Source organism: Oncorhynchus clarkii, unplaced genomic scaffold (assembly GCF_045791955.1).
Source record: "Oncorhynchus clarkii lewisi isolate Uvic-CL-2024 unplaced genomic scaffold, UVic_Ocla_1.0 unplaced_contig_8694_pilon_pilon, whole genome shotgun sequence".
NCBI classification, from domain to species: domain Eukaryota; kingdom Metazoa; phylum Chordata; class Actinopteri; order Salmoniformes; family Salmonidae; genus Oncorhynchus; species Oncorhynchus clarkii.
The window spans coordinates 1-59,402 of NW_027258687.1; the positions used below are offsets into that span (position 1 = coordinate 1).

The window sequence follows — 59,402 nt, forward strand, 5'->3', positions numbered from 1 at the left end:
AGAGAGAGAGTGAGAGAGAGAGAGATGGAACAGTGATAACCCCACAGAGAGAGAGAGAGAGATGGAACAGTGATAACCCCATAGAGAGAGAGAGAGAGAGATGGAACAGTGATAACCCCACAGAGAGAGAGATGGAACAGTGATAACCCCACAGAGAGAGAAAAAAAGATGGAACAGTGATAACCCCACAGAGAGAGAGAGATGGAACAGTGATAACCCCACAGAGAGAGAGAGAGAGATGGAACAGTGATAACCCCACAGAGAGAGAGAGAGATGGAACAGTGATAACCCCATAGAGAGAGAGAAAGAGATGGAACAGTGATAACCCCATAGAGAGAGAGAAAGAGATGGAACAGTGATAACCCCACAGAGAGAGAGAAAGATATGGAACAGTGATAACCCCATAGAGAGAGAAAGAGATGGAACAGTGATAACCCCATAGAGAGAGAAAGAGATGGAACAGTGATAACCCCATAGAGAGAAAGAGAGATGGAACAGTGATAACCCCATAGAGAGAAAGAGAGATGGAACAGTGATAACCCCATAGAGAGAAAGAGAGATGGAACAGTGATAACCCCATAGAGAGAGCGAGATGGAACAGTGATAACCCCATAGAGAGAGAGAGATGGAACAGTGATAACCCCATAGAGAGAGAGAGATGGAACAGTGATAACCCCATAGAGAGAGAGAGATGGAACAGTGATAACCCCATAGAGAGAGAGATGGAACAGTGATAACCCCATAGAGAGAGAGAGATGGAACAGTGATAACCCCACAGAGAGAGAGAGAGATGGAACAGTGATAACCCCATAGAGAGAGAGATGGAACAGTGATAACCCCATAGAGAGAGAGAGATGGAACAGTGATAACCCCATAGAGAGAGAGAGATGGAACAGTGATAACCCCATAGAGAGAGAGAAAGAGATGGAACAGTGATAACCCCACAGAGAGAGAGAGAAAGAGATGGAACAGTGATAACCCCATAGAGAGAGAGTGAGAGAGAGAGATGGAACAGTGATAACCCCACAGAGAGAGAGAGAGAGAGATGGAACAGTGATAACCCCATAGAGAGAGAGAGAGAGATGGAACAGTGATAACCCCATAGAGAGAGAGAGAGAGATGGAACAGTGATAACCCCACAGAGAGAGAGAGAGAGAGAGATGGAACAGTGATAACCCCACAGAGAGAGAGATGGAACAGTGATAACCCCACAGAGAGAGAAAAAAAGATGGAACAGTGATAACCCCACAGAGAGAGAGAGATGGAACAGTGATAACCCCATAGAGAGAGAGAGAGAGATGGAACAGTGATAACCCCATAGAGAGAGAGAGAGAGAGATGGAACAGTGATAACCCCACAGAGAGAGAGAGATGGAACAGTGATAACCCCACAGAGAGAGAAAGAGATGGAACAGTGATAACCCCATAGAGAGAGAGAGATGGAACAGTGATAACCCCACAGAGAGAGAGAGAGATGGAACAGTGATAACCCCACAGAGAGAGAGAGATGGAACAGTGATAACCCCATAGAGAGAGAGAAAGAGATGGAACAGTGATAACCCCATAGAGAGAGAGAAAGAGATGGAACAGTGATAACCCCACAGAGAGAGAGAAAGAGATGGAACAGTGATAACCCCATAGAGAGAGAGTGAGAGAGAGAGAGATGGAACAGTGATAACCCCACAGAGAGAGAGAGAGAGATGGAACAGTGATAACCCCATAGAGAGAGAGAGATGGAACAGTGATAACCCCACAGAGAGAGAGATGGAACAGTGATAACCCCACAGAGAGAGAAAAAAAGATGGAACAGTGATAACCCCACAGAGAGAGAGAGATGGAACAGTGATAACCCCACAGAGAGAGAAAGAGATGGAACAGTGATAACCCCATAGAGAGAGAAAGAGATGGAACAGTGATAACCCCACAGAGAGAGAGAGAGAGATGGAACAGTGATAACCCCACAGAGAGAGAGAGAGATGGAACAGTGATAACCCCATAGAGAGAGAGAAAGAGATGGAACAGTGATAACCCCATAGAGAGAGAGAAAGAGATGGAACAGTGATAACCCCACAGAGAGAGAGAAAGATATGGAACAGTGATAACCCCATAGAGAGAGAAAGAGATGGAACAGTGATAACCCCATAGAGAGAGAAAGAGATGGAACAGTGATAACCCCATAGAGAGAAAGAGAGATGGAACAGTGATAACCCCATAGAGAGAAAGAGAGATGGAACAGTGATAACCCCATAGAGAGAAAGAGAGATGGAACAGTGATAACCCCATAGAGAGAGCGAGATGGAACAGTGATAACCCCATAGAGAGAGAGAGATGGAACAGTGATAACCCCATAGAGAGAGAGAGATGGAACAGTGATAACCCCATAGAGAGAGAGAGATGGAACAGTGATAACCCCATAGAGAGAGAGAGAAAGAGATGGAACAGTGATAACCCCATAGAGAGAGAGAGAGAGAGAGATGGAACAGTGATAACCCCACAGAGAGAGAGAGAGAGAGATGGAACAGTGATAACCCCATAGAGAGAGAGTGAGAGAGAGAGATGGAACAGTGATAACCCCACAGAGAGAGAGATGGAACAGTGATAACCCCATAGAGAGAGAGAGATGGAACAGTGATAACCCCATAGAGAGAGAGAGATGGAACAGTGATAACCCCATAGAGAGAGAGAAAGAGATGGAACAGTGATAACCCCACAGAGAGAGAGAGAAAGAGATGGAACAGTGATAACCCCATAGAGAGAGAGTGAGAGAGAGAGATGGAACAGTGATAACCCCACAGAGAGAGAGAGAGAGAGATGGAACAGTGATAACCCCATAGAGAGAGAGAGAGAGATGGAACAGTGATAACCCCATAGAGAGAGAGAGAGAGATGGAACAGTGATAACCCCATAGAGAGAGAGAGAGAGATGGAACAGTGATAACCCCATAGAGAGAGAGAGAGAGATGGAACAGTGATAACCCCACAGAGAGAGAAAAAAAGATGGAACAGTGATAACCCCACAGAGAGAGAGAGATGGAACAGTGATAACCCCACAGAGAGAGAAAGAGATGGAACAGTGATAACCCCATAGAGAGAGAGAGATGGAACAGTGATAACCCCACAGAGAGAGAGAGAGAGATGGAACAGTGATAACCCCATAGAGAGAGAGAAAGAGATGGAACAGTGATAACCCCACAGAGAGAGAGAAAGAGATGGAACAGTGATAACCCCACAGAGAGAGAGAAAGAGATGGAACAGTGATAACCCCATAGAGAGAGAAAGAGATGGAACAGTGATAACCCCATAGAGAGAAAGAGATGGAACAGTGATAACCCCATAGAGAGAAAGAGAGATGGAACAGTGATAACCCCATAGAGAGAGAGAGATGGAACAGTGATAACCCCATAGAGAGAGCGAGATGGAACAGTGATAACCCCATAGAGAGAGCGAGATGGAACAGTGATAACCCCATAGAGAGAGAGAGATGGAACAGTGATAACCCCATAGAGAGAGAGAGATGGAACAGTGATAACCCCATAGAGAGAGAGAGATGGAACAGTGATAACCCCATAGAGAGAGAGAGATGGAACAGTGATAACCCCATAGAGAGAGAGAGATGGAACAGTGATAACCCCACAGAGAGAGAGAGAGAGAGAGAGAGAGAGAGAGATGGAACAGTGATAACCCCACAGAGAGAGAGAGATGGAACAGTGATAACCCCATAGAGAGAGAGAGAGAGATGGAACAGTGATAACCCCATAGAGAGAGAGAGAGAGAGAGATGGAACAGTGATAACCCCACAGAGAGAGAGAGATGGAACAGTGATAACCCCACAGAGAGAGAAAGAGATGGAACAGTGATAACCCCATAGAGAGAGAGAGATGGAACAGTGATAACCCCAGAGAGAGAGAGAGAGATGGAACAGTGATAACCCCACAGAGAGAGAGAGAGAGATGGAACAGTGATAACCCCATAGAGAGAGAGAAAGAGATGGAACAGTGATAACCCCATAGAGAGAGAGAGAGATGGAACAGTGATAACCCCACAGAGAGAGAGATGGAACAGTGATAACCCCACAGAGAGAGAAAAAAAGATGGAACAGTGATAACCCCACAGAGAGAGAGAGATGGAACAGTGATAACCCCACAGAGAGAGAAAGAGATGGAACAGTGATAACCCCATAGAGAGAGAAAGAGATGGAACAGTGATAACCCCACAGAGAGAGAGAGAGAGATGGAACAGTGATAACCCCACAGAGAGAGAGAGAGATGGAACAGTGATAACCCCATAGAGAGAGAGAAAGAGATGGAACAGTGATAACCCCATAGAGAGAGAGAAAGAGATGGAACAGTGATAACCCCACAGAGAGAGAGAAAGATATGGAACAGTGATAACCCCATAGAGAGAGAAAGAGATGGAACAGTGATAACCCCATAGAGAGAGAGAGAGATGGAACAGTGATAACCCCATAGAGAGAAAGAGAGATGGAACAGTGATAACCCCATAGAGAGAAAGAGAGATGGAACAGTGATAACCCCATAGAGAGAAAGAGAGATGGAACAGTGATAACCCCATAGAGAGAGCGAGATGGAACAGTGATAACCCCATAGAGAGAGATGGAACAGTGATAACCCCATAGAGAGAGAGAGATGGAACAGTGATAACCCCATAGAGAGAGAGAGATGGAACAGTGATAACCCCATAGAGAGAGAGATGGAACAGTGATAACCCCATAGAGAGAGAGAGATGGAACAGTGATAACCCCACAGAGAGAGAGAGAGATGGAACAGTGATAACCCCATAGAGAGAGAGAGATGGAACAGTGATAACCCCATAGAGAGAGAGAGATGGAACAGTGATAACCCCATAGAGAGAGAGAGAGAGATGGAACAGTGATAACCCCATAGAGAGAGAGAAAGAGATGGAACAGTGATAACCCCACAGAGAGAGAGAGAAAGAGATGGAACAGTGATAACCCCATAGAGAGAGAGTGAGAGAGAGAGATGGAACAGTGATAACCCCACAGAGAGAGAGAGAGAGAGATGGAACAGTGATAACCCCATAGAGAGAGAGAGAGAGATGGAACAGTGATAACCCCATAGAGAGAGAGAGAGAGATGGAACAGTGATAACCCCATAGAGAGAGAGAGAGAGATGGAACAGTGATAACCCCACAGAGAGAGAGATGGAACAGTGATAACCCCACAGAGAGAGAAAAAAAGATGGAACAGTGATAACCCCACAGAGAGAGAGAGATGGAACAGTGATAACCCCACAGAGAGAGAAAGAGATGGAACAGTGATAACCCCATAGAGAGAGAGAGATGGAACAGTGATAACCCCACAGAGAGAGAGAGAGAGATGGAACAGTGATAACCCCATAGAGAGAGAGAAAGAGATGGAACAGTGATAACCCCACAGAGAGAGAGAAAGAGATGGAACAGTGATAACCCCACAGAGAGAGAAAGAGATGGAACAGTGATAACCCCATAGAGAGAGAAAGAGATGGAACAGTGATAACCCCACAGAGAGAGAAAGAGATGGAACAGTGATAACCCCATAGAGAGAAAGAGAGATGGAACAGTGATAACCCCATAGAGAGAGAGAGATGGAACAGTGATAACCCCATAGAGAGAGCGAGATGGAACAGTGATAACCCCATAGAGAGAGAAAGAGATGGAACAGTGATAACCCCATAGAGAGAGAGAGATGGAACAGTGATAACCCCATAGAGAGAGAGAGATGGAACAGTGATAACCCCATAGAGAGAGAGAGATGGAACAGTGATAACCCCATAGAGAGAGAGAGATGGAACAGTGATAACCCCACAGAGAGAGAGAGATGGAACAGTGATAACCCCATAGAGAGAGAGAGATGGAACAGTGATAACCCCACAGAGAGAGCGAGATGGAACAGTGATAACCCCATAGAGAGAGAGAGATGGAACAGTGATAACCCCATAGAGAGAGAGAGATGGAACAGTGATAACCCCATAGAGAGAGAGAGATGGAACAGTGATAACCCCATAGAGAGAGAGAGATGGAACAGTGATAACCCCATAGAGAGAGAGAGATGGAACAGTGATAACCCCATAGAGAGAGAGAGATGGAACAGTGATAACCCCATAGAGAGAGAGAGATGGAACAGTGATAACCCCATAGAGAGAGAGAGATGGAACAGTGATAACCCCATAGAGAGAGAGAGATGGAACAGTGATAACCCCATAGAGAGAGAGAGATGGAACAGTGATAACCCCATAGAGAGAGAGAGATGGAACAGTGATAACCCCATAGAGAGAGAGAGATGGAACAGTGATAACCCCATAGAGAGAGAGAGATGGAACAGTGATAACCCCATAGAGAGAGAGAGATGGAACAGTGATAACCCCATAGAGAGAGAGAGATGGAACAGTGATAACCCCATAGAGAGAGAGAGATGGAACAGTGATAACCCCATAGAGAGAGAGAGGGAACAGTGATAACCCCATAGAGAGAGAGAGGGAACAGTGATAACCCCACAGAGAGAGAGAGATGGAACAGTGATAACCCCACATAGAGAGAGAGATGGAACAGTGATAACCCCACAGAGAGAGAGAGATGGAACAGTGATAACCCCATAGAGAGAGAGAGATGGAACAGTGATAACCCCATAGAGAGAGAGAGATGGAACAGTGATAACCCCATAGAGAGAGAGTTGGTGGTGAGAGACAAAGAAAAGAAAGGGAGATACAAGTATCTAGAGGTCTTCCCGAGGCAAGGTAACCGTGCCATCTGCAGGAGGATAGAAACAGGAAGGGGAGGAGTCACTCACCAATCTGACAGGAAGACACATCTACACTTCCTCTCAGCAGGTCTCCCAGAGGACTGTTCTCTGTCAGCTGCTGTAGGAGAGGAGGGAGGGGGAGAGGAGGGAGGGGAAATGGGGGGGAGAGGAGGGAGGGAGAAAGAGAGGGGAGACATGAATGCTAATCGAAAAACCCAACAGCAGCATTTTACATGTTGTTGCTATAAACGATGCTAGAAAATGACAGTCCCTCTCATAGCATAGACTAGTGGCTGTAAAATGTGGATTATTAGCAGGTGGGATTATCTGATGCGTATCCCAGTATGTGTCTACAGGGTAGAGGGCCTTACTGATCTGTCTGGCTCCACAGCTGAAGGACTGATCTCCTCTACATAGTTAGCAGGAAACCACAGCTGCTTCTTCCCACCACAGTCCCCCTTCCACCTGAGTGAGAGTTAAAACACACACACGGAATGGGGTTTACTCTAGAAGGATGTTCTATAACCAACCCCAGATAACTCATGTAGCTCTGTGATGATTTGGATGGTGAACTTGACTTCCTGTGAGTGATGTCACTCACCATCCTCCTTCCTGTTTGTCCACGTTTTGGATGATGGCGTTCTTACTGAAGGACAATTCATCATCCCTCTGGGCCTTGTACTCATACATGGCCTTCACTGTGCACTGCAGGCCGATGTGAAGGAGTTAGGACACACACACACACAATCCTTGCATTGTTACATTTGCAAAGAGAGGGAAGGAGACAGGATGTAAACACACAGGAGATCAGAGAAACGGTGCTGTCTTACCTTGAAGGTGGGCATCTGATTGGCTTCTACGTAGAACCCAGGGTTCCGCCCCTCATACAGAGACCCGTAATCTGGCTCCTGACAAATACATGACAGTTCAGAGGATATCCAACTCACTTACATTGACTACAGCAACAATCATGAACATGAAGCGTGTGTGGTCCACTCACAGCCGTGCCTATCTTCTCCAGCGTCTCCTCATTGATAGGGTAGCGGAGCTTCATCTTACGGTACAACGGGTGTTTCTCGTAGTAACTGATGAGATCCACCAGGCTGTCGAACTCCGACGTCCCCAACACCACTGTCTGGCCCTCCTGTTGCACCCTGCAGTGCTTGATCTTCCCCTCTGCCCTGAGGGGACGTCAACACAGGGTTAAACACACACGTACGTGTCCTGCTGCATGCATTAATCATCAGGTGCTTCACAGCAATCTGAACCCAAACCCCCGTAAAGAAAGAGGACGCCAAGACGAGTGGCAAGAACCCATTGTCATAGAAGATGCTTTTCATTGTAATTAGACCAATAACTGGCCTGTACATTTTCAAAACAACCCAGTCAGTAATGCCAGAGCAGATGCTGTAACGCATGTCTCGAGAGGCCAGGTGGATGGCTGTGTGAGCTATACTAGTGATCTAATAGAGAACACGTGTCTCGAGAGGCCAGGTGGATGGCTGTGTGAGCTATACTAGTGATCTAATAGAGAACACATGTCTCGAGAGGCCAGGTGGATGGCTGTGTGAGCTATACTAGTGATCTAATAGAGAACACGTGTCTCGAGAGGCCAGGTGGATGGCTGTGTGAGCTATACTAGTGATCTAATAGAGAACACGTGTCTCGAGAGGCCAGGTGGATGGCTGTGTGAGCTATACTAGTGATCTAATAGAGAACACGTGTCTCGAGAGGCCAGGTGGATGGCTGTGTGAGCTATACTAGTGATCTAATAGAGAACACGTGTCTCGAGAGGCCAGGTGGATGGCTGTGTGAGCTATACTAGTGATCTAATAGAGAACACATGTCTCGAGAGGCCAGGTGGATGGCTGTGTGAGCTATACTAGTGATCTAATACACGTCTCGAGTTGGTCACTGCTTTGATCTTTGACTACCTGGTGTAAAATACACACACTGTGGTGCTAATAAAATCACATTGTGTGCCTAAGTTGCACTGTGCAGAAATCGCTCAGACATTTCCTGGTTGCAAAAACTCTGAATAGTTCGCCTAATTTCAGTTGTGACAAAATAAACTAGTATAGTGTAGAGAATCATCGTACCGTCTAAACCGCTGTGAAATAGATTTTCCAGAACCAAAAATGTTGTTACAGCTGTTTGAAGCAGGTGTACAAATCCAAAAGTGAAGATACACAAACTAAACTTAAAGGGAAGCATAGAAAGTGCATCTAGAACAGATCTACCACGTCTTAGACTTGCATTCAAGTTGAATAGAGCTATAACTCACATTTCTATGTGAATTTGGTAGGGTTACATAAAGGTTACATAATGGTTACATAATGCCATTACCAATGACATGTTTTAATTTAGAGCCCTTGCCGTCCCATATTACGATTTTGTGGCTTAGTTTGCCAACTGTAGGATAAAAATAATAATAAATGCGCCACCAGTAAATATTTTCAAAACCAGTTACCACTTCCTTTCTCATGAAAATCTTTAATGGGTAGAAGGCATAGAAGCTCGCACTAGGTCACTGTTCTGAGCTAGCTCAGTGCTCTGAACGTCTTGCTTTCATAACAAGTTCTAGCGGGATGGTGAGGCGGTAACGTATGTCAACTTTCCTAACATCAAGTAACTAATACCGGAATGCTGCAATTCACCCATCAGTAACAACCAGAACAAACAATTCTGTCTTTTTGTTTCGTCGTTTGTTTCTATATTTGGGACTCACCTGAAAGAAATGGCAAAGGAGCTTAGCTCTGCCCTTTTTCTGACAAGGAACGCCCCGTCACGTGGAACCCTCATCAGCATGTTCTCGGCGTGGCTCCGAGACAGGTTGGCATGGTACCACCTAGAACATACACTCATACTTACACAGATCCTTTCTACTTTCCTTCCTACCCTCCTCCTCCTTTCATAAAGTCATCACTGACACACATGAGATTGAAATGAATGACTATCTGAAGCCGTGAGAGCTGGACGTACTCTTTGCTTTCGTGGGCGTTGGTCTGGGGCACAGGCTCAGTCAGCTTCATCTCAAACTCGTTACAGCGCAGCGCTACCTGCTGGTAGTGGGTGATGAGGGCGAATAGCGTGTCAAACACCAGGTTGTCTGTCAAGTAGAACTTGGGGCTGCCTGCCTCCTGGCGAGAGTGGATGCGACAGTGCTGCACCCGGCCTGAACGCCTGTGTGGACAGTGAAAGAGAGAGACCAGGTATTGATTTGAAATGAGATGATCCCAGTTACTCAGCCATGTCCCATGCATTAGCAGAGAGACCAGCAGCCTAGCCTACACTGTGACTGGCTACTACAGAAAATCAATAGGACAACAATTTGGATTGATTGACTGTTCAGGTCCAAGGTATAGCAGTGTAGCAAACCTATGGGCACCGTAGATTTGGGGGCTAGCCCTCAAGAACATACAGCACAAGTATTATCTGAACTATGTGATGCAAGCAATGAGGTGGGTGAGGAGACAGAGGGTCATGAGAAGGGGGGTTAGGTAAGTGTGCTAGGAACAGGGATGAGGAGTGGGGTGAGGCAGGTTCAGAGTGAGCTAGGAACAAAGGCGAGGAGAAGGGAGTTAGTAGAGGGTGGGGGTACAGTAGGGGAGATTTACCAGAAGGACAAGGTGTAGTCTCCTACGAACGTCTCACTCTCCCGGACCAGGAAGGACCCGTCGGGAGCGCCCGTCTCAAGACAGTACTCCGACAGCAGCCGCTCAGCTATCTGTCTCCCGTCGCGACCAGCACCCAGCTTCCCATGGAACCACTTCTCTGCTATATGTTGGTCCATACCGTTAGAGACCTAGAAAGACAGAGAGTGCTAGAGTTTAATGTTGGAACTCCTATGGCAGCGTTTCCCCAAACTTGGTCCTGGGGACCTCGAGGGGTGCACATTTTTTTTTTACCCCAACACTACACAGCTGATTCAAATTATCAAAGCTGGATAATTAGTTGAATCAGTTGTGTAGTACTAGGCCAAAAATCTAAAACGTGCACCCCTTGGAGTCCCGAGGACAGAGTTGGGGAAACCCTGTCCTATGGCATTAAGCACCATAAAGTGATGTTCTGTCCTGTATGTACCGCAGAGTGTCTGCTGGCTTTATTTTGCTGTGGTGATGCGCCACTGCAAAATAATTGCCTCTACACAATAAAAAATATGGAACATGAAACTATGTTGAGGAGCATTTTGCCTAGAACATTCCACATGTAATTTATCTGCAAACAAAACAAGTCATTCATAGAAAAAAATAACAACCCCAGAGTAGAAGTTTCTTTACCTAGTCGGCTTGTTGTTGTGTTCTATGCTAGATAAATATTCCTCTCCGTGGCTCATTCATGTTATAAGTGCCATAGGAAGGGAAACATGCATTCTGACAAGCAGTCAATGCACAACAATTATTGCAATTGCGAAAACAGCAGTTTTAATGGCTTTTGTTAAAAAGAGGGGAATCCCAGCTTTCCATTCCTACTTCATTTATTTCTCAACTCCTAAATATGCACAAACTGCACCATTTCAAACCCATGGTTTTTAGCAGAAGCATGGTTAAGCATGTTATGCTCAGCAATTCAGTGAGTGCATAGGGGAGAGTGGGGCTAAATGTAACACCGGTCAATTGTAGGTTGACTTGAGGTACAACGCCTCACTACCTAAAAATGATTTATTTGAATGACTTAAATTGTGATGAGATAATATTTTTGGTTGAGCAAGAGTAGTGGAAACCAGATAACATGTTGGGGGAAAAATTAACACGTAGGCCTAGATTTTATTCCGTGTTGATGCAAGTTTCTTGGGACATAAATGAATCAATATGATAACTAGTTAAGAGAACACATGAGATCTGGCTAATGATTAGCCCAATGGGGTAAATGCAGACATGATTCAGCCTATTTATTTGCACCCCCGACTCCCCCCCCCCACCCCCCCGCAATGCCTTACCTCTCTGTGCTCCTCCTCATCCTCGTTGCCTTGGTTGTTAGATGTCTCCTCCGAGTAGTAGATCTTACTGCTGGTCAGGACAAAGAAGTGAGGGTACCACTCCTGCAGAGAGAGGGGGAGATGGTGTTTGAGTTAGAAAAAGGTGCTTAAAAAAAGGTAACAGTGACAAGAGCTATGGACCATACAACCAAGGCATGTACAGTGAGCTACACAAATATTGGGACAGTGACATTGGTTGTTGTTTTGGCTCTGTACAGTGACTATAAGGTTAAAGTCAGCTTTAATTTGAGGTTTTTTTTATCCACATCTTGTGAAACTTTTTCAAACACTTTTTGTACATAGACACCCCCCCCCCCCCCCCCCCCCCAATGTTTTGGTTGCGTTTCAGATTATTTTGTGCACAATAGAAATTGATGGTAAATAACGTATTGTGTCATTTTGGATTCACTGTTATTGTAAATAAAAATATGTTTCTAAACACTGCTACATTAATGTGGAAGCTACCATGATTACAGATCATTCTGAATGAATCATGATGAGTGAGAAAGTTAGAGGCATAAATAACATGAGAAAAAAACTAAAATGCTTATTAATCAGATTTGATCGTAAAGGTGATACGTCAGTATGTCTTGGGGGTACAATATTTGAGCGTCTAACTTTTTCACAATTCCTTCAGAACTATCTGTAATCATGGTAGCATCCATCCACAAGCACCATGCTCTACCAACTGAGCTACACGGAACTACATTAAACATAGAAGAGTTTAGAAATATATTATATTCTTATTTACAATAAGAGGGGGTTCTACTAAACTATATGGAATTGTTTTAAGGTCATACCAAGGATCATTTAGCTATTGGAGTTTAAGATCCCCTGAAGTATCAAAGAAAAATGTAACACACTGAAAACCAGATTCACTACATGGAACAGATATCAAAAGTTTGTGCTGAAGTGTCTCTCCTATATCTTTTATACATTTTTTTTTTTTACATGTATTCAACCACTACCGTTCAAAAGTTTGGGGCCACTTAGAAATGTCCTTGCCATTGAAAGAAAAGCTAATTCTTTGTCCATTAAATTAACATCAAATTGATCAGAAATACAGTATAGACATTGTTAATGTTGTAAATGACTATTGTAGCTGGAAACAGCAGATTGTTTATGGAATATCTATTTAAGGGTAGCAGGTAGCCTAGTGGTTAGAGCGTTGGGCCAGTAACCGCAAGGTTGCTGGATCAAATCCCCGAGCTGACAAGGTAGAAATCTGTCGTTCTGCCCCGAACAAGGCAGTTCATTGTAAATAATAATTTATTCTTAACTATCTTACCTAGTTAAATAAAAAGGATAAAACATATGCTTGAACCTTTTTATCTAACTAGGTAAGTCAGTTAACTTTTGCAATTATGTTAGCACAGCTGAAAAATGTTGTCCTGATTAAAGCTGCAATAACACTGGCCTTCTTTCGACTAGTTGAGTATCTGGAGCATCAGCATTTGTGGGTTCGATTACAGGCTCAAAATGGCCAGAAACAAAGAACTTTCTTCTGAAACTCATCAGTCTATTGTTATTCTGAGAAATGAAGGCGAGTAATTGACAAGAAACTGAAGATCTCGTACAACGCTGTGTACTACTCCCTTCACAGAAAAGCACAAACTTGCTCTAACCAGAATAGAAAGAGTAGTGGGAGGCCCCAGTACACAACTGAGCAAGAGGACATTTTGAGCCTGTAATCAAACCTTCAAATGCTGATGCTCCAGATACTCAACTAGTATAAAGAAGGCCAGCTGTGCTAACAATAGCAAAATGTGCTTTTCTTAAAAATAAACAAAAACAAGGACATTTCTAAGTGACCCTAAACTTTTGAACGGTAGTGTACATCCATACATTTTTTCAACTGGTACCCGGGGACCTTCAGGTGAGTCTTGAGGCCTGTGGGCATCCTAGAGCAAAATATCCAACATGTACATGTTTGTGAGAGTGTGTAACCCAAAAGGTTTGGACGCTACTGACACAAGTTGGCAGATCAGCTGTACCAACGTCAGACGAGTCTCGACACTTGTGAAGGCCGTGGAGCAAAACACTGTTCGTGAGAGTCATCTTTCCATAGAGGGGTCATAATAGTTCTGTAGGCCAAACCAGTCAGACGCTAAAGATGATTTTGTGAGAAGACCAATTTTTGGGATGTCTCATGGTCTGACAAATACTGCTCTAGCTCTGTCACCTTTTACCACAGATGGGATGTCTCATGGTCTGACAAACACTGCTCTACCTCTGCCACCTTCCACCTCAGCAGGGGAAGTGCGACATATGCAGATGCAGTGGATTGACACGTAAAAAAAAACTGATCTCTAGCTTAAAGTGACATTTATGGAGATTTTACTATGCTTATTTTACTATGTTAATTAGATTTCCGCCAGGGCGCAGACATCGTCCTTATTAATATGGGGTTGGTCCCCCCTTTGCTGCTATAACAGCCTCCACTCTTCTGGGAAGGCTTTCCACTAGATGTTCAAACACTGCTGCGGGAACTTGCTTCCATTTAGGCACAAGAGCATTAGTGAAGGTCTCAGCCAGAACCATGAAAAACATCCCCAGATCCCCATTATTCCTCCTCCACCAAACAGTTCTTGTGCTGACGTTGCTTCCAGAGGCAGTTTGGAGTCTGCAAGTCTGCACTTTAACCTCAGTCATTGTATCATTTAAAATCCCAAGTGCTGGAGTACAGAGTCAAAACAACATGTGTCACTGTCCAACTACTTTTGGAGCTCACTGTAGATAGATAGAAAAAAAGTTATCATCACATGGTTGATGGGGTCCTCCAGGAAGAGAATGCCATTCTTGATGGAGTTGCTGATGTCATTCTCAGAGTAGGGAGTAGAGGTGGACACCTCCTCATAGGCACTGCCCTCTGCTAGCTTCTTATGCTGCACAAGACAGGGAGAGGAAGAGTGATGAGACCGCAGTTGGTTTATAAAGACCTTTAGTAGATGCTCTGATCCACGAGTACATTAAAATGACAACACAAACATCTTTAATTCCAAATCCACATGACCTCTGACCTTGATGAGGATCTTCCTCTTAAGCTGATTGGGTGAGGGCAATCCGTCGGCGGCGATGTCCACAGCCTTGGTAAGCAGCATTTCTCCAAAGACCTTCTTAAAGTAGGTAGCCATGTTCCTCTGCTGGACAATGCTGCAGTGATCCTCTATGGACAGGATGATGGGGTAGCTGGGGAAGGAGTAAGAAGGGGAGAGGGGTCAATGGTCAACAGCACGTCCAAGGTGAAAGGCGTCTTGGAAAGGCCCCCCCTTTGTGAACTTCTCATTTAAATGTCATGTTCTCTTTAGAGGACAGTAGATTACTGAGTATCACTCAAGCATACAAAACACAAAGACTGTGAGCACATGGAGACTCACTCAGACGTCACAAAGGCGTGTTCCTTGATGGTCGCCAGGACATCACAGAACTTAATCTTGGTGGTGAGGGTGTGTCCATGGTAGATGACAGGCATTCCATCTGGACCATCCCAACAGTCCACTGCCAACACACAAACTTTTTTTAATGGCATAGTAGAGATGTCTGGTCTGCATATTTGGTGAGTTGAGTGGGTGTCTGTTAAAAGGGTATGTAGGGAGTAGTAGGCTTTAACCACGTTAGTTAACCTGTTGAGTACACAAACTATAGTTGGTTTATTTTTCATTTACAAGGGCAGCTACACAATCCCAGGATAAGCAGACTACGGTTGGCCATGGTTTTATGTGTAGTATGCTTAGACTAGGCCTCCACAACCAGCCTCAAAATTAAAGATATAGGATCAAAAAATGTGATTGTCATTGAATAAATCATTTTCAAAGAGAGGAAGGGACAGCATCCAGTTCCTTCAGAAAGTATTCATACCACTTGGTACAGCCGGAATTCCAAATTCATAAAATACCTTCTTTATTTCTCTCAACCAGCTACAAACAATAACCCATAATAACAAAGTGAAAACATGATTTTAGCAAATTTATTGAAAATGAAATACAGAAATACCTTATTTACATTAGTATTCACAACCTGAGTCAATACAGGTAAAAAAAAAAAAAGTAAAACACTTGAAAAGTTTGAATTTGTCACATTTTGCAGCAATGACAGCTATGAGTCTTTCTGGGTATGTCTGAGTTCTACACACCTGGATTGTACAATAATTGCCCATTATTATTAGAAAAATTATTCAAGCTCCGTCAAGTTGGTTGTTGATCATTGCTACACCGCTTTTCCAAGTCTTGACATAGATTTAAGCAGATTTAAGTAAAACTTGGCAGCTCAGGAACATTCACTGTCTTCTTGGTAGGCAACTCATCTATCTATCCATCCATTTACACACACACCCCCAAAGGTTTGGACACCTACTCATTCAAGGGTTCTTCTTTATTTGTACTATTTTCGACATTGTATAATAATAGTGATGACATCAAAACTATGAACACATGTAATCATGTAACCAAAAAAAAGTGTTAAATCAAAATAGATTTTTGATTATTCAAAAAGTAACTAATCTTTGCCTTAACAGCTTCGCACAGTCTTCGCATTCTCTCAACCAGCTTCACCTGGAATGCTTTTCCAACAGTCTCGAAAGAGATCCCACAAATGATGAGCACTTGTTGGCTGCTTTTCCTTCACTCTGCAGTCCAACTCATTCCAAACCATCTCAATTGGGTTGAGGTTGTGAAGGCCAGGTCACCTGATGCAGCACACCATCACTCTCCTTCTTGGACAAATAGCCCTGGAGGTGTGCGGGGTCGTTGTCCTGTTGAAAAATAAATGACAGTCCCACTAAGCCCAAACCAGATGGGATGGCATATTGCTGCAGAAACATGTGGTAGCCATGCTGGTTAAGTGCACCTTGAATTCTAAAATAAATCACAGACGGTGTCACCAGCAAAGCCTCCCCACACCATCAAACCTCCTCCTCCATGCTTCATGGTGGGAACTTCACATACAGAGATCATCCGTTCACCTACAACACGTCTCACAAAGACACTGATCAGACCAAATGACAGATTTCCACCAGTCTAAATGTCAATTGTTCATGTTTCTTGGCCCAAGCAAGTCTCTTCCTCCTTCTTGGTATCCTTCAGTAGTGGTTTCTCTGCCGCAATTCCACCATGAGGCCTGATTCACGCAGTCTCCACTGAACAGTTGATGTTGAGATGTGTCTGTTACTTGAACACTTAAATTGCAGCCCAAATAAATGCTTCTGAGGCTGGTAACGAATGAACTTATCCTCTGCAGCAGAGGTAACTCTTCGTTTCCTGTGGCGGTCCACATGAGAGCTGGTTTCATCATAGCGCTTGATGGGTTTTGCAACCGCACTCAAAATAAACTTTCAAAGTTCTTGAAATGTTCTGCAATGACTGACCTTCATGTCTTAAAGTAATGGACCGTCACCTCTCTTTGCTTATTTGAGCTGTTCTTGCCATAATATGGACTTGGTCTTTTACCAAATAGGGGTGGTATAGACAAGATGGCCCTACTTTGTCACAAAACAACTGATTGGCTCAAACGCATTAAGGAAGAAATTCCACAAATTAACAAACCACACTTGCTAATTGAAATGCATTCCAGGTGACTACCTCATGAAGCTGGTTGACAGAATACCAAGAGTGAAAAACTTGTTGGGTGAATTTTGACCCATTCCTCCTGACAGAGCTGGTGTAACTGAGTCAAGTTTGTAGGCATCCTTGCTCACACACACTTTTTCAGTTCTGCCCGGAAATTTTCTATAGGTTTGAGGTCAGGGCTTTGTGATGGCCACTCCAATACCTTGACTTTGTTGTCCTTAAACCATTATGCCACAACTTTGGAAGTATGCTTGGTGTCATCCTCCATTTGGAAGACCCATTTGCAACCAAGCATTAACTTCTTGACTGATGTTTGAGATGGTGCTTCAATATATCCATATATTTTCCTCCCTCGTGATGCCATCTATCTTGTGAAGTGCTCCAGTCCCTCCTGCAGCAAAGCACCCCCACAACCTGATGCTGCCACCCCCATGCTTCACGGTTGGGATGGTGTTCTTCGGCTTGCAAGCCTCCCCCTTTTCCTCCAAACATAACGATGGTCATTATGGCCAAACAGTTCTATTTTTGTTTTATCAGACCAGAGGACATTTCTCCAAAAAGCACAATCTTTGTCCCCATATGCAGTTGCAAACTGTAGTCTGGCTTTTTTATGGCAGTTTTGGCTTCTTCCTTGCTGAGTGGCCTTTCAGGTTATGTCGATATCGGACTCGTTTTACTGTGGACATAGATACTTTTGTACCCGCATCTTCACAAGGTCCCTTGCTGTTGTTCTGGGATTGATTTGCACTTTTCGCACCAAAGTACATTCATCTTTAGGAGACAGAACACGTCTCCTTCCTGAGCGGTATGACGGCTGCGTGGCCCCATGGTGTTTATACTTGCATACTATTGTTTGTACAGATGAACATGGTACCTTCAGGCATTTGGAAATTGCTCCCAAGGATGAACCAGACCTGTGGAGGTCTACAAATTATTTTCTGAGGTCTTGGCTGATTTATTTTGATTTTCCCATGATGTCAAGCAAAGAGGGACTGAGTTTGAAGGTAGGCCTTGAAATTTAGGCTAATTGACAATTTGAGTCAATTGGATATCAGAAGCTTCTATTTTCCAAGCTGTTTAAAAGGCACAGTCAACTTTGTGTATGTAAACTTGTGTTTAAGTTATTATCCTGGTGAAAGGTGAATTTTCTCCAACTGTCTGTTGGAAAACAGACAACCATGTTTCCTCTAGGATATTGCCGGTGCTTAACTATTCAGTTTCTTTTATGCAAAAAATAAATAGTCCTTGCCAATGACAAGCATACCCATAACATAATGCAGCCACTACCTTATGCTTGAAAATATGAAGAGTGGTACTCAGTGATGTGTTGTGTTGGATTTGCACCAAACAAAGTTTTTAAAAAAATATTCCTTTCTTCTGTTGTACTTTAGTGCCTTATTGCAAACAGGATGCATGTTTTGTAATATTTTTATTCTGTACAGGCCTCCTTTACGTTAGTATTGTGGAGTAACTACAATGTTGAGCCATCCTCAGGTTTCTCCCATCACAGCCATGTAACTGTTTTAAAGTCACCATTGGCCTTTTGGTGAAATCCCTGAGCAGTTTCCTTCCTCCCCGGCAACTGAGTTAAGAATGACTATCTTTGTAGTGACTGGGTGTATTGATACACCATCCAAAGTGTCATTAAATAACTTTGCCATGCTCAAAAGGGATATTCAACATCTGCTTTTTAAATTTGGACTCATCTACCAATAGGTGCCATTCTTTGCGAGGCATTAGGAAATTCAATGTTTGACAAAGGGACCGTACCGATAACTGAATGTGTAAGTTAGAGATGAGGTAGCCATTCAAAAATCATGTTAAACACTATTATTGCACACAGAGTGAGTCCATGTAACTTATTTTGTGACTTTTTATTTTATTCAGGCTTGCCATAAAGGGGTTTAATACTTACTGACCCAAGACATTTAATGTTTTCATTTAATTAATTTGTTAAATAATAATTCCACTTTGACATTATGGGGTATTATGTAGGCCAGTGACAACATCTCAACTTTATCCATTTTAAATTCAGGCTGTAACAAAATGTGGAAAAAGTCAAGATGTCTGAATACTTTCTAAAGGCCCTGTGTGTGTGTGTGTGTGTATATAACACACATTAAAAAAAGGGACTTCCTGGTTTAAATCAAGATTAAATATTAAAGTGTCATATGTGCCTTTCTGAATGGAGCAGCAGTGCAGTACGACCATCTCTAAAAATAGTCAGATCCTTTAGAAACCGGTCTGAACAGTGTTCCCTCACTACCAGTGCAGTGATACAGTATACGAAGTGTGTTTGTCATGCAGTCATGCAGATATTGTGGAGAAGAGTGGCTTTAGGTCTGAAAGAAAGTGGGTTATGCAGAGTTAGGTGTGTGTGTGTATATATAATAAACTCACACTCGATGCAGCGGCAGCCCATCCTCAGACAGCGTGCGTACGCTTCCAGGGACGACTCACTAGAAAACTGGTCACCTGTCAGGTAGCTACAAACACACACACGACATCAGATAGTCTACAGAAGCCTCCTTTCCCTTCATCCTGTGTTCTTCACATCCTCTTCCATGTCAGTAGTGAAACATTGAATACAGAATCAAAAAGGTATTTCTGTGTTTGTTGGTTAGCGTAAACACCCCTTTCTCACTTAGCCAGGCAATTCAGACTTTATCAAAGCAACATGGACATTTTCATTCCTCACTTCCAGGAGTATTGTTTCACAGCCAACACAAAAGGTTATCACATTAACCTCTTCTCACCATGTTTTCAATGCGAGGAAAATGACATTTTCCTACACAATCAAAGCCCAGTTCTCATTGTTAAAAAGGAATTGTTAGATAATACCAATTTAATCTGATATACATCAGAACTGTAGAACACAAATCCCCTTGGACTAGGGAAAAATGTCTGGGAAACTCTGCTTTCTCTCTTACCATTCATGTGAAGCCAGCATTAGCACAACACTGATTTCAAATACAGTAATCCATTCTCCCCCCCCACTCCCTCTGTTCTTACGTGTTATGAGATGAGGATATCCAGTAATGAGACAGGGGGTTGTTCATGTCTTCAGGACACACCTGGTCCAGGGCTGAGTCCCAGACGGTGTTCTCTTTGGAAAATAGGTATGTCAGGAACTAGACCGAGGGGGGAGGGAAGACACGCAATCAATATTGGGGTTCTGATGAATACAAAGAGACAGTCCAATGAAGAGCACTACCATGTGAAAACCAGGCACCCTTTGTGATTGTGTTCAACTGAAAGTCAGAGTTTTCTACTAATCACAGGCCCAGACATATGAAGTGTACCATCCTGTAGGTAGACACTAGAGGCACTTCCTTTGTCAGACAAGTTTGACAATAACTAATGTCTCATTTCCACAGAACTCAGGCACATTCATGTCACCAGCAAGATGTGGGTGTTCTATTCCAAATTAAGTTATATAATGTGAAATGAAATTTTATTGGTCACATACACATATTTAGCAGATGTTATTGCGGGTGTAGTGAAATGATTGTGTTCCTAGCTCCAATAGTGCAGTAGTATCTAACAATTCACAACAATACACACTAATCTACAAGTAAAATAATGGAATTAAGAAATATATAAATATTAGGACGAGCAATGTCTGTTGGATGTACTCTCACCACTGTGTAACATGAAAATGGTTAATCATAGTGGTACTTTTATTTTATTGCCTAGGAGTGAGAAAGAGAGGAGGGGGTGTGTATCCCTAGTTAGACGGGTTGTTAACAATGTTCTCTAGTTCTGGGATTTCAGAGGCTAGGGGACAAGCTTAAGAGTGAGAAGGTACCTCATCTTGGTGGAAGAAGGGTTGTTCCACCTCCCTCAGTGGGTCCTTCAGGTACCCAAACATAAACTCCTGCACCTTATTGTTGTCAGTGGCCCACAGCTCCTACGAACACACACAACACATTGCGTTATTCAGGTCATTTGATTTCCTTGTGTATTAACACGTAACACCTTTAAAAAATAACTAGTTACTAAAGTGTACGACAAGTCAAGCGTTGTGTTGTACCGAATCCCTAGGAACTTAGATAGCATTATCATCTATATCATCCAGTATACCTTCTGGGCCTCCAGAAGGAAAGTCTTGAAGTCTTCTAGTAAGATCTTCTGCTCTGGTCTCTCAATGAACCTGACAGAGGGAGAGAGGTGTTACACAACTCACATCTACAGTATAACATGATGCTCAGGCTGGGTGTGTGAGTATCTACCTCTGTAGAAAAGGAATCTCCATCTGAAAGACAAAAGTAAAGAAAATTATTTAACACAATAAACCTTGTCGTTTCAGTATGACAAGACAGCTCCCGTCTGTCTGCCTGCCTGCTGGGCCTAACGGTTCCTACCAGAGGCTCTGTGGGTTTTAACAGGCCTCTTGATTCGGGAGCCATTTGAGAAGCAGACAGACAGAGAGAGGGGGTGAGAGATATGGCTGAAGATGACTTACAGCTTTCTGGGCGTCAAACATCAGGCTGCGATAGAGCTGGGAAAACTGGCTGAAGGACACGTCTCCATTCCTCAACTCCGAGTCCTGAGAGAAAGAGTGAGAGGAGAGGGGGCAATGTTGCCACAGGGTTAGGATGACACTGGAAACACACACACTGGTGGGGAGGGGGTATTAGGGAAATGTGATGAGTGTGAGGATGTTACCGGAAGTTTCTCTCTGAGGAACTTCATGTTGGGGACCCTGTAGTTAACCTGGCACAGCATGCTCTTCAGATCCTTACAGGATATCCTAAAATACACACAACGCCAAACACACAAATGAAGATGTTCACACACACACTTCTGGAAGAGTACCATGTCGTGACTTCACCTCAGGACTACTTAGAGGAAGCTGCTTCTGAATGGGGAGGGGGGGGTGCTCACACACACACAAACACCAGGAAGCTGTGCAGGTCTGTGGCTGAAAGGTTAGTTCCTTCACACCTCCACATCACGTACACACACCAACCAGAGCTGGTAGGAAGCTTCTTCAAAAACTATTAAGCTGTGCTCATTCCCTAATTGTGCATACAGTACATTTGGAAAGTATACAGACCCCTTCCCTTTTTCCACATTTTGTTACGTTACATCCTTATTCTAAAACTGATTAAATAAAAACATTTCCTCATCAATCTTCACACAATACCCCATAATGACAAAGCGAAAACAGGTTTTTAGAAAATGTTGCACATTTATTACAAATGAAACAGAAAACACTTATTTACACAAGTATTCACACAAGTATTCAGACCCTTTGCTATGAGACTCGAAATTGAGCTCAGGTGAATCCAGTCTCCATTGATCATCCTTGAGATGTTTCTACAACTTGATTGGAGTCCACCTGTAGTAAATTCAATTGATTGGAAATTATTTGGAAAGGCACACACCTGTCTATATAAGGTCCCACAGTTGACAGTAAATGTTAGAGCAAAAACCAAGCCATGAGGTCGAAGGAATTGTCCATAGAGCTCTGAGACAGGATTGTGTTGAGGCACAGATCTGGGGAAGGATACTAAAACATTTCTGCAGCATTGAAGGTCCCCAAGAACACAGTGGCCTCTATCATTCTTCAATGGAAGTGTGGAACCACCAAGACTCTTCCTAGAGTTGGCCGGCTGGCCAAACTGAGCAATCGGTGGAGAAGGACCTTAGTCAGGGAGGTGACCAAGACCCAGATGGTCACTCTGACAGAGCTCCTCTGTGGAAGTGGGAAAAACTTCCAGAAGAACAACCATCTCTGCAGCACCACCAATCAGGCCTTTCTGGTAGAGTGGCCAGACGGAAGCCACTCCTCAGTAAAAAGGCACATGACAGCCCGTTTGGAGTTTGCCAAAAGGCACCTGAAGGACTCTCAGACCATGAGAAACAAGATTCTCTGGTCTGATGAAACCAAGATTGAACTATTTGGCCTGAATGCCAAGCGTCACATCTGAAGGAAACCTGGCACCATCCCTACGGTGAAGCATGGTGGTGGCAGCATCATGCTGTGGGGATGTTTTTCAGCGGCAGGGACTGGGGGACTAGTCACGATTGAGGGAAAGATGATCGGAGCAAAGTACAGAGAGAGATCCTTGATGAAGTCCTGAGCACGCTGGAGCAGGTTCTCAGACTGGGGCGAAGGTTCAGCTTCCAACAGGACAACAACTCTAAGCACACAGCCAAAACAACACAGGAGTGGCTTCGGGAACATGTCTCTGAATGTCCCCGAGTGGCCCAGCCAGAGCCTGGACTTGAACCCGATTTAACAATTCTGGAGACTTGAAAATAGCTGTGCAGCGACGCTCCCCATCCAACCTGACAGAGCTTGAGAGGATCTGCAGAGAAGAACGGGAGAGACTCTCCAAATACACGTGTGCCCAGCTTGTAGCGTCACAACCAATGAAGACTCGAGGCTTTAATCGCTGCCAAAGGTCCTTCAACAAAGTACTGAGTACAGGGCCTGAATACTTATGGAAATGTTATTACGTTGTTTATTTTTTAAATTGCAAACATTTCTAAAAACGTATTTTTGTTTTGTCATTATGGGTTATTGTGTAGATGGATGAGAAAAAAATAACAATTGTATCAATTTTAGAATAAAGCTGTAACGTAACAAAATGTGGAAAAATAATACTTTCCGCATGCATTGTTTGGTTTTACTTTCATCCCTAGTCTGTCCAAAATGCCTCTGGCTGGCCTATACTGCTATTTGCTACAGCAGGTAGCTAGTCATACTGGTCTAAATTATTGATAATACACTAACCCAAATGTACCAAGTCTCTGAAAGAAAAGCATTATTGCTCTCCATTATCTTCAAGCTGATGCAATGCTTTTTCAATCATTTACAGTGCCTTGAGAAAGTATTCAGAACCCTCGACTTAATTCACATTTTGTTAGGTTACAGCCGTATTATAAAAGGTATTAAATTGTTGTTTTTCATCAATCTACACACAATACACACAAGGAGCGGCGGACTATGTATTTTTGTAAATAACAGCTGGTGCACGATATCTAAGGAAGTAGAAGTAGAAGAAGGAGGTAGAGTATCTCATGATAAACTCTCTCGGTAGGTAGTGTTGTCTACAGGTTATCTGTATTCTCCAAAGCAGTTTACATACCACCACAGTCAGAGGCTGGCACTAAGACAGCATTGAATGAGCTGTATTCCGCCATAAGCAAACAAGAAAACGCTCACCCAGAGGCAGCGCTCCTAGTAGCCGGGGACTTTAAAACAGGGAAACTTAAATCCATTTTACCAAATTTATATCAGCATGTTAAATGTGCAACCAGAGGAAACAGAACTCTGAACCACTTATACTCCACACACAGAAACTCATACAGAGCTCTCCCTTGCCCTCCAATTGGCAAATTAGACCATTCTATTCTCCTGATTCCTGCTTACAAGTGAAAATTAGATTAATAAAAAAGTGGTCTGATGAAACAGATGCTAAGCTACAGGACTTTTTTGCTAGCACTGACTGAAATTTGTTCCCGGGATTCCTCCGATGGCATTGAGGAGAACACCACATCAGTCATTGGCTTCATCAATAAGTGCATCGACGACGTCGTCCCCACAGTGACCGTACATACATATCCATGGCTTCTGGTTGGGGTTACAGGCAGCATCCGCACTGAGCTAAAGGCTAGAGCTGCAGCTTTCAAGAAGCAGGACTCTAACCCGGAAGCTTATAAGAAATCCCGCTATGCCCTCCGACGAACCATCAAACAGGCAAAGCGTCAATACAGGACTGAGATTGTACTACACCGGCCCTGACACTCGTTGGATGTGGCAGGGCTTGCAAACCATTACAGGCTACAAAAGGAAAGCACAGCTGAGAGCTGCCCAGCTACACAAGCCAACCAGGCGAGCTAAACTACTTCTATGCTCGCATTGAGGCAAATAAAACTGAAACATGCATGAGAGCACCAGCTGTTCCCAGAAGACTGTGTGATCACGCTCTACGCAGCAGATGTGAGTAAGACCTTTAAACAGGTCAACATTCACAAGGCCGCAGGGCCAGACGGATTACCAGGACGTGTACTGCGAGCATGCGCTGACCAAATGGCAAGTGTCTTCACTGACATTTTCAACCTCTCCGAGTCTGTAATACTAACATGTTTTAAACAGACCACCATAGTGCCTGTGCCCAAGAACACCAAGGTAACCTGGATAAATGACTACCGACCCGTAGCACTCACATCAGTAGCCATGAAGTGCTTTGAAAGGCTGGTTTCATCCCAGAAACCCTGCCTACCCACTCCAATTTGTGAACCGCCGCAACAGATCCACAGATGATGCAATCTCTATTGCACTCCACACTGCCCTTTCCCACCTGGACAAAAGGAACACCTATGTGAGAATGTTATTCATTGACTACAGCTCAGTGTTCAACACCAGCGCCCTCAAAGCTCATCAATAAGCTAAGGACCCTGGGACTAAACACCTCCCTCTGCAACTGGATCCTGGACTTCCTGACGTGCCACCCCCAGGTGGTGAAGGTAGGTAACAACATCTGCCACGCTGATCCTCAATACAGGGGCCCCTCATGGGTGCGTGCACAGTCCCCTCCTGTTCACTCATGACTGCACGGCCAGGCACGACTCCAACACCATCATTAAGTTTGCCAATGACACAGTGTGCTCATTCCTGATCACCGACAACGACGAGACAGCCTATAGGGAGGTGGTCAGACCTGACCGTGTGGTGCCAGGACAACAACCTCTCCCTCAATGTGATCAAGACAAAGGAGATGATTGTTGACTACGAGAAAAATAGGACTAGGCACACCCCCATTCTCATCTACAGGGCTACAGTGGTGCAGGTTGAGAGCTTCAAATTCCTTGGTGTCCACATCACCAACAAACTAACATGGTCCAAGCACACCAAGACAGTCGTGAATAGGCCACGACAAAACCTATTCCCCCTCAGGAGACTGAAAAGATTTGGCATGGGCAAGTCTAGGTCCAAGAGGATTCTAAACAGCTTCTACCCCCCAGCCATAAGACTCCTGAACAGCTAGTAAAATGGCTACCCAGACTATTTGCATTGCACCCTCTCCACACCACTGCTACTCTCTGTTGTCATTTATTAAAGTAACTATGCATAGCACTACCTACATGTACATACTACCTCAACCAACCGGTGCCCCCGCGCACATTGACTATGTATCGGTACCCCCCTGTATATAATCTCACTATGGTTATTTTACTGCTGCTCTTTAATTAAATGTTACTTTAATCTCTTATCTGTATTTTTTTTAACAGCATTGTTAGTTAGGGGCTCGTAAGTAAGCATTTCACTGTAAGGTCAACACTTGTTGAATTCACCGCATGTGACTAATACCATTTCATTTGAATACCCCAGAATGACAAAGCAAAAACAGGTTGGCATTTTTGCTCATTTATAAAAAATTGAAATATATTTACATAAGTATTCAGACCCTTTACTCAGTACTTTGAAACACCCAGAGTCTTCTTGGGTATGATGCTACAAGCTTGGCCCATCTGTATTTGGGGAGACTCTCCCATTCTTCTCTGCTGATCCTCTCGAGCTCTGTCAGGTTGGATGGGGAGCGATGCTGCACAGCTATTTTCAGGTCTCTCCAGAGATGTTAGATCGGGTTTAAGTCCGGGCTCTGGCTGGGCATTCAGAGACTTGTCCCGAACCCAGGTTTTTAATCAAGGATCTCTGTACTTTGCCTCAATCCTGACTAGTCTCCCAGTCCCTGCTGCTGAAAAACATCCCCACAGCATGTTGCTGTCACCACCAAGCTTCACCGTAGGGATGGTGCCAGGTTTCCTCCAGATGTGACGCTTGGCATTCAGCCAAAGAGTTAATTTTTGGTTTCATCAGACCAGAGAATCTTGTTTCTCATGGTCTGAGAGTCTTTAGGTGCCTTTTGGCCTCCCTGACCAAGACCCTTCTCCCCGATTGCTCAATTGGCCCAGTTAGCCAGCTCTAGGAAGAGTCTTGGTGGTTCCAAACTTCATTTATAAATAATGGAGGCCACTGTGTTCTTGGGGACCTTCAATGCTGCAGAAATGTTTTGTTACCCTTCCCCAGATATGTGCCTTGACAAAATCCTGTCTCAGAGCTCTACAGACAATTCCTTTGATCTCATGGGTTGGTTTTTGCTCTGACCTGCACTGTCAACTGTGGGACCTTACATAGACAGGTGTGTACCTGTCCAAATCATGTCCAGTCAATTGAATTTAACACAGGTGGACTCCAATCAAGGATCTCAAGGATGATCAATGGAAACATACACCCGAGCTCAATTTCGAGGCTCATAGCAAATGGTCTGAATACTTGTGTAAAGCTATTTCTGTTTTACATTTTTTATACATTTGAAAAAAATTCTGAAAACCTGTTTCACTTGGTCATTATGGGGTATTGTGTGTAGATTGCTGAGTATAAATAAATATATTAATCCATTTTATAATAAGGTTGTAACATAACAAAATGTGGAAAAAGTCAAGGGGTCTGAATACTTTTCGATGGTACTGTATTTAGTTTATATCCACAAAAAAGCACTGATTTATTTAACTTACTTGTCTTCTCTGTTGCGATCTACGGCATAAAACTGCTTCCGTAACCACCTGGGTGAAAAAAAAGAGTTACATTGAAGAATGAGTCTTCGACACCGAAAGTGCTGTGATAGCCATTTGCAACGTACCATCAAGTGATGCCCACTCAGCCTACCCAACCGAATAAAGGTGTACCTCTCTATCTGTAAAGGGGTGGGGGATTTGAGTGTGTCTGCCACCAGCCAGGTCAGCCCCTTCACCCACATGGTCATCTCCTCATCAGACGTCGCTGGGGAGAGGGGTCAAAGGTTAGGCGTCAAAGTCCTGACATTCAAGTTCCATATTATGGTATGGGTGCGTCTCTACCTGACAAAACGCAAGGCTTTGGAAGCTGTGTATTTAGTATTTACCTGCTAGGCTGAGTGCTTTGAGGCGGAACTCAGTGCCGTGTAGGATGACGAAGCAGTGAGCCTGGTCTAGTCGTGCTGTAGAGTCCTCCACATAGCGCTCAAAGTCCCGAGACTTCTGGCCCGCTCGGATCTCCTTTATCTCTCGGATATCAACTGGAGGGGGGACAGATACAGGGGTCAGCCAAGTCACTCCAACATGAAACAGTCTGTTAAGGTTAGCTAAACTGTATCCACCAATCACATTTAGTTTGCACATTGTCAAGCAGAGCAGAGTGTTACAAATGCATGACATATTAAGACACTGCTCTTAAGTCCAGCCACACTGTTGCAACAGACTGGCCAAGGGACAGACCTTCAGAGGACCACAACCTCAAGACACACACACACACACACACACACACACACACACACACACACACACACACACACACACACACACACACACACACACAATAAGGGCCGACCGGGCCTCAGAGGAGACAGAACAGGAGCTTTCCTTTTCTGCCTTGCAGGTGGTGATCAAAAGCCAAGGAACAGAAACCTGAATAGCCCAATTCAGTGCATGTTTCAGGGCATACACTGCATACCTTGAACTTCGTCATAAATCATGTCAATGGGAGATTTGCGCAAGACATCTAGTTACTGTAGAAATGTGCATCTCAAGTTCTGATTTGGCCAGAAGAATGAGCTGTAAAGCATATGGAGAGTTGAAGTCACGGACAGTGGCAAAGTGGGATTGTGTTAGTGACAGTGTTGAGGTACACCGATTGTCCTGGTGCAGTTAGTTCGGCATTAAGATAGTCACACACACACAGCATAGCTCTGCTCCTGCTCCTCTTCCTGCCCTAAACCACACATCCTGTGCTGCTCTGCCGCCTACACTGTCTGTGCGCCTGTGTGTGCGTATGTACCCACCTTCTTTCATCTCGAAGAATCTCTCACACACAAAACGCACATCTACTTTGCATCACATGCATCTATGCAGCCGACTTCCGTTGAGACTAAGTCAATCTGACAGGTTGATATTCGAGAGAACATGTAAGTCAGTCTAAATATTTGCAGAGTTATTGTGAAGCTCCAGGAAATAAGAGCTGGCCAGAGGTGTGACCTTACACAGGGAGAGGAGAGGAGGCATCCTGACTAACATACCAACACGTCTCTCCCTGTTTGCTCTTCATTTTACTTCCCTCTACCCCATTAACCTTTCTCTCATTGGCTCACAACTATCTTTGTTGACTTTAGGGATAATATGCACATTTGAGGATGAAAGCATGGGAGAATAACAACAAACTACACTGAAGTGTAGTTTGTTTTGAAGTGTTAGAGCAGAGCTGTTGAACTTTGAACAAACTAATTGGCCAATGCACAGTCAACCATGATGTAGGCTATATTTGACTGTGGTCTTGCAGAGGTTGTCCTTTTTCATTAGACTTGTGTTTCTGAAAGGATGGAAAATCCTAGTTCAAGGCATGCCATTGGCCTTCATATACTGACTGACAGTTTCCACAGAGGTGTGCAGGTGCCTTTGCTGGAACAGACACACCTCTCTCTCAAATCTGAGACAGTTTCAGTGTGTCTAAATATCTCCCACTCCCCCCAAAAAAAGAGTATTCGCCAGAATCTCACCACAACATTTACACTTATCAGAAGATCTTATCCAATGTGACAGCTACAATAACGTTCAAAAGGAAGCTCATGGTCCACACAGAATGGAACCAGGCCAGCCTGCATGTCTGCAGTTACTGGGTCTCGGATTCTGTTGTGTGCCGTCACTGATGTAGCCACCTCATCAACGCCTTTATCCATGTCTCGTAAACCCTCTTTCCTATAGTGGGATTCTAATGGGACTGATTTGTGCTTACTAAACAAGGGCATGGAGATATCTAGATATCTGGGGGAATAATTGGGTCCTGCGTGTCTCGATTCTCTCTCTCTGCCTTCAGGCTTGTCGGCACAAATGAGAACCTATGTTGTTCACATTCTCAGATCACACTGAGTGCAAGTGCCAGTGCTCGGACTACATTCTGCCAACACTGGGATTTTAGTCTTAGTGACACTTGCTAAACCAGCAAGTCTTACAACATACAAGTGCCATGTTAAGAAATCCCAGTAACACCTGTTCAAACAAGAGTTTAGATTTGTCAAACAGGCTTACCTTACTGCATGTTCCTGGCTGGCTGAGAGTATAAAGACATACTGTCTACTACTACACCAAAACCCAGATGTTTGTGTGTTGATGCAAGCTATGACTGTGGTTAGATAAAGGCGCAAACACACACCAGGCCTGGTGTGTTTGAGATGAGGTGGTCACCTGCTTGATGTGTGTTTGGGACAGGACCGTCTCGGCCACACTGACATTTCTCTGTCGGTTCCGTCTAGAATTTTCGCGGTGCACTTAGACCTAAGCTGTGGTCTTCGCCTGAGATTCAGTCAAGGGTAGGCGGGGAGGGTGGGGAAAGCAACAGTGAGGCGGCTGGGTTAGGGTTTGACAGGTTACTGAACCAACCAAAACGTTATGTCCGTTAGTCCAGTCCTTCACTCCTGTGAGGTCAGTGTACATCAAATAAGTGAACTGCTGTTCACCAGTTACAATTTGAATACTACTACATCACTTATGATATGCCAAATGTTTATCAGGGGACCAAAAGCACACCAATCACTAAGGAGGTATTGACACGTTGACTAGGTACAGGTAGTCCTTGTAAATGTAATTTATTTTCTTACTTTTTAACTCTGCATTGTTGGGAAAGGGCTGTAAAGTAAGCATTTCACAGTAAAGTCTATACCTGTTGTATTCGGGACATTTGACAAATACAATTAGATTTGTATTCAATTCAAGTGACATTTGATAATTTACTAGGGAGAATTATCTACATACAGCAGGTAACTGGACATCATCTTTATTTCCTCTCAGAGGCAACCAGCAAGCATCAAAACTGCTGAGTCAGTGGTGATGTGAGAGACCCACTGATCTCCCCGTCATCGATAGGACGGAAGACTAAAATGGCACTGATTCTTTCCCAAATGATCCCACACTTCCAGTAAAAACTATCCATTCTATTTTTAAGGAGACGCATTCGCCAATATCGTCTCACTCGCAAAGAGTAGGATATTATATGACGACGTTGTCAGGTACCGAAACTCCTCCATGGAGTTGAGCAAAGACTAAAGTTTCCTAAATTAACCCCCGACTCCTTAAAGTTGCTATGAATCCATGTAAAACTGTTTAGCTGTGTTTGTTGTTGCGTGCCTTCATTAGTTTCCTGAAATCCATGTTTTAATAAAATGTCATGCGCTGTGCACATTGAATCTCATGTAAACCAGTCAGTCGTTGGATGTAGCAATAACATTAACGTTTTATTATTGTAAGTATGGATTTAAGCAAACAAAGGACAACCATAGGTACATGGTGGGGGGGGGGGTCGTTTAAACCCTTTTTCCTTTCTCCTTGGCTGCATCCGGAGCAGAGTACAGCTGTGTGAGAGGCATCCTGCTACCCGGGAGACCGTTCTGAGTGAGGGGCGCACGCACAAGGCTCCCTTCACGAAAACACACAGGGCCTGTGATGAATTTGACACTTCTATCCAGCATGCGTTTCTACACTTTATTTAACACTGGGACAAGATTATATGTAGGTCATGTTCAAATGGGGCCAAATAAGGATGTTTCAATAGGCTATAGGCCCCACTTTTTGGCTTTGCTCTGGCCTCGTGCGACATGGTTTTTCCATTATCTGAACACTGAACACGCTTCAAATCCCATAATTGCTTCATAATAGTACTAACAAATACGCAATTTCGTAATTGTACACGTCTAATCACAAGCTACTGGACAAAATGACATGGCAAGTGTTTTGTTATCGTGTGACACTCGTGCGTCTCGCAGCTTTGCTGTTTTGTAAAAACATTCCTGTTTATGACAGCAGGTAAACAGACCGCTTTGGCATCATATTCTCCTGTCAGAACATATTCTGTGCGACAGTGACGACAGTGTGATCAAATATTTTTGGGACAAAGATAGGCCTAAATTGTATTCATTGGATGAAACAGAATATCATGCAGCCTATGCATTGCGCACGTTTTCTAATGCGAGAGCCATACTCACTTTCTCCCTCTATTTTATCCGTGCCTCGGGTCCAGATAATTGTCCTCGTCTCAAGTTTGACCTGAAATGTCCTTCTCTCAGGTCGCTGGGACTTTTTGGAGTAAAACAAAGTCAACACGGTCCCCAATTCCAGATCCCGGTAAAGATTGTTCATCTCGGTGTCACTCTCAATCCACTGAATGGGTCCGTTGGAAAAGAAGCCCGAGGTCCCAGCCATGTTCACTTCCCCTGTTTGTTGTCCTTTTCCTTTCAGAACAATCTCCACAGCCCTGGGCGAGACAGAGACAGGGATACCTACAGAACAGGGGGAAAACCCATGAAAACCTATTCTCTGGAGTTGATCATCTATTTGGCTAAGGTCTGTCAAACTTGCATATTGCCTTACTGTTAGAAATATGGCTAGGTGAGTTTAGGTGTAGGCCTAAACCTATGTTATTAGGGTAATATGTTGTGCAATAGTCTTCGCTATGATGCTACATATTTTGTGCAGTAGGCCTACAGGTGCTGGACTGAGAAAATGACAGACGTGCACCAATCAACTCCAGCTGATCACACACTGGTATGGGAATATACAAACCGATTTACATCATTTACAACACTTTTCTCACGAAGATAATACATGGAAATCCACAGGTTAACTGTAATCCGCGGCACATTTAAATAGAATAGATAGGCCAGTTTGAGGGATCAAATCCTATTAGCTAAATGGAATGTTTCCTTCCCAAGCTACCCATAAACTTTATTTCCATGGGCCCAGATTCTGCTCGTTTTGTAACAAGCAATACAAAATAACATTCGTTGCGAAAGGGAGAGCGGATACACTGCGAGGCAAGGAATTCCGTGCTACATTTTCCTAAAGGCGAGGGTGGTGGGCAGTTGTTCGGCCAAGGAAGAATGGCTGATTTCAACGCAGACAAACCCAGTTAGCTATCGCCATAGCCTTTATTTTAGGTCACCCTTCTAGTACCCTTCGTCTTACCGTCTCAAAATCCAACTGGAACACGCGAGCAGCGCAACAATAGCAGAACAACACCTCGGTATATCGCCGCAATCACGGCCCCGCTCATCTCCGCCGGTCCAACTTCGGCTGTCCTCCCGTCTTCCCCTTTTTCGTGATTATATCATTGTGGTCCCAACAGTGTGCGTACGCTTCAGTCGTGAGGAGAAAGATCCCTTTTCCTTTTGCGTCCTGTCACAGTTCCCCATCGACGGAGAGAGCCATAAGCAAGTTTTGTCTGTATCATGCACGGCTCGGGCCCTTCCCCCATCCGACCCCTCTGTACAACAAAGCATCGGATAGATCGGTCTCTTAAAGATACAGCACTTACTTTTCCACCCCTCAGTCTACTTTGTTTTCATAATTATCTGTTACTATAAGTAGGCTAACTAAGCATAGCTAATTATTGCGCGCCTTTGGTCAGTGTCAGTGAGAACTAAAAGTTCCGTCAGAAAGTATTCAAACCCCTCGACTTTATTCACATTTTGTTATTACAGCCTGAATTTAAAATGGATTAAATTGAGATTTTGTGTCACTGGCCTACACACAATACCACATAATATCAAAGTGGAATTATCTATTTAGACATTTTTACAATCTCATAAATATGTATTGAGTCAGTAAGTACTCAACCCCTTTGTTATGCCAAGCCTAAATACGTTCAGGAGTAAACCATCACATAAATTGCATGGTCTCACTCAGTGTGCAATAATAGTGTTTTTTATTGTTGAATGACGACCTCATCTCTGTACCCCACACATACAATTATATGTATGGTCCCTTAGTTGAGCATTGAATTTCAAACAGATTCAAACACAAAGACCAGGGAGGTTTTTCAATGCCTCGTAACGAAGAGCACCTATTCCTAGATGGGTGAAAAGCAGACTTTGAATATCTATTTTAGCATGGTGAAGTTATTATTACACTTTGAATGGTGTATCAATACACCTACTCACTATAAAGATAAAGGCGTCCTTCCTAACTCAGTTCACGGAGAGGAGGAAACCCAGTCAGGGATTTCACCATGAGGCCAATGGTGACTTTAAAACAGTTACAGAGTGATGGCTGTGATAGGAGAAAACTGAGGATGGCACAACAACATTGTAGTTACTCCACAATACTAACGTAAAGGACAGAATAAACAGAATACAAATATTCCAAAACATGCATCCTGTTTGCAATAAGGCACTAAAGTAAAACTGCAAAAAAATGTGGCAAAGAAATGAACTTTATGTCCTGAATACAAAGCATTGTGTTTGCAAATCAAACACATCGCTGAGAACTACACTTTACATTTTGAATAAAGTGGTGGCTGCATCATGTTATGGGTATGGCTGGCATTGGCAAAGACTAGAGAGTTTCTTTTAAAGAATACAAATTAACAGAATAGAGCTAAGCACAATCCTAGAGGAAAACCTGGTTCAGTCTGCTTTCCAACAGACACTGGGGGAAAAGTTCACCTTTCAGCAGGACAGTAACCTAAAACGCAAGGCCAAATATACACTGGAGTTGATTACCAAGATTTTCCTAAGTGGCTTAAATTGGCATGAAAATCTGTGACAAGACTTGAAAATGGCTATCTAGCAATGATCAACAACCAACTTGACAGAGCTTGAAGAATAATTTTAAAATATTGTACAATCCATGTGTGCAAAGCTCTTGTATTGACTCAGGGGTGTGAATACTTATGTAAATGAGATATTTCTGCATTTAATTTTCAATACATTTGCTAAAATATCTAAAAACATGTTTTCACTTTGTCATTATGGGGTATTGTGTGTAGATGGGTGAGGAATTATTATTTTTTAATCCATGTTGAATTCAGGCTGTAACACAACAACATATGGAAAGGGGCCAGGGGTGTGAATACTTTCTGAAGGCTCTATACTTGTGCAATACATTGCCAACCAGTGGCATTAGGAGGCATTTGCATACAAACTCACAAACCTGCTGAAAAGAAGTAGCCTACAAGCCTACATGCCATATTCTGAGTGTTTTTACGCAATGTAGTCATGTGTAATTTATTACACTTTAGTCCAGGTTTACACTCCAACCCTGTTCCTGGAGAGATACCCTCCTGTAGGTTTACACTCCAACCCTGTTCCTGGAGAGATACCCTCCTGTAGGTTTACACTCCAACCCTGTTCCTGGAGAGATACCCTCCTGTAGGTTTTCACTCCAACCCTGTTCCCGGAGAGCTACCCTCCTGTAGGTTTTCAATCCAATCCCAGTTGTGACTAACCTGATTCAGTTTATCAACAAGTTTACGATTAGAATCAGGTGTGCTAGATTAGGGTGGGCACAAAAACCTAAAGGGGGGTAGCTCTCCAGGAAAAAGATTGGAGTGAAAACCTACAGGAGGGTATCTTTCCAGGAACAGGGTTGGAGTGAAAACCTACAGGAGGGTATCTCTTCAGGAACAGGGTTGCAGAGCCCTTCTCTTGGCTATAGGCCTAGTGCTCTTTGACTAAATGTAATCCAACATTGTCCTTTGTGCACCACATCCCATTTACAGTAATTTCAAGTACATAAATAATAAGTGTTCTTGCTGAAAGCCAAAGTCACACTCCTATGACACCCATAGAGTGGCCTGAAACTCACCACAAAACATGGAACTACAAACATGTTCACACATCCACTCTTTGTCTAATCTTTATCAAGACATACAATGACAATTGTTACAAGTATTTGTTTAAGCCATGATCTTGATCGTAATAGACTACTTTTGTCATTGTGTGGGGAGTTTTGACCTGCTTTTATAACAGAGCCCTCGTGTGGTCTCAGGAGGTACCGCAAATAAGTTTCAGTTTCATAAAGATGACAATGTCATGTGTTGAGTTGTGGTTTCATTTCACTTTTCTTTCTAAACTGAGTGTACACATAGACCCATTAACAGGACAGGTCACCACAGCAGGAATACACAGCACAGACAGAAACTGTAGAGCCAACACAACACACAGCACGCAAACCTGTTACCTCCCCCCTCTCTCCCAAAGGACATAAGATCATTGAGAATTGTATTGCGACCACCACCCTGATTGGCCACTGTTAATTATCTGACAGGACTACATTTCCCTCTTTCTCTAAATGTAGTGTGTGTTCTGATACACTATCCCATTGTGCTGTATTTTTGGATTCAAGTCATTCAGAAACCTGAATATAAGCTTGATGAACAATATGAATGTGGCTATGTATAATTCCAGAGACTGACAACTGCTGGATATTTTGTAGAGTACATCACTGCCATAATGGGTCCTGTAGTTAATGATTGATCTTATTCATGTCAAATATCTTTCAGCAGTTGATGTTTTGGTCATTACATAAGAAAATGTAACTTTAGTCTCTCAGGGAAGGAAAGCAGTGGAATGTTGAGTTGTATGTTTTATTCTCAAATAATCTACAAAAGCAAAAATAATTAGCAAACAACAAACAAAACTAAATGGCTAAAGGGTTATTAAGAAAGGCTATTGACTAGTTACATTAATGCTAAATAAGTGCTTAGTGGTAATAATGCTAATTGAATAATGTTACGTAAATGCTTATTCACATGAAACAATCATTTCATAGAGGACATATTTCTTCCACATTGTTTACAGCAGTACAAAAAAAAGAAACACCCTCAAATCTTTAATTAATGATAGATCTTTATGTAACAGTTGTTTTTATTTTTGGCAAAATCCATATCCCTCACACATTTCTATTTTTCTCCTTTTAAAAGAGCAAGCAGTCATTTGTATCTACACAAAACAGGCACCAAAACAATACATTTTTATATAGCCATTTCTTCAAGTAACATACAGTGGAATAGTTTTCATTCAGCAAAACGTGTGAAAAGACATCTATCTACAGGTAGGGAGGCCTGGTGACAACACGAAGGATACATATCCTACAAAATACAGAATAACATACCAGTACGTACTGAAAACAGACAAGAAATATATACATCCCTGAAATAAACAGCAAAATGAAACCAACGAAAAACATTCACATTCTATGTGCCAGAATTACACGAGCATAGTGATTGGTTGCTTCTTATTCATCATCATCCATTATAAACATCATCCTCATGTTCTTCTCCTCTCTTCATACAGATTCCAAAGTTCATAAATCATCAAATATGGTGCACTCATTCACCATTAAACACACACCCACCCCATACCACTGCTCTGTTTCTTTCCACAAGGTATGAAGGTGCCACTCATTCACCATTAAACACACACCCACCCCATACCACTGCTCTGTTTCTTTCCACAAGGTATGAAGGTGCCACTCATTCACCATTAAACACACACCCCCCATACCACTGCTCTGTTTCTTTCCACAAGGTATGAAGGTGCCACTCATTCACCATTAAACACACACCCCCCATACCACTGCTCTGTTTCTTTCCACAAGGTATGAAGGTGCCACTCATTCACCATTAAACACACACCCCCCATACCACTGCTCTGTTTCTTTCCACAAGGTATGAAGGTGCCACTCATTCACCATTAAACACACACCCCCCATACCACTGCTCTGTTTCTTTCCACAAGGTATGAAGGTGCCGCTCATTAGGGAATTCTTTGATTAATTCATGAATATTTCAAAATATAGAATTTATCAATATATTTGATGACTAAGATATTGTAGCATAAATCAATAGAAAAAGCAGGCATTTACAGTTCTTCTATTAGCTAGCTGAAAATCACAGAAGCTGATAAGGTTGAAAGGTCCGGTTAACATGTTTTGGTCAAACACACTACTATACTTTTCACTGCAGTAAGATTCAGGGCGTGATCCCTGTTTGAATACTTGGCCAATGCACTATTTTATTCCTCATCACTGATTTGCATGTGATTGGATACGTGTAAGCAAGGTTTCTACCATACTGCTTTAACCTATCAGATCTGCGTTCAATTCAAGGGAGGAAGGAAGGATACAGTACATGCTTCAAACAGGACCCTGGTCAAATGCTAAGAATGGTCCCCATTTTACATGGTGGACTCAATCACATGAACTACACATACTTCTAAAATGAAACAATAATAAAATGGAGGGATAAAATGACAGAACAGGATCTAAAACTCGTAGTCCTCTTCAGCCATGTCGATGGCCCAGGCAAACTTCTCCCTCTGGGTTTTGTTGTAAATCTTCTCCATGGGAACGTCCCATTTCTTAACCCTGCAGAGGAGAGGAGGAGAGGAAGAGAGAAGGAGAGCAGGGCATTAGGAGAGAGAACTAAAGACAGAGGAGGGAAAGCAAACAAAAGTATTGGGACAGTGACACATTTTTTGTTGTTTTGGCTACAGACACATAAATATCCTACCCCCAAGTCATGTTAATAACAGGGGAGGGTATGGTATTTGTGTGTCTGTAACGTTCTAACTCATCATTATTCCCAATTCATTCAGGATTATCTGTAGTCATGGTAGCATCCACATTAATGTAGAAGTGTTTAGAAACATACTCTAATCTTATTTACAATAAAAGTGACTTCTAAATAACACAATACATTATTTACCATTCATTTATATTGGGCACAAAATAATCTGAAACAACCAAAACAAACAGCAAATGCACCCAACAAATGTATAAAGTCACAAGCTTGATGTAGTCATTGCGTGCTATGAATATGGGACCAAAAGCTAAACATTTGACTATGTTAATATACATATAAGTGAATTTGTCCCAATACTTTTGGTCCCCTAGAATGGGGGTTCTATGCACAAAAACTGCTGTAAATTCAAAGGGTTCACCCTCAAATGAAAGCTGTCAGTCGAAAGTACTACTTAAGTCGTTTTTGGGGGAATCTATACTTTACTTTACTATTCATATATTCATATATTAGTCAACTTTTACTTTTACTCATTCCTACAGAAACAACATTTCTAAAGAAAATATGTACTTTTTACTCCCATACATTTCCCCTGACACCAAAAAGTACATACATTTCCCCTGACACCAAAAAGTACATACATTTCCTCTGACACCAAAAAGTACATACATTTCCCCTGACACCAAAAAGTAGTTACAGTTAAAATGCTCAGGCAGGACAGAATGATGGTCCAATTCACACACCTATCAACCATCCCTACTATCTCTGATCTGGCAGACCCACAGAAAAATGTATATTGTGGTTGTGTTGGAGTGTTCCACTGTCTGTCCGTAAAAAAGACAAAATAAAATAGCTTAATATAAGGAATTTGATGTATAGCATTTTACTTTTCACAATTGTTTCATGTTTCAAGTTGAATACTTGTTCCACCACTGTACTTAGGTACATTTAAAACCTGATACTTTTAGAATTGTACTCAAGTAGTATTTTACTGGGTGACATTCACTTTTAGCTGAGTCATTTTCTATTAAGATATTGTACTTTTAAAGTATGAGAATTGAGTACTTTTCCCACAACTGGCTATTTGTCCCGGGCGGCCACGTCACATTGCCTCTACATGTGGAGGAAGAGCTCTGTGAGGGGACGCTCTCTGGCCCTACAAACAAACCCTATTGTTCCTCACTCACACACACTTTCCTTCTCACCCTTTCGTTCTCTTCTTCACTCTGCTTTCCCACAATGCACAAGCATTTCCTGCCTTCTGTCACCATTGGCGACCACTAGCGACCCCTCCACTACCCCCCACCCCCCCAAGACACACCCCCACCCCCGCCTATGAAAACATTACATGTATGACAGGCTTACGTATGTAACTACTTTAGTAACAAATATATTCCTCAGTTTGTACCTGGTAACGTCAGACATCACTTACTTACTTATCGTGTAATTACAAGATAAATTAACTACATGGTATCTGTGATAATTGTGAAGTAAAATGTAATCCGCTCTATGTAATGTGATCATTCCCGTCTGTCTGTCTGTCTGTCTGTCTGTCTGTCTGTCTGTCTGTCTGTCTGTCATTTACCATGCCACAGAGATGCGTGGGTCCAGGTAGTTGAGTTTGGAGGTTCCCAGTGCGATCTGCTTGTTCTCCTCTCTGTCTGTGGCCTGCATCTGTAGCTTCATCAGTTGTTCCTCTATCCTCTGGACCGCTTTCCTCTTCACCTCCACCATCCTGAGGACACCACACAAGTCATTGATTAGCTGATTGATCCATCCCTAGTTCTACCAAATCGGATTGGGGTAAGAAATGAGTATAAACTTCCACCTATCTGCCGGCAAGGTGAGTCTATTGTCATTTGTATGCAGCACAAAGTACGTAGGGGAAGGGGCTAGCTAGGGGTTGACTTGGCATGGGGCCCTAGTCTGGTGGAGTTTCAGTAGAGCTGTACTCACTTTTTACTTCGGTCATCATGTGAGGCCTTGTGCTCTGTCTTTGCCCCCTTCAGCTGTTTCCTGGTGGCAGACAGCTGCTTCTGCTTCTCGTCTATCTGAGAGCATTAAAACACACACACACACACACACACACACACACACCCACACACACACAAACACACACACACACACACACACACACACACACACACACACACACACACACACACACACACACACACACACACACACACACACACACACACACACACACACGGTCATTACTGTGTATACTATATGGGTACTGTGACAGCAAAAATATACATTTCAGTGCAAGTGGACAATAGATACTTATTCTATTCTACTGTTACCTTGGTTTGCAGGTTCTGCATGGACTTCTCAAAGGTCTTAGGTGCAGCCCTCTGGTGGTTGCACAGTATAGCCACAGCCCGGTTGGCTCTGTTGTAGGACAGGATCTTAGCAGGAATGCTCTCATCCGCTGGAGACAGACACAGATACAGTATTTACCATGCACTTTTCAAAGAAATATCTGGTAAATTGTGTAGGCTACCTCAACATAAAGTTGAACCAACTATTTGCTCACTGTTTGCTGCTGCCAATGTGATCTTTATTAAAGCTAGTAACACAGCAACAATAACATTTGTCCCGACATCAGGTTAGTAGAAGCAAACAGTGGGCAGACAACTTCATCCACTATTGGCTAGTGGACTTGTCACTCATCGGAGCAGTGTGTGTGATTGGCTGTCTGCGTGCTGTCACTCACGGCTGGTGAGCTCTTTGAGCTGCTGCTGCAGGGTGATGGAGGCATTGTACGTACGGAACACTTTGGCTGTCAACCCGTCCATCAACTCCTGGAGGTGCTTATTCAGAATAGAGGTCTAGAGAAGAGGAGGAAGAGAAGGAACAGAGAAAGATATAAAGGCAGGGGAAGAGAGGTGAAGTTAGGGGAGATGAGGGAGAGAGAGAGGTGAGTTTAGGGGAGATGAGGGAGAGAGAGAGGTGAGTTTAGGGGAGATGAGGGAGAGAGAGAGAGAGGTGAGTTTAGGGGAGATGAGGGAGAGAGAGAGAGGTGAGTTTAGGGGAGATGAGGGAGAGAGAGAGAGAGGTGAGTTTAGGGGAGATGAGGGAAAGAGAGAGAGAGAGGTGAGTTTAGGGGAGATGAGAGAGAGAGGTGAGTTTAGGGGAGATGAGGGAGAGAGAGAGGTGAGTTTAGGGGAGATGATGGAGAGAGAGAGGTGAGTTTAGGGGAGATGAGGGAAAGAGAGAGAGGTGAGTTTAGGGGAGATGAGGGAAAGAGAGAGAGGTGAGTTTAGGGGAGATGAGGGAGAGAGAGAGGTGAGTTTAGGGGAGATGATGGAGAGAGAGAGGTGAGTTTAGGGGAGATGAGGGAAAGAGAGAGAGGTGAGTTTGAGTTTAGGGGAGATGAGAGAGAGAAGTGAGTTTAGGGGAGATGAGGGAGAGAGATAGGTGAGTTTAGGGGAGATGATGGAGAGAGAGAGGTGAGTTTAAGGGAGATGAGAGAGAGAGGTGAGTTTAGGGGAGATGAGGGAGAGAGAGGGTGAGATGTGAATTTAGGGGAGATTAGTGAGAGAGAGGGTGAGAGAGGTGAGTTTAGGGGAGATTAGCAATAGAGAGGGTGAGAGACGTGAGTTTAAAGGATATGAGAGAGAGAGAGGTAGGTGAGTTTAGGGGAGATGGGTGCGAGGGGGAGGTGAGTTTAGGGAAGATTGGGGAGAGATATGGGAGATGAGGAGAGAGGGAGGTGAGTTTAGCGGAGATGGGGGAGAGAGGGAGTTGAGTTTAGGGAAGATTGGAGTGAGATATGGGAGATGAGGAGAGAGGGAAGTGAGTTTAGATGAGATGAGATGGAGGGAGGTGAGTTTAGGGGAGATGGGGAGCGGGAGGTGAGTTTAGATGAGATGAGATGGAGGGAGGGAGGTGAGTGTAGAGGAGATGGGGGAGAGAGGGAGAGAGGGAGGTGAGTTTAGATGAGATGGGGAGAGAGGGAGGTGAGTTTAGGGAAGATGGGGGTGAGATATGGGAGATGGGGAGAGAGGGAGGTGGGTTTAGGGAAGATGGGGGTGAGATATGGGAGATGGGGAGAGAGGGAGATTAGATGAGATGAGATGGAGGGAGGTGAGTGTAGAGGAGATGGGGGAGAGAGGGAGAGTGGGAGGTGAGTTTAGATGAGATGAGAGGGAGGGAGGTGAGTTTAGGGGAGATGAGGGAGAGAGGTGAGTTTAGGGGAGATGAGGGAGAGAGAGAGAGGTGAGTTTAGGGGAGATTAGAGAGAGAGAGGGTGAGAGAGGTGAGTTTAGAGGAGATGAGGGTGAGGGACGTGAGTTTAAAGGAGATGAGAGAGAGGTAGGTGAGTTTATGGGAGATGGGTGCGAGAGGGAGGTGAGTTTAAGGGAGTTGAGGGAGAGAGGGAGGTGAGTTTAGATGAGATGGGGAGAGAGGGAGGTGAGTTTAGATGAGATGGGGAGAGAGGGAGGTGAGTTTGGGGAAGATGGGGGTGAGATATGGGAGATGGGGAGAGAGGGAGGTGAGTTTAGATGAGATGGGGAGAGAGGGAGGTGAGTTTGGGAAAGATGGGGGTGAGATATGGGAGATGGGGAGAGAGGGAGATGCAGGTGAGTTTAGAAGAGAGGGAGGGAGGTGAGTTTAGAGGAGATGGGGGAGAGAGGGAGGAGGCGGCGAGTTTAGATGAGATGAGGGAGGTGAGTTTAGGGGAGATGAGAGGGAGAGGTAGGTGAGTTTAGATGAGATGGGGGAGAGAGGGAGAGGGAGGGAAGTGAGTTTAGAGGAGATGGGAGAGAGAGGGGTAGGTGAGCTTAGGGGAGATAGGGGAGAGGTAGGGGAGACGGGGGAGAGAGGGAGAGGTAGGTGAGTTTAGATAAGATGGGGGAGAGAGGGAGGTGAGTTTAGGGGAGATGTTGGGGAGATGGGGGAGAGAGGGAGAGGTAGGGGAGTTTAGATGAGATGGGGGAGAGAGGGAGAGGCCGGTGAGTTTAGGGGAGATGGGAGAGAGAGGAGGTGAGTTTGGAGGAGATGGGGAGAGAGGGAGAGGGTGGTGAGTTTAGGGGAGATGGGAGAGAGAGGGGGTGAGTTTAGAGGAGATGGGGAGAGAGGGAGAGGTGAGTTTAGAGGAGATGGGGAGAGAGGGAGAGGGGGTGAGTTTAGGGGAGATGGGGAGAGAGGGAGAGGACGGTGAGTTTAGGGGAGATGGGGAGAGAGGGAGAGGGCGGTGAGTTTAGGGGAGATGGGGAGCGAGGGAGAGGGGGTGAGTTTAGGGGAGATGGGGAGAGAGGGAGAGGGCAGTGAGTTTAGGGGAGATGGGGAGAGAGGGTGAGGGAGTGAGTTCAGGGGAGATGGGGAGAGAGGGAGAGGGGGTGAGTTTAGGGGAGATGGGGAGAGAGGGAGAGGGCGGTGAGTTTAGGGGAGATGGGGAGAGAGGGAGAGGGCGGTGAGTTTAGAGGAGATGGGGAGAGAGGATGAGAGGGGTGAGTTCAGGGGAGATGGGGAGAGAGGGAGAGGGCGGTGAGTTTAGGGGAGATGGGGAGAGAGCGAGAGAGGGAGAGGGCGGTGAGTTTAGGGGAGATGGGGAGAGAGGGAGAGGGCGGTGAGTTTAGAGGAGATGGGGAGAGAGGATGAGAGGGGTGAGTTCAGGGGAGATGGGGAGAGAGGGAGAGGGCGGTGAGTTTAGGGGAGATGGGGAGAGAAGGAGAGAGGGAGAGGGCGGTGAGTTTAGGGGAGATGGAGAGAGAGGGAGAGGGCGGTGAGTTTAGAGGAGATGGGGAGAGAGGGAGAGGGGGTGAGTTTAGGGGAGATGGGGAGAGAGGGAGAGGGCGGTGAGTTTAGGGGAGATGGGGAGAGAGGGAGAGGGCAGTGAGTTTAGAGGAGATGGGGAGAGAGGATGAGAGGGGTGAGTTCAGGGGAGATGGGGAGAGAGGGAGAGGGCGGTGAGTTTAGGGGAGATGGGGAGAGAGGGAGAGAGGGAGAGGGCGGTGAGTTTAGGGGAGATGGAGAGAGAGGGAGAGGGCGGTGAGTTTAGAGGAGATGGGGAGAGAGGGAGAGGGGGTGAGTTTAGGGGAGATGGGGAGAGAGGGAGAGGGGGTGAGTTTAGGGGAGATGGGGAGAGAGGGAGAGGGCGGTGAGTTTAGGGGAGATGGGGAGAGAGGGAGAGGGCGGTGAGTTTAGAGGAGATGGGGAGAGAGGATGAGAGGGGTGAGTTCAGGGGAGATGGGGAGAGAGGGAGAGGGCGGTGAGTTTAGGGGAGATGGGGAGAGAGGGAGAGGGCAGTGAGTTTAGAGGAGATGGGGAGAGAGGATGAGTGGGGTGAGTTCAGGGGAGATGGGGAGAGAGGGAGAGGGCGGTGAGTTTAGGGGAGATGGGGAGAGAGGGAGAGAGGGAGAGGGCGGTGAGTTTAGGGGAGATGGAGAGAGAGGGAGAGGGCGGTGAGTTTAGAGGAGATGGGGAGAGAGGGAGAGGGGGTGAGTTTAGGGGAGATGGGGAGAGAGGGAGAGGGGGTGAGTTTAGGGGAGATGGGGAGAGAGGGAGAGGGCGGTGAGTTTAGGGGAGATGGGGAGAGAGGGAGAGGGCGGTGAGTTTAGAGGAGATGGGGAGAGAGGATGAGAGGGGTGAGTTTAGAGGAGATGGGGAGAGAGGGAGAGGGGGTGAGTTTAGGGGAGATGGGGAGAGAGGGAGAGGGGGTGAGTTTAGGGGAGATGGGGAGAGAGGGAGAGGGCGGTGAGTTTAGGGGAGATGGGGAGAGAGGGAGAGGGCAGTGAGTTTAGAGGAGATGGGGAGAGAGGATGAGAGGGGTGAGTTCAGGGGAGATGGGGAGAGAGGGAGAGGGCGGTGAGTTTAGGGGAGATGGGGAGAGAGGGAGAGAGGGAGAGGGCGGTGAGTTTAGGGGAGATGGAGAGAGAGGGAGAGGGCGGTGAGTTTAGAGGAGATGGGGAGAGAGGGAGAGGGGGTGAGTTTAGGGGAGATGGGGAGAGAGGGAGAGGGGGTGAGTTTAGGGGAGATGGGGAGAGAGGGAGAGGGCGGTGAGTTTAGGGGAGATGGGGAGAGAGGGAGAGGGCGGTGAGTTTAGAGGAGATGGGGAGAGAGGATGAGAGGGGTGAGTTCAGGGGAGATAGGGAGAGAGGGAGAGGGCGGTGAGTTTAGGGGAGATGGGGAGAGAGGGAGAGAGGGAGGGAGGTGAGTTTAGGGGAGATGGGGAGAGAGGGAGGGAGGTGAGTTTAGAGGAGATGGGGAGAGAGGGAGAGCACATTTGAGACACTGATGTAAGATCTGTTTTATATTTGACTATTAGCCCTCAGTGCCTTCATTCACCCAGTATTAAGACCATAGGTTGTCTCTCTTACATTGAGTCTGTCGAAGAGGTCATCCTCGGGCTGCTTATTCTCCAAGAACAGCTGCAGGTTCTTAAACACCTGAGATAGAATACACAGGTTCATTTAAGAGGGAGTCTTGACATGTCTTATTCCTTATAAAAAACACCAGTATTCTAGTACATTTCACTTTTAGGTTTAGATAAATAACCCTGACTAGGCTGGTGATCTAGTTATTCTCTTAGTTGTAATGTCTGATTCCTGCCAGATGAGGGTGCCGTCATCGAGCAGGTTGTGTGTGTGTGTGTGTGTGTGTGTGTGTGTGTGTATGCCAGTAATAGCAGGAAACAGACCTCCCCCAGAGGCAGAGCTGACGGAAAGCACTTTAGGCCTGGCTCACCTGTCTGTACAAACATCCTCCGAGCAATGTGTGTCCAAACACACACACACACACACACAAACACACACACACACACACACACACACACACACACACACACACACACACACACACACACACACACACACACACACACACACACACACACACACACACACACACACACAGGCAGGTGTGCGCACACAGGCAGATCATTAGAGCATGACTAACACACGCTCCAGACATCTGTTAAACGCTCGCCCAACACAGACTAGACCACCCGATCAAATGGAAGGGATGAAATCTTAAAAATCCCTTTAATTCTTAATCAAGATCCTCTTCTCTCCTCCCCCCTCCTCTGTTCTCCGTCTGTCCCCTCTCTCCTCCAATCCTCCCTCCTCTCCTCACCCTCTTCTCCACAGGCATCTTGTTGTAGTATCTGATGGAGTCTTTCCCTAGGAAGTCAAACTCCACCACGTACTCCTGGTCGTCCATCTTGGAGTACAGCTTGATGTGTTCCACCCTCAGGGAGCAGCAGCCAACCGTATCAGCCGTCTCCCCCTCCTCCTTCTCATTCCCCGCCCTCAAGGCCAGCTATAGGACACACAGGATGGAGGGCAGTATTTAGGTATCCAACCTCAATAGAAAAGGCTTGGAGTGGTGAAAACAGAACCTTGCTCACAACAATCCACAGCTAATAGATGAACTGTAACGTGTAATTCTCCTCACCTTGTCTATGAAGTAGAGAGCCACAGCTCTCTGTCTGACCCTCATCTCTTTAGACTTCCAGTCCTCTCTGTACTGGGCCCTCAGGCGCTCCACACACTTCTTCAGCCTCCGGGCTGTCTCATACTTCTGCCAGTCCTTCTCGCCCTGCACACAGGCAGACACGGAACAGAGGCAGACAGGGGACAGAGGCAGACACGGAACAGAGGCAGACACGGGACAGAGGCAGACACAGGACAGAGGCAGACACGGAACACAGGCAGACACGGAACAGAGACAGACAGGGGACAGAGACAGACACAGGACAGAGGCAGACACGGAACACAGGCAGACACGGAACAGAGACAGACACGGAACAGAGACAGACACGGGACAGAGACAGACACAGAACAGAGGCAGACACGGGACAGAGACAGACACAGAACAGAGGCAGACACGGGACAGAGACAGACACGGAACAGAGACAGACACAGAACAGAGGCAGACACGGGACAGAGACAGACACAGAACAGAGGCAGACACAGAACACAGGCAGACACGGAACAGAGACAGACATGGAACAGAGACAGACACGGAACAGAGACGGAACAGAGACAGACACGGAACAGAGACAGACACGGGACAGAGACGGAACAGAGACAGACACAGAACAGAGGCAGACACGGAACAGAGACAGACACGGAACAGAGACAGACACGGAAGAGAGACAGACACGGAACAGAGACAGACACGGAACAGAGACAGACAAGGAACAGAGACAGACACGGAACAGAGGCAGACACGGAACAGAGACAGACATGGGACAGAGACAGACACAGAACAGAGACAGACACGGAACCGAGGCAGACACGGAACAGAGACAGACACGGAACAGAGACAGACACGGAACAGAGACAGACACGGAACAGAGACAGACACGGAACAGAGACAGACACGGAACCGAGGCAGACACGGAACAGAGACAGACACGGAACAGAGACAGACACGGAACAGAGACAGACACGGAACCGAGGCAGACACGGAACAGAGGCAGACACGGAACAGAGACAGACACGGAACAGAGACAGACACGGAACAGAGACAGACACGGAACAGAGACAGACACGGAACAGAGACAGACACGGAACCGAGGCAGACACGGAACAGAGACAGACACGGAACAGAGACAGACACGGAACAGAGACAGACACGGAACCGAGGCAGACACGGAACAGAGGCAGACACGGAACAGAGACAGACACGGAACCGAGGCAGACACGGAACCGAGGCAGACACAGAACAGAGGCAGACACGGAACAGAGGCAGACACGGAACAGAGGCAGACACAGAACAGAGGCAGACACAGAACAGAGACAGACACGGGACAGAGACAGACACGGGACAGAGACAGACATAGGACAGAGACAGAGACGGGACAGAGGCAGACACGGAACAGAGGCAGACACGGGACAGAGGCAGACACAGAACAGAGGCAGACACAGAACAGAGGCAGACAGAACAGAGACAGACACAGAACAGAGACAGACACGGGACAGAGACGGAACAGAGACAGACACGGAACAGAGACAGACACGGAACAGAGACAGACACGGGACAGAGACAGACACGGAACAGAGACAGACACGGAACAGAGACAGACACGGGACAGAGACAGAACGGAGACAGACACGGGACAGAGACAGACACGGAACAGAGACAGACACGGAACAGAGACAGACACGGACAGAGACAGAACGGAGACAGACACAGAACAGAGACAGACACGGGACAGAGACGGAACAGAGACAGACACGGAACAGAGACAGACACGGGACAGAGACAGACACGGGACAGAGACAGACACAGAACAGAGACAGACACAGAACAGAGACAGACACGGGACAGAGACGGAACAGAGACAGACACGGAACAGAGACAGACACGGGACAGAGACAGACACGGACAGAGACAGACACGGGACAGAGACAGACACGGGACAGAGACAGACACGGACAGAGACAGACACGGACAGAGACAGACACGGACAGAGACAGACACGGGACAGAGACAGACACGGAACAGAGACAGACACGGGACAGAGACGGAACAGAGACAGACACGGAACAGAGACACACGGGACAGAGACAGACACGGGACAGAGACAGACACGGAACAGAGACAGACACGGAACAGAGACAGACACGGGACAGAGACAGACACAGAACAGAGACAGACACGGGACAGAGACAGACACAGAACAGAGACAGACACGGGACAGAGACAGACACAGAACAGAGACAGACACGGGACAGAGACGGAACAGAGACAGACACGGAACAGAGACAGACACGGACAGAGACAGACACAGAACAGAGACAGACACGGGACAGAGACAGACACGGGACAGAGACAGACACGGACAGAGACAGACACGGACAGAGACAGACACGGACAGAGACAGACACGGACAGAGACAGACACGGACAGAGACAGACAGACAGGTTACATCAGATTTAGGGTGAGTGATAAGGTCAGGATAAGGGAGTGAGGGACTCCTTTAGTAACCTCCTTTATTTGAGGTTAGGGTGAGAGGGTCATGGTTAGGAGTTAGATCTTAGAGTTACCTTGATTCTGGAGCTGAAGTAAATGTACTTGTTAGGGTTAGGAGGTTTAAGGTTGTCATTACCTTGATTCTGGAACTGGGGTTGAGCATGATGTACTTAATAGAACCCTGGATGTTCTCAGTCCACGACACCAGCCATGTGACCTTGTTGTCATGACGAACCTCCTTCCAGCGCGTGCCCTGGGGCGGCTTGGGGTGCTTGGAGTCTCTGAGGAGAAGAGGAGAAGGGCAGAGAGAAGGTTTGAAGAAGAATAAAGCAATACATTGGATCAAAGAGACTGAGTGAGACAACTTGGGGAAGAGGGGCTGAGAGATGTAGTGTTTTAGCTGGTCTAAGAGGTAAGCCTAGTCCACGTGGGTTCACCCCAAATCCTTTAGGGCTTGAGGCCTTCAGACCTCTCAATGGTATACTGAGGTTCTTCAAAGGAGTAAGGCTTCAATTGTGTTCTAAAGTCAAAGCTGATCCTGTTTTGACATTTCCTCTCCTATCACAGGACCGGGGTGAACAACACACCAAAACAACGCCAAGCTTAGCAGGTAGATGGCCAGCTTGTCCTTTTATTGTTTCCACCACTGGACTGGGCTCGAGGCGACACACACATGCGTGCGCATGCACACACACACACACGTGCACACATGAACACACACATACACACATACACACACACACACAACTGAGCCTGGGGCTACACAGACAGAGAAATGGCCTTTGACACACACGTAAACAACCATAGCATGTTTAAGACCATCACACACACAAACACAAACCATGCATGGAAACTAGAAGAGCCAGGACAGGACAGAGCCAGGACAGGACAGAGCCAGGACAGAGCCAGGACAGGACAGAGACAGGACAGGACAGAGCCAGGACAGAGCCAGGACAGAGCAAGGACATGGCAGAGCCAGGACAGGACAGAGCCAGGACAGGACAGAGCCAGGACAGGACAGGACAGAGCCAGGACAGAGCCAGGACAGGACAGAGCCAGGACAGGACAGAGCCAGGACAGAGCAAGGACATGACAGAGCCAGGACAGGACAGAGACAGGACAGAGCCAGGACAGGACAGGACAGCGCCAGTACAGGGCAGAGACAGGACAGAGCCAGGACAGGACAGAGCCAGGACAGAGCCAGGACAGAGCCAGGACAGAGCCAGGACAGAGCAAGGACAGGACAGAGTCAGTACAGGACAGAGACAGGACAGGACAGGACAGAGACAGGACAGGACAGAGCCAGGACAGGACAGAGCCAGGACAGAGCCAGGACAGAGCAAGGACATGACAGAGCCAGGACAGGACAGAGACAGGACAGAGCCAGGACAGGACAGGACAGCGCCAGGACAGGGCAGAGACAGGACAGAGCCAGGACAGGACAGGACAGAGCCAGGACAGGACAGAGACAGGACAGAGCCAGGACAGAGACAGGACAGAGCCAGGACAGGACAGGACAGAGACAGGACAGAGCCAGGACAGGACAGGACAGAGCCAGGACAGAGCCAGGACAGGACAGGACAGAGCCAGGACAGGACAGGACAGAGCCAGGACAGGACAGGACAGCAAGCAAAGATACTTTTTACCCTGGATAAAAATAGCTGCAGCAATCACAACAAGGCAGACATGGAGGGGGAGATAAGAGGGGGGAGGGAGGGAGGCATACAGAAGAAGGAGGGAGAAGTGGGGGACAGACATACAGCAGGGAGAGGAGGGATAAGGGAGAGAACAGAGGAACATAACAATGGGGCAGAGGGGTGGAGGACTCTTACATAAAAACACACACACATACAATAAGAAATCCCGTCACCGTAGAAAAAAAGGGTGTGACGTCAGGAACATAAAACTCCCACAAAACACAATGTCCCAATAACATGTTCTCTTCTCACGAGACATAGGTTCACACCCTTACACATGAAGCCGATAGAATCCATACAGGAGCAGGCACAACTTGGTAAGCAATTCAATGTGATTGTTGCAGGCCTCAATAGCTTACACCTCAAATATATAGTGGTATACAGGGACCTCTTGTGGTAGGAACACAAAACTTCACATTTATCATGAACTTGGTGATCCATTACATTTTTTTATTTCTTTATTTAACTAGGCAAGTCAGTTTAAGAACAAATTCTTATTTACAATAGGAACAGTGGGTTAACTGCCTTGTTCAGGGGCAGAACGACAGATTTTTGCCTTGTCAGCTCTGGGATTTGATGTAGCAACCTTTCGGTTACTAGTCCAACGCTCTAACCACTTGGCTACCTTTCTACCAACAATCCCTCGCAATGCTCATTCATCACCCTCTTTCCAACTAATGATGATGAAGATGGGGAGACTCACTTGCTGCAGTTGATAATGATGTCTTCAGGGCGGATGCGGCGTTTCAGCATGCCCATCTTTGGGTGGTCCCCACGCCCCCTGAACAGACCGGGAGGCTCGATGCGAAAGTTTCCAATTCGCTCCTTATGGTTGTCCATCACACAGAAACCATACTCCTGGAGGATACGCTCATTCTCCTCTTTGATTTTCTGGAAAACATTGGAGAACGTTGGAGGGTGTGTGAGCTGTAAACGTGTGTACTGTATGTGTACTGTATGTGTGTGTCTGTGTGTGCGAGCGCGTGTGCACATGTTGGTTCAGGGCCTCACCAGTTTCTCATCTTTGGACATCTGTTTCCGGGCCTCTGATTGGGCCTTGAAGTACTCGCTCATCTCCGTGAAGTTACACTTGTTTATATCTGTGATCTTTGACTTCTCCTCCGATGTCATTTCCTGGGGTTAAAGGACAGAATAGAGTTTTATTCATACAGGGGATCAAATGAGACTAAGGTCTCATTTGCAGTAGAGCCCTGTTTTCAATACAAAGAAAAAACATGCGCATTAAGAAAAACAATCACAATTAACATTTAAATGATCAGAAATCTATTTTTTGAAGGACCCAAGAGGCCCTAGAACATCCATTCCAACAGTTTGTTTTTCACATGTAAGGTACAGCATATCTGAAGTGTAATGTAATTCATTGACATCGTTTTAGAATGAGGCATTCTATAAGAGATCAAAGATGTCAGATAAATTGGAAATGTTTGCATTAGCTCTTTATAGATAATTAACATACAATGCTGCTCTCTTCTGGCGGTCAAAGAGGCCCAACCTACTTTTAGATATCAGGAACAGTGGTGAGTTTTAAAACCAGAGCCAGTAATGAACCTCAGTGCACAATGATATACAGCATCCAAGTGTGGACGCTGCAGCATGCATGTAAACAACACCCCATAATCCAATAATCCAATATACACATAATGGTAAAGGTTACCTGCCCTTTCCCACTTGGACAAAAGGAACACTTATGTGAGAATGCTGTTCATTGACTACAGCTCAGCGTTCAATACCACACTGCCCTTTCCCACTTGGACAAAAGGAACACCTATGTGAGAATGCTGTTCATTGACTACAGCTCAGCGTTCAATACCACAGTGCCCACAAAGCTCATCACTAAGCTAAGGACCCTGGGACTAAACACCTCCCTCTGTAACTGGACCCTGGACTTCCTGACGGGCCTCCCCCAGGGGGTGAGGGTAGGTAGCAACACATCTGCCACGCTGATCCTCAACACTGGAGCTCCCCAGGGGTGCGTGCTCAGTCCCCTCCTGTACTCCGTGTTCACCCACGACTGCATGGCCAGGCACGACTCCAACACCATCATTAAGTTTGCAGACGACACAACAGTGGTAGGCCTGATCACCGACAAGGACGAGACAGCCTATAAGGAGGAGGTCAGAGACCTGGCCGGGTGGTGCCAGAATAACAACCTATCCCTCAACGTAACCAAGACTAAGGAGATGATTGTGGACTACAGGAAAAGGAGGACCGAGCACACCCCCATTCTCATGAACGGGGCTGTAGTGGAGCAGGTTGAGAGCTTCAAGTTCCTTGGTGTCCACATCAACAACAGTCTAGAATGGTCCAAACACACCAAGACAGTCGTGAAGAGGGCACGACAAAGCCTATTCCCCCTCAGGAAACGAAAAAGACTTGGCATGGGTCCTCAGACCCTCAAAAGGTTCTACAGCTGCAACATCGAGAGCATCCTCACTGGTTGCATCACTGCCTGGTAAGGCAATTGCTTGGCCTCCGACCGCAAGGCACTACAGAGGGTAGTGCGTATGGCCTAGTACATCACTGGGACTAAGCAGCCTGCCATCCAGGACCTCTACACCAGGCGGTGTCAGAGAAAGGCCCTAAAAATTGTCAAAGACCCCAGCCACACCAGTCATAGACTGTTCTTTCTACTACCGCATGGCAAGCGGTACCGGAGTGCCAAGTCTAGGACAAAAAGGCTTCTCAACAGTTTTTACCCCCAAGCCATAAGACTTCTGAACAGGTAATCAAATGGCTACCCGGACTATTTGCATTGTGTGCCCCCCCAACCCCTCTTTTACGCTGCTGCTACTCTCTGTTTATCATATATGCATAGTCACTTTAACTATACATTCATGTACATACTACCTCAATTGGGCCGACCAACCAGTGCTCCCGCACATTGGCTAACCGGGCTATCTGCACTGTGTCCTGCCACCCACCACCCGAGAGCATATCTTTTGTTTTGTTAGCATTCAGCACCAACTTAAGATCAGAAAGTGTCTTCTGCAGTACCAGAATTTTAAAATGCTTGGCCAACAGTAGGTGCAATGGAGTATAACACAGTATTCCATGGGGCATAACTCAACTGATATCTGTCTGAACGTTCCCCTAGAGGAAACAGAGCATGTCATGTTGTGTCTTGTCTCTGTCCTTTCCCTTCACCCTGTCTCCCTCTGCTGGTCGTTGTTAGGTTACCTTTTCTCCCCCGCTTTCTCCCAGCTGTTCCTTGTCTCCTCTAACTACCCATTCACCCCGTTTCCCACCTGTTCCCTTTTTCCCTCTGATTAGGTCCCTATATCTCTCTCTGTTTCTGTTCCTGTCCTTGTCGGATTCTTGTTTGTGTTTCATGCCTGAGCCAGACTATCGTCATGTTTGCTGTAACCTTGTCCTGTCCTGTCGGAATCTGCCGGTCTATCTGAGCCTACCTATGTTTGGTTATTAAAGAAGCTCTGTTTAAGTTAGTTCGCTTTTGGGTCCTCATTCACTCACCATAACAGAAGAATCCGACCAAGAATGGACCCAGCGACTTCGGATCCTCTCCACTCAGCCGTCGGAATCCAGGGAGCGATGCTAGGCAGACACGAGCAGGAAGTGTCTGCTGCTCGACATGCCGTTGAGACCCTGGCCACCCAAGTCTCCAACCTCACAGAACAGGTTCACCATCTCCGCCTCGATCCACCGGCCACTTCCAGGGCTTTCGAATCTCCGGAGCCCAGAATCAATAACCCGCCGTGTTACTCTGGGGAGCCCACTGAATGCCGCTCGTTCCTCACCCAGTGTGATATTGTGTTTTCTCTCCAGCCCAACACTTACTCCAGGAGCACTGCTCGTGTCGCCTACGTCATATCTCTCCTTATTGGACGGGCTCGTGAGTGGGGCACGGCAATCTGGGAGGCAAGGGCTGAGTGTACTAACCAGTATCAGGACTTTAAGGAGGAGATGATACGGGTTTTTGATCGATCTGTTTTTGGGGAGGAGGCTTCCAGGGCCCTGTCTTCCCTATGTCAAGGTAATCGATCCATAACAGACTACTCTATTGAGTTTCGCACTCTTGCTGCCTCCAGTGGCTGGAACGAGCCGGCTTTGCTCGCTCGTTTTCTGGAGGGTCTCCGCGCAGAGGTAAAGGATGAGATTCTCTCCCGGGAGGTCCCTTCCAGCGTGGATTCCCTGATTGAACTCGCTATTCGCATTGAGCGACGGGTTGATCTGCGTCACCGAGCTCGTGGAAAGGAGCTCGCGTTCTCCGTTGCCCCCCTCTCCGCATCACTACCATCTTCCTCTGCCGGCTCGGGAGCTGAGCCTATGCAGCTGGGAGGTATCCGCATCTCGACTAAGGAGAGGGAACGGAGAATCACCAACCGCCTCTGTCTCTATTGCGGTTCTGCTGGTCATTTTGTCACTTCATGTCCAGTAAAAGCCAGAGCTCATCAGTAAGCGGAGGGCTACTGGTGAGCGCTACTACTCCTGTCTCTCCTTCAAGATCCTGCACTACCTTGTCGGTCCATCTACGCTGGACCGGTTCGTCAGCTTCCTGCAGTGCCTTAATAGACTCTGGGGCGGAGGGCTGTTTTATGGACGAGACCTGGGCTCGGGAACATGACATTCCTCTCAGACAGTTAAGGGAGTCCACGGCCTTGTTCGCCCTGGATGGTAGTCCTCTCCCCAGGATTCAGCGTGAGACGCTACCTTTAACCCTCACTGTTTCTGGTAATCATAGCGAAACCATTTCTTTTTTGATTTTTCGTTCACCTTTTACACCTGTTGTTTTGGGCCATCCCTGGCTAGTTTGTCATAATCCTTCCATTAATTGGTCTAGTAATTCTATCCTCTCCTGGAACGTCTCTTGTCATGTGAAATGTTTAATGTCTGCTATCCCTCCTGTTTCCTCTGTCTCTTCTTCACAGGAGGAGCCTGGTGATTTGACAGGGGTGCCGGAGGAATATCACGATCTGCGCACGGTGTTCAGTCGGTCCAGGGCCACCTCTCTTCCTCCACACCGGTCGTATGATTGTAGTATTGATCTCCTTCCGGGAACCACTCCCCCCCGGGGTAGACTATACTCTCTGTCGGCTCCCGAACGTAAGGCTCTCGAGGATTATTTGTCTGTAGCTCTTGACGCCGGTACCATAGTCCCCTCCTCCTCTCCCGCCGGAGCGGGGTTTTTTTTTGTCAAGAAGAAGGACGGGTCTCTGCGCCCCTGCATAGATTATCGAGGGCTGAATGACATAACAGTTAAGAATCGTTATCCGCTTCCTCTTATGTCTTCAGCCTTCGAGATCCTGCAGGGAGCCAGGTTTTTCACTAAGTTGGACCTTCGTAACGCTTACCATCTCGTGCGCATCAGGGAGGGGGACGAGTGGAAGACGGCGTTTAACACTCCGTTAGGGCACTTTGAATACCGGGTTCTTCCTTTCGGCCTCGCTAACGCTCCAGCTGTCTTTCAGGCATTAGTCAATGATGTCCTGAGAGACATGCTGAACATCTTTGTTTTCGTTTACCTTGACGATATCCTGATTTTTTCACCGTCACTCCAGATTCATGTTCAGCACGTTCGACGTGTCCTCCAGCGCCTTTTAGAGAATTGTCTTTTTGTGAAGGCTGAGAAGTGCACTTTTCATGCCTCCTCCGTCACATTTCTCGGTTCTGTTATTTCCGCTGAAGGCATTAAGATGGATCCCGCTAAAGTCCAAGCTGTCATTGATTGGCCCGTCCCTAAGTCACGCGTCGAGCTGCAGCGCTTTCTCGGCTTCGCGAACTTCTATCGTCGTTTCATCCGTAATTTCGGTCAGGTGGCCGCTCCTCTCACAGCCCTTACTTCTGTCAAGACGTGCTTTAAGTGGTCCGTTTCCGCCCAGGGAGCTTTTGATCTCCTCAAGAATCGTTTTACATCCGCTCCTATCCTTGTTACACCTGACGTCTCTAGACAGTTCGTTGTCGAGGTTGACGCGTCAGAGGTGGGCGTGGGAGCCATTCTTTCTCAGCGCTCCCTCTCTGACGACAAGGTCCACCCATGCGCGTATTTTTCTCATCGCCTGTCGCCGTCGGAACGTAACTATGATGTGGGTAACCGCGAACTGCTCGCCATCCGGTTAGCCCTAGGCGAATGGCGACAGTGGTTGGAGGGGGCGACCGTTCCTTTTGTCGTTTGGACTGACCATAGGAACCTTGAGTACATCCGTTCTGCCAAACGACTTAATGCGCGTCAGGCGCGTTGGGCGCTGTTTTTCGCTCGTTTCGAGTTCGTGATTTCTTATCGTCCGGGCTCTAAGAACACCAAGCCTGATGCTTTGTCTCGTCTCTTCAGTTCTTCAGTAGCCTCCACTGACCCCGAGGGGATTCTCCCTGAGGGGCGTGTTGTCGGGTTGACTGTCTGGGGAATTGAGAGGCAGGTAAAACAAGCGCTCACTCACACTCCGTCGCCGCGCGCTTGTCCTAGGAACCTTCTTTTCGTTCCCGTTCCTACTCGTCTGGCCGTTCTTCAGTGGGCTCACTCTGCCAAGTTAGCCGGCCACCCTGGCGTTCGGGGTACGCTTGCTTCCATTCGCCAGCGTTTTTGGTGGCCCACCCGGGAGCATGACACGCGTCGTTTCGTGGCTGCTTGTTCGGTCTGCGCGCAGACTAAGTCCGGTAACTCTCCTCCTGCCGGCCGTCTCAGGCCGCTTCCTATTCCCTCTCGACCGTGGTCTCACATCGCCTTAGATTTTGTCACCGGACTGCCTTCGTCAGCGGGGAAGACTGTGATTCTTACGGTTGTCGATAGGTTCTCTAAGGCGGCCCATTTCATTCCCCTTGCTAAGCTTCCTTCTGCTAAAGAGACGGCACAAATCATCATCGAGAATGTTTTCAGAATTCATGGCCTTCCGTCAGACGTCGTTTCGGACAGAGGTCCGCAATTCACGTCTCAATTTTGGAGGGAGTTTTGCCGTTTGATTGGGGCTTCCGTCAGTCTCTCTTCCGGCTTTCACCCCCAGTCTAACGGTCAAGCAGAACGGGCCAATCAGACTATTGGTCGCATCTTACGCAGTCTTTCTTTTCGCAACCCTGCGTCTTGGTCAGAACAGCTCCCCTGGGCAGAATACGCCCACAACTCGCTTCCTTCGTCTGCGACCGGGCTATCTCCTTTTCAGAGTAGCCTCGGGTACCAGCCTCCGCTGTTCTCATCTCAGTTCGCCGAGTCCAGCGTCCCCTCCGCTCAGGCTTTTGTCCAACGTTGCGAGCGCACCTGGAAGAGGGTCAGGTCTGCACTTTGCCGTTATAGGACGCAGACTGTGAGGGCTGCTAATAAGCGTAGAACTAAGAGTCCTAGATATTGTCGCGGTCAGAGAGTTTGGCTCTCCACTCAGAACCTTCCCCTTAAGACGGCTTCTCGCAAGTTGACCCCGCGGTTCATTGGTCCGTTCCGTATTTCTCGGGTCATTAATCCTGTCGCAGTTCGACTTCTTCTTCCGCGATACCTTCGTCGCGTCCACCCGGTCTTCCATGTCTCCTGTATTAAGCCCGTTCTTCGCGCCCCCGCTCGTCTTCCCCCCCCCCCCCCCCCATCCTTGTCGAGGGCGCACCCATCTACAGGGTCCGCAGGATTTTGGACATGCGTCCTCGGGGCCGTGGTCACCAGTACCTTGTCGATTGGGAGGGGTACGGTCCTGAGGAGAGGAGTTGGGTTCCCTCTCGGGACGTGCTGGACCGTGCGCTGATCGAGGATTTCCTCCGTTGCCGCCAGGTTTCCTCCTCGAGTGCGCCAGGAGGCGCTCGGTGAGTGGGGGGGTACTGTCATGTTGTGTCTTGTCTCTGTCCTTTCCCTTCACCCTGTCTCCCTCTGCTGGTCGTTGTTAGGTTACCTTTTCTCCCCCGCTTTCTCCCAGCTGTTCCTTGTCTCCTCTAACTACCCATTCACCCCGTTTCCCACCTGTTCCCTTTTTCCCTCTGATTAGGTCCCTATATCTCTCTCTGTTTCTGTTCCTGTCCTTGTCGGATTCTTGTTTGTGTTTCATGCCTGAGCCAGACTATCGTCATGTTTGCTGTAACCTTGTCCTGTCCTGTCGGAATCTGCCGGTCTATCTGAGCCTACCTATGTTTGGTTATTAAAGAAGCTCTGTTTAAGTTAGTTCGCTTTTGGGTCCTCATTCACTCACCATAACA

The 59,402-nt window shown here is 46.1% G+C and overlaps 2 protein-coding genes across 2 annotated transcripts; both read right to left on the reverse strand.

Moving 5' to 3' along the window:
• Window positions 1-6,803: 6,803 nt before the first annotated feature.
• On the reverse strand, window positions 6,804-33,577 carry LOC139398197 (1-phosphatidylinositol 4,5-bisphosphate phosphodiesterase gamma-1-like; the record flags this gene model as incomplete). Its single annotated transcript, XM_071144318.1, has 24 exons — window positions 33,300-33,577; window positions 32,321-32,614; window positions 28,217-28,369; window positions 28,002-28,095; window positions 27,831-27,878; window positions 21,966-22,050; window positions 21,763-21,846; window positions 21,530-21,552; window positions 21,381-21,450; window positions 21,106-21,207; window positions 20,310-20,428; window positions 19,698-19,783; window positions 15,111-15,231; window positions 14,754-14,922; window positions 14,496-14,618; window positions 11,695-11,796; window positions 10,373-10,560; window positions 9,738-9,938; window positions 9,484-9,603; window positions 7,756-7,936; window positions 7,586-7,663; window positions 7,357-7,460; window positions 7,127-7,220; window positions 6,804-6,873 (listed from the first exon to the last, which is right to left on the reverse strand). Coding segments are annotated over exons 2-24 (2,632 nt in total), but the record flags the coding sequence as incomplete, so codon positions are not given.
• A 4,240-nt stretch (window positions 33,578-37,817) lies between these two features.
• On the reverse strand, window positions 37,818-52,394 carry LOC139398196 (DNA topoisomerase 1-like; the record flags this gene model as incomplete). Its single annotated transcript, XM_071144317.1, has 11 exons — window positions 37,818-38,480; window positions 40,220-40,369; window positions 40,591-40,685; window positions 40,941-41,068; window positions 41,354-41,468; window positions 45,963-46,031; window positions 46,717-46,902; window positions 47,038-47,181; window positions 49,700-49,844; window positions 51,964-52,151; window positions 52,272-52,394. Coding segments are annotated over 11 exons (1,446 nt in total), but the record flags the coding sequence as incomplete, so codon positions are not given.
• Window positions 52,395-59,402: the final 7,008 nt, after the last annotated feature.